This window comes from Camelus ferus, chromosome 31, assembly GCF_009834535.1.
Source record: "Camelus ferus isolate YT-003-E chromosome 31, BCGSAC_Cfer_1.0, whole genome shotgun sequence".
In the NCBI taxonomy this organism is placed as follows: domain Eukaryota; kingdom Metazoa; phylum Chordata; class Mammalia; order Artiodactyla; family Camelidae; genus Camelus; species Camelus ferus.
Window position 1 is genome coordinate 3,361,088 of NC_045726.1, and position 60,948 is coordinate 3,422,035.

The following is a 60,948-nucleotide window of genomic DNA, read 5'->3' on the forward strand; positions in this document are numbered from 1 at the left end:
AAAACTGAGAGAAGAAAGGAATTGCTCCCAGTCACCTCTCTGTCCCCCTTCCCTGCCTCCACAGCCCCACAAACAAAACAGCACAAGAGAAAGCCCAACAGCCCTCTTTAGAGTGATTTTCCTGGCTCACTTTCACAAGAGACCTAGAAATAACATTGCATCAGTATGTAAACCAGACAGGGCCTGGCCTGCTGTGTCAACACAGAAAATCAATCCTGGAGTCCCAGCCCTGCCTTGTGGCCTTTAGGACTGCATCAGAAATCAATCCTGGGGAAGAAAAAAAGGGCAGCGCCACCGGGCTCGGGGACACCCCTCACAATCTGAGTTCCAGCTGTGGCTGTGCCAGGGAAAACAGTCCTGGCCACGCACGCATGCTCTTTCTGGGTGCTGCCAGCCCTTTCAGGCTGAGATGCTGGAGGACTTTGTGGGTTAGCTACTGAGCTACAGCTTTGCATGAATTACCTCATTTCGTCTCCACAGCAGCCCTTTGAGGAAGATGCTATTCTAGTTCCCCTTTGCACAAAGGAATAAAGATCCTTAGAGGGAGTCAGTTGGCTAAGGTGCTGATCCAGTGTGTAAAGTTGGCCCTTTTTACCTTAAGTATTTAAAAAATAAAATATTTTTCTGGCATCTTCGTGTTCATTTATTTGGACAGCCAGGGCAAAGTACCACGGACTGGGTGGCTTAAACAGCACAGATGTCTCAAAGTTCTGGAGGCTGGAGTGGAAGATCAAGGTGTTGGCAGGGTTGGTGTCTCCTGAGGCCTCTCCCTTGGTTTATAGATGACTGATCGTTCCTGTGTTTTCACATGATCTTCCTTCCCTTTATGTGTCTCTGCCTCCTGGCTTTCTCTTCTTCTAAGAACACCAGTCATTGGATTAGGGCCCACCCTAATGAGCTCTTATAACCTAATTACCTCTTTAGAGGTCCTGTGTCCAAATATAGTCATGTTCTGAGGTACTGAGAGTTAGGACTTTAAACATGAATGTTGGTGCAGGGTGGGGGGGACACATCTCAGGCCATAGCAACTTTATTATTGTAATTTTTACAGACTTAACCATTTTAATACTTTATGAAATAATGACCATACATCCCACTCTGCCTATCCAATAAAAAATACCTCATTTTGTCTGGAGAAAACCCTGCAAGACGCTAGCTGACTCGTCTCACTTTGCATGTTCTTGGCATTCGAGGTAGTTAGGGTGACCCCCAAAATCATGCACTAACTCCCTGTCCAGCGGCTTGGAAACCCCAGTGTGCATCAGGGCTTCGGGGGCCCGGCTGGGCTGAGCCTCCGAAATCAGGTCTGAAGTGGGGCTGAAGGAGGTCCTGGGAATCTGCATTTCTAGCAAGTTCCCAGGTGACGCTGTTGCTGCTGGTCCGGGGTCGCCCTTTGAGAAGCACTGTTCTAGTTCATTCCCAGCCCCCTCTCTAGGTGACTCTCCCGCACCAGCCTGCCCCTCGTGAGACGGGACCTGCTGAAACTCCCGCCGCTGCCTTCCCCCAGCACCGGAACCTGTGCTCACTCGGCCTGCCTGGCTGTTTGGAAAGATAAGATTCTCTATGGTCTTTCTAGAGCCCGTCCTTCCACGTGGCTACTCGATCCCAAAACCCTGTTGCACACTCAAGACATTAGTCCATGCATTTTCCCTGTCTCTCCTACATTAACAAGTTTTTTCTCCTTAGAAAATCATCCTCATCAGCACATACGCATGATATTAATTCGCTCATCTTAAAAAGCAAAACAGAAACAAACAGAAAACACATCTTTTACTGTCCTCTCCCTTCCCATTAGTTGTTACTCTATTTCTTCTAGTCTTTGCAACAGAACCCCTGGAAGGGATGGTCTTTACTCAGTCTCTCCAGTTTCTCTCCTAATCTCTCGTAAACTCCCTGTGACCAGACCTTCACCCCCACTATTTCACCAAAACTGCTCTTACTAAGGTCACAGATGACCCCCAGATTGCTAAATCTCATGGCCCACCTTCTGCCATCTCACATTTTACCCCATGTGGCAGACGTGACATTCCTTGTTCATACACTTCTTTTGGCTTCTAGGGCAGCTGGTAATGGGATTATTATTGTCATCTAGAATATATGAATGATTAAAATTCCAAAAAGCCTTTAGCTTTCTTTCTAATAAGGTAAATATAAATAGCTATGATCTACATTAAAAAAAAAAAAAAGTCTTTGGGGCTTTCCATGATTTTGTAAGACTGTAAAGAGGCCCTGACACCAGAAGCTCGAGAAGCTCTGCAGTCCTGAGTGCTCCGGAGTTCGGGGCTTTCTATTCCATTGTGTCTCCAGCGTTTCTACGTAGAGTTCTGGGGAAAGGTGGGTTATGTATTATTGTCCCATGGATGATGAGGATGTGATTCTCAGAAAGGCACCACCACACACACAAAATACACATCTTTTTAATGTGGTTAAGGTTTAGATTTTTCTCCTTAAAGAGGAAGGAGCAATACAGAGAAGGGACAAAGCTTTCAGGGTTTCAAATCCTACAAATTCCCCAGATGCCAATGGTAAGACCCCATCAGGTTCTTTGAAAGGTGTTCCTTTGCCAGTGGTATTATTTCAATTACACAAATAAACTCTCAAACAAGGATGATACAGCAAACTGAGAAAAGTTGGTATTCTGTCCTGGCAAGACCCCATACTGCATTCCTTTAGGGGGAAAAAATACTGATAGCCAAATTTTATTGAAATATTGCAAAAAAGAAAAACAAAAAAGGAAAGAAAGAATTAAACAATGCATAGAACATTTTTATTATTTTTCCCTGAGTTTCAAAATACAATTCAGCCATTGTTTCTTCCCTGGGAAGCCAAACAAATATTAGTTTACAAACTAAGCAAATAACATCAAGAGAAGAAAATAGACTTCTTTTTATTTTCTCTGCCATTGAAGTGCTACTAATGTTAGCAGAGAAGAATCCGTTAATGCATAACAAGTCACAGTGCCCTATGACTTTTATTCTATCTCAACCTAAACAGGGAAATTATAATTCTGAGTATGCACCTCTTTTTTCCTCTTTGTAAAAAGCTTTCAGGGATAAGATATTGCATTCCACTCTTTCTGAATCCAAAGAACTGTTTGCCCATGAAAAGAAATCTCACCAAGTTAGAGACATTATTTTAGAGAAGCAGTAGAATACTCTTTCTGCGAGATAAAGACCGCAGCTCCTACAGTTTACTCTAGCACCTGGAGGTAAATGGTCTTCTCAATCTACATCACAACCACAACCTTTCCACTACACAGGGTAGCTGTGTGAGGGCAGAGGCTGTGACTTCTTGGTCCTTGGACCCAATTATTCCCTGCTTCAAAGTAGGTTCAAGAAATGTTTGTTAAATTGAAAATTAAATATTGTCATCTGAATCCAACAAGCACTACAAATTCAGTATCTTCTCCCATCGTTATCTATCTTTGTAGATTGCTTCATCACCTATCATTTTCAAAGCCAAAAATGTTGGCTTCAATGACCAGGCAGTCTGCCACTTTGAACTTTATATCCAATTAACGAATCCAACAGACTGCAAATTCTCTATTGGTACACAAATTTGGGTTTCATTATTACTTACCAAAATATTACTTTAGATTCATTCATTTTCCCTAGTATAATGCTTTCCTCCAACTCCTCACTTTAAAGTTGGCAGTATTTGCTTTCCAAAAGGTGGAAAAAAGAAGTATAATTGATATGCTAAGACAGGAGAAAAAAATCAAATCATTAATTGTTCAATTAAAAACACAAAAGGCAGAAAAAAAGTGGAAGACAAAAATAGTGACAAAAAACAAGGGCAACAAATAAAAAACATTAACAGATATGGTAACTATTAATCCAAACTATATCAATGATTACTTTAAATATCAGTGGTCTAAATGCACCAGTTAAAAAACGGAGATTGTCAGTATGGATCAAAAAACAAGACCCAACTATATTTTTACATAAGAAATCCACTTTAAATATAAAAACATATCTTGATTAAAAGTGGATGAAGAAAAATAGATCATGCTAATATTAGTCAAAAGAAAGTAGCAAGACTAATTTCAGACAGAATACAATGTAAGGAAAGTTATCAGGGATAAAGAAGGGTACTACATAATGATAAGTAAATTCTCCAAGAATACACAACAATTTTTAACATATAAGCACCTAAAAACAGAGTGTCAAACTACATGAGGCAAAAACTAATAAAACTGCAAGGAGAAAGAAATGAATGCACTATCATAGTTGAAGACTTCTACAGCAGACTTCAACATCAGTTGAAGACTTCAACCTCTTTCAGAAATGGACAGATCCAGTAAGCAGAAAATTAGTAAGGACATAGCTGAACTCTACACCACCATCAATAAACTGGGTAGTTAACAACTATAGACTACTTCATCCAACAGACAAGATAGACCACATTTTGAGCCATAAACACACCTTAACAAATTTAAAAGAATAGAAATCATACAATGACCACTCTCATACCACAATAAAATTAAACTAGAAATCAATAACAGAACAGTAACTGAAAAATCTCAAAATACACAGAGATTAAACCATATTCTCCTAAACATAACACACGGATCAAAAAAGATATATCAAGAAAAATGTTTAAATGTTTTGAACTAAATGAATATGCAACTTATCAAAATTTATGAAATACAGTGAAGGTAGTGCTTAGAGGAAATTTTTCAGTATTGAATGTATGTATTAGAAAAAACAAAAGGTCTAAAATCAGTAATCTAGGTTTCCACTTGGAAAAGAAGAGAAAATTAAATCAAGCAGGCAGAAGAAAATTAATAAGAATTACAACAGAAATCACTGAAATTGAAAACAGGAAATAAATAGAGGAATTCGACAAAACCAAAAGCTGGTTGTTCTGAAAAGATCTTTAAAAATCAATAAGCCTCTAGCCAGGCTAACTAAGAAAAAGAGAGAAGGGGCACAAATTACTAATATCAGAAATGAAAGAGAGGACATCACTACAGATCCCACTGGCATTAAAAGCATAATAAAGGAATACTGTGAACAACAAAATGCCCACAAATTTGGTAACTGTTGGTCTGCACCCTGCAGGCCTGTAAACCCTGTGCTTGCCCAGCCTCGAGACTGAAGAAAGAGCTCAGAGTCAGTGACAGAGACATCAATGGTTTAATAGATGGGGATCATATACGTCCAAAACAAGAGGGTCCTGGAGTTACATCCCACTATGGACAGCCAATGGCAGGAAGGACATAGCAGCAGTCTGCAGTACCAGGGGAAGAAGGAGGTTACCAGTTACAGGGGAACTTGACATCAGGTTGGCTTACCAGTTACCGGAGAAACCAGCAGAGGATCTTGCCCCTCACCACCCTTTTGATAAACTAACATAGTGGAGTCATTTTGATCTGAAGATTAGAACATCCACTAGCTAGGAACAGAGGCAAGTACATAAGCATTTACTGATTAGGCTCTGTGATTAAGAGGGAAGGTCAGTCGTGTGAGTAGGGTGTTGGTAAAGCAGGGACTAGTCAAGCAGAAGGTGTACAGAGAGCAAGAGAACAGCCATATTGGATGGCCTGATCATACCGTAACTTAGATGAAATAGGTCAATGCTTTGAAAGACACAATTTGCCAAAACTCACACAAGAAGAAATAAACAATCTGAATGAGTCTATATCTATTTTAAAAATTGAATCAATAATTAATAGCTTTCCAAAACAGAAAGCACCATGTCCAAATAGGTTCACTGGTGAATTCTATCACAAATTTAAGGAAGAAATTATACTAATTGTCTACAATCTCTTTCAGAAGATTAAAGGAGAGGAAATACTTCCTTACTCATCTTATGAGGCCAGCAGTACCCTAATACCAAAACGAGACAAAGACATTACAAAAAAAGAAAGCTATAAACCATTTTTCTCATGGACATAAATGCAAAAATTGTCAATAAAATAATAGCAAATTGAATCTAAAAAATATTTATAAAAAAGAATTAAACACCACAACCAAGTGGTATTTATCCCATTCATGCAAGGCTGGTTCAGCATTTGAAAAGTAATAATGTAATCTCTTCCAACCACAGACTAAAAAGGAAAAACTGCATGATCATATCAATAGATGCAGAAAAAGCACTTGGCAGACAACACACATTCATATTAACTCTCAGTAAACTAGGAATAGAGGGAAATTTTCTCAACTTGATAAAGACTACCTACAAAACTAAAGCTAACAGCCACAATGGTGAGAAACTTAAAGCTTTCTTACTATGATCAGGTAGGAGGCAAGGTTATTTCTTCTTACAACTCTTTTTTAACATCAGACTAAAAATCCTTGCTAATGCAATATAAGAAAAGGAAAGAGGTACACAGATTGAGAAGGAAGACATAACAATGTCTTTGTTTACACACGTTCTTCTTTGTAGAAAATCTGAAATAATTGACAAAAAAAAAAATCCACACAAACAAAACCTTCCTGTAATTCATAAGCAATTATAACAAGGTTGAAGGATACAAAATTAATACATAAAAGTCAATTGATTTCCTCTCTAACAATCTGAAATTACAAACACAATACCATTTGCATCAGCACACCAAGAATGAAATACTTAGGAATAAATCTGACAAAATATGTACACAATCAGTATGAATAAAACCACAAATTCTGATGAATGAACTCAAAGAAGCACTAAATAAATAGGGAGATATTTCATGTTCATGGACAGGATGACTCAATATTGTCAAGATTTCAGTTCTTCCCAACTTGATCTATAGATTCAGTGTAATCCCAACCAAAATCCCAGCAAGTTGTTTTGTGGAAATCAACAAACTGATCTAACATTCATATGAAGAGGCAAAAGACGTTTTAAGACTTACTGTAAAGCTACAGTAATCAGGACAGTGGGTACTGGCAAAAGAATAGGCAAATAAGTCAGTAGAGAGCCCAGAAATATGTTCCCACAAATAGTCCACTGATCTTTGACAAAGGAGCAAAGGCGATGCAATGGAGCAAAGACTGTCTCTTCAACAAGTGGTACTGGGACAACTGGACATCCACAAGCAAAAAAAAAGAATCTAGACATAGGCCTTACAGCTTCACAAAAATTAAATCAAATGGATCACAGACATAAATGTAAAGTGTAAAACTATGAAATTCACAGAAGACAACATAGAAGAAAATCAAAACAATGTTGGGCATGACCTTTTTAGATGAAGTGCCAAAGACACAATCCATGAAAGAAATAATTGATAGGCTGAACTTCATTAAAGTTAAAAACATCTGTTCTGTGAAAGATGATGTCAAGAGAACAAGAAGACAAGCTGCAGAATGGGAAAAATATTTGCAAAAGATACATCTGGTAAACTATTTTCCAAAATATACAAAGAATTCTTAAAACTCAACAAAAAAACAGCAACAACAAAAATACTGATCAAAAATAGACCAAAGATCCTAATAAACATCTAACCAAGAAGATACATAGATTTCAAATAAGCATAAGAAAAGATGATCCATATCGTGTATCATCAGGGAAATGCAAATTAAAACAGTGAGACATCTATTAGAATGGCCAAAATCTAGGGCACTGACAGTACCAAATGCTAGTGAGGATGTGCAATCACAGGAATATTCAAAGATTGCTGGTGAGAATGCAAAATGGTACAGCCATTTTGGAACACATTTTGATGATCTCCTATAAAACCAAATATACTCTTACTATATGATCCAGCCCTCACACTCAGGTATTTATACAAAGAAGTTGAAAACATGTCCACACAAAAACCTGCACTCAAATGTTGATAGCAGCTCTGTTTATAATTGCCAAAACTTGGAGGCAACCAGGATGCCCTTCAGCATCCTGATGCTGGAGTATTAGTAAGCCCTAAAAAACAAGCTGTCAACTCATGAAAAGGCATAAGGGAAACTTGAATGCGTATCTCTAAGTAAAAGAAGCCAGGCTGAAAAGGCTACATGCTGTAGAGTCTAACTACAGAACATTCTGGAAAAGGTAAAAACTATGGAGACAATTAGATCAGCGGTTCCTGGCAGTTGATGGGGAAAGATAAACAAGCAGAGGACAGAGGATTTTTAGGGCATTTTTAGTACTCTGGATGATATTATAATGATGGATATATGTCATTGTACATTTGCCCAAACCTTTAAAATATACAAGACCAAGAATGAACTCAAATGTAATCTATGGACTTTGGGTGGTTACGAGGTAAAACAGAGATGACAGCACTGCATGGTGATGTTGAAGGAAACTGTGAGTGCAGGCTTCATCCTTGCTCATAACGGTACCATTTTGGTAAGTGGTGTTGATAATGAGAGAGGCTTTGCGTATGTGGTGGCATAGGGTCTGAGGAAAATCTCTTTACATTCCTCTCAATTTTGTTGTGAATTAAAACTGCTCTAAAAATGATCTTTCTTTAAAAATGGATATAAAATATTGCTTCTGCTTTCTTCTCAGTTTTCCCTCTGCTTAGACTTTCAAAGGCTCTTTATTTTCTGTATTAGTCACATACTTACAGTATTCTGCTGGATTTTACTATATGACTCCAAACAACAGTGTCCTCATCAGCTCCTGTCTACAATTTCCATACGCCCTGTATTCCCAACAGGTGTCTCTGTCTTAAGGTGGTTTCCCCAGAAGCAGATCCAGAGGCAAGGATTTGTGTGCAATTCTTTATTATATGGGAGATGTCCCCGTGAAACACCATAAACATTCAGGAAAGGAAGACAGGGAAAAAGAGAAACAATAAGGTGTGCATTATAAGTAGGTTTTAGAATGAGGGCAAATACAGATCAATCTCACTGGGGAACCCTGGGATACAGTGAGGAACACTCTTCCCTGTTATCCAGTGCCCAACCCCAATTGCTTTCAAGGGGTATGTATTCTCCGATCAATTTGCCACTGGCCAAGAACTGCTGCTGGATGCATCTACTCCCTAGCATTTTTAGCCTGCCTCGTGCATGAACAGATAGAATGTCTCTGGCAGAGTTACAGGTGCTTCCAGCTGAACGCATGTTACCAAAATGGTGACTGCCAAGGACATATGGGTGGGTGCAGACACAGGACTATTTTAGTGGACATGACACAGTCTCACTTATACTTCTGTTGCTGTGCTTAAACAGTTACTTGTGTAGGGGCTGCCTTTTTGGTTGTTGTTACCAGTGAAATTCTGCTCAACCTCTAGTCCCAAGGTCAGCCGTCACTTACTCTAATTCCATCCCTAAGGAAGAATTAATGATTTCCTCCTCTGTACATCCATCATACATCCCTAGAGATCAAAATGTCAACCTGTACTCATTGTCTCCTTCCACATCACCATGCAGTGCAATCATCTCTATTTTACAAATGAAGAAACAGACAGGTCTGCCCAAGAATATCTGACTCCTAAAAGTTGGAGCCCAGACTCCAACCTAGTACTGTTAACCCAGAATCTTCCACTTAGCTCAAGAAACCAAACAACTTTGAAATGAACTCAACTTGTATCTTTTCCATAAAATAACCGAAGACCAACTGGCCCCAATAAGTCCCCTGACATTCCAAGAATCAGAACCGCAGTGTGAAACAGATTTATCTGAACACAACCACTTTATATAAATGATTTCTATATGAATATCTCCACAAAATCTGACTGCAGATATGAACATATCTGTATTTCCTATCAACAACTCAATCATTACCTGCCTTATAAAAAGAAGTGCGGTTTCTCCCTCTTGATGTGCATTTCCCTGTTTGTTTGTTTGTTTGTTTGTTTCCAGAATCATGGCAGTTTACACAAACTAAAAAGATTTTACAGCCTTCCACACCCAAGCCTGCAGAGATTCGGTGTCTCAAATAACCACTTCCTTTGCATCCTGCCGCAACACAGTGGACAATGGAAATCGGTCCCACACAGTCTGCTTGTCAGTGCTAGTCTCCTGCTGTGACTGTCTCAGGGGTCTAAATGCTACGCAGCTGGTTTTCAGGGAATTGCACTCATCTTGTGCCCTCGGCCTTCCAGCACTGATTGAAGCACTTAGTGCTCAATCTTTTCAGTCTCCTATGTCGTCAGCTCACGGGGTCTGCTGGCCCCAGAGTACAGGATAGGATGGTTCTGGTACCTAGCACTTTATGTAAGGATGTTCTTTTTCCTTCCCTGTTCTCCCTTGTCAGCCCCACTCCCTGTATCCTCAGTCCAAAATTAGAGTCCTTGTGCTTCTTGACCCTATTAACAGGGGTGATGCTCAGCCCATAAATTCAATTAAGCAAGAAACAGACAATCCTGTGCAGCATAAAACTCAGCTTAATTTTTATTGAGACTCACCTTACCCACAAAGGTAATGGGAAACTTAAGCTCAGTCCCACTCATAATTTTCTGTCTCCTTCTGGGGTCTTGGAGGGTGCCTTGGGATTCAGGAGTGGGAACTCTCTGATCCTCAAGCACTCGCCCATACAGATAGCCGCTGGGACACCCTCAGCGCTAATGTGCATGCTCCCTTCTAACCCACTGGCTCACCCGTGCTATCAGCACAGCGGGGTGTAGGACTCCTCTCTGAGCTGATCTATGAATCCCATCTCCTCAGACACCCACATAGCCATGTCCACTCAGAGATTCTGCCCTCGCTCACCATGCCTGGTGACGGCCGAGGCCCCAGCCACTACCACACCGGGGCCTGTGCGTGCTGTCTTGTTTTCTCCCTCCAGACTGACACATCCCTCTAGCGGTGCGGGGCCGAGTCCCGCTCTGCCTGCTGCTTTGGGCCAAGTATTTTGTCCAATCTGCCACTGCTCTCTCCTCTATGGGGCTTTTGAAAATCAAACAGATAAGATAACAAATAAAAAGCCCCAAAGATGAGCAAGCTCTTTCTACTTTCTGCTCTTTCATACCTCTTCCCTGAATTGGATGGAAGGAAGAGAGAATAATTTAGGGAGAAAGATTCCAGAGCAATATTGCAAACTGTTACCTTAGATACACGTACAAGATAAAAATAACCCTTTCTACAGGTTCTGTCTTTACTCTCCACAAAGCTAACACCCTAAGCCCTGCTCACAAATATCCCCTTTATACTGCATTTCTCTCCAAACACGTCCTTTTGCCCTGTCCTGCTCTTGTATATATAAAAAATTTCAATTCTAGAAAGTCCTGTCCATCTTTTAAAGATTTGCTTCCTAAAAGTCCAAGGTGGTTCTCTGAGTACAAATTTATTCTTTAATGGGCTATTCTACAAAAAAATATATAATAAGAAAAAAATTAAATGTGTCAACTGATATAACTTGATAAACCTTAATATCAACACAGTTACTCCCAGAGGACACAGGTGGAGAGGACAGTGAAGCTAATAAGTGATCGGGAAACTTAATTCTGAGTTAGAACCTGGTCTTCTGTTTCTAAAAATATCACTTCATTTTAAAAGACCTAAATATTTCTAGATAAAGCAAACCTTTACTTTTGCCCAAACAGGGAAAAATAGTTTTATGAGTGTCTGTTCTTCTATTTTAACAAGCATCATGTTAGACAATAAAAGAAATGATCAGAAAATTGCTTAAAAAAACCCCCAAATCTGCTATTCAGATACAGGGATCATAGTCCTCCTTTTATGCGATACTCTGACGATGCTGCTCAGAGGCTGCTCAGGAGGAAAAAAAGAAAAATGCAACCGTTAGGTCTCAGGTAAATAACCGTCTATTGCAATTTAAGCTAATAGTTATTCATTATTCAGTCAACTATTTGGTACAGATAAATATTCTCCCACTTGTTAGTCCCTGGGGCCTTTCTTAATCCTATCTGGGTTTACTTTCAGTGAATTTCTGAGTAAGCACGTTATAGGTTGGCTGCATCTTGAGCTAGGGACACCCAAGGTGTAACTGCTTCATTTTTTTTTTTTCAAAGGAAACAGTCCATCCGAAGTGAAACCTGCTGTGTTGTTTTAGTGGTAGAGGATGTTTTCGTCTTTGTTGGTGGTGTTACAGTTGCTGTTGTTTTAATCAGACAGTTACATCAAACAGAAGCAATCAAGTTTCTTTTTTCATTGCCACCTCCCTCCACCCTTTCCACTCAGTCCATGCTGTTAAGAAAATACCCTGTTAGTAAAGTGATTCATCTCCTTTTTGTGCAGCTGAGCAGCTGGAAAGATCATTGTAAAGGAATCCTTCCAGATGGTCAGTATAAGTTAAAATGTCATTGGAAATAAGGCAATGCCTCGGGGTCATAGGTATTTTCTGAGGTCTAATGTGTCTTCCAGAGAAAGAAAAAGAAGTTTCCACTCAACAAGGTGCCAAAGAGGACATTTAACTCCAAGCTCCACAATCTGGCATTGGTCCATGCAGCTCCATCTGTCCCTAAAACTGGAAGCCACAGTCAGTTTCTCTTCTCTTCATCCACCTGTTTACTGAGATGAGTAGTTTCTCTACAGACAAGCAGAAAACGCACTCCTCTCTGTTTAGGTAAACATGAACATCCCACTGTGAATGCCATGACTCTGGGCTTTCCGATGGACAGCTGCCAAGTCTGCATGCTTCTACTCAATAACGTGCTTTGGTTTACAGGCTGAATCCCATCACTCCACTGAGAGAAAACCTCTGAGGGGCTGGGATACAAGACAGTAAAGCATGACGGCAGGAAGGCTGAGGACCTGAGGGAAGGCCCGCTATCTGGAGAAGTCAGGTTCAAAGTGAAAGCAGAGCAAAGAGAGAAAACACCCACCAAACCTGATCAGATCTACACGCACAGCATTTTAGCTGATGCCACTCAGAGCGTCTCCTTTCTAAACAGAGGAGTGTGGATTGTAAACGCTGGTTGTGCCGCATGGTAGCTGAGCCAACTTACCAGAAAACCAGCTGCATTTTCTCCAATTTAGTGTTGGATTATATGAGTCACAATTAGAACTTACAAATTACAAAGAAAAAGACGATTTCATGTTTTCTTAAATGTAATAAAAAGTTTCCTGTTTTTAATCAAAGTCAATGCATTCAAAGTGACTATTATTCTATCTGATTTGTAGTTATTTCTTCATGTGTTGTTTTGACCAATTGGAAAAGAAGCTCTAAGAAGAGGGCTCCAAAGACGAGCTCGTGCACTTCTTCCTCAGCACTTCTGCTTCAGTGGAGGTGAGCCAGAGAAGGGACCATTACTGAAATATAGTCATAACTTTTATGGGTGGTTTGAACTTGTTAAAAGTTGTAACTGGGATTTTCTGTTCAAAGTTTCCTCAGCCCACATATCCAGAGGTCATCACAAGAGTGTTGACTAGCCAGCTTCAAAGTTCCTGAAGGCCCACCAGTCAGAATGGCCATCATTCAAAAGTCCACAAATGACAAATGCTGGAGAGGCTGTGGAGAAAAGGGAACCCTCCTGCACTGCTGGTGGGAATGCAGTTTGGTGCAGCCACTGTAGAAAACAGTATGGAGATTCCTCAAAAGACTAGGAATACACTTACCATATGACCCAGGAATCCCACTCCCAGGCATATATCCAGAAGGAACCCTACTTCAAAATGACACCTGCACCCCAATGTTCATAGCAGCACTGTTTACAATAGCCAAGACATGGAAACAGCCTAAATGTCCATCAACAGATGACTGGATAAAGAAGTGATATATTTATACAATGGAATACTACTCAGCCATAAAAATGACAACATAATGCCATTTGCAGCAACATGGATGTCCCTGGAGAATGTCATTCTAAGTGAAGTAAGCCAGAAAGAGAAAGAAAAATACCATATGAGATCGCTTATATGTGGAATCTAAAAAAAAAGAAAGAAAGGAAGAAAGAAGGAAAAAAGAAGAAAAAGACAGTAAGACAGAGAAGTAGGATGGTCTGTCCAAGGTGCCCTAAAGTGAAAAAGAACCTGTAAAGAACTTCGGAAGCAGAGTGTATCCATCTGCTTAGATTTTTATTCTTGCAAAAGAGGATCTGAGTGCCCAAGATGTGCCAGACACTGAGGACCAGGGGGCGTGATTCCAACAAGCCAGGTCAGAAGCAGTCCAGTGGCTGGATACATGTGCTGGAGAAAATTTGAACAGAAAAGACTTGAACCCAGTATCAAGAGATCTAATTTAACTGCAAGTCCTGAGGCTTTGAAACCGTGTCACCTGTTAAATGGCCACCCTTTCCTGTCCCTCCAAACACCCAAACTACTTGAAAATTTTCCTCTGAATGCTCTTGCATGGTTGTGTGTGAAACCCCATTCCCCCTTCACTTTAATTAAGTAATTATTCCTTTCACCAACTCTGTCTTCCTGACAAGTTCCCACTTATCTTTCAGGGCATAACATCTAAATTTCAGCCTCTGGGAAGTTTTCTCCTGACTCTCAGCAGGCAGGCCCTTCCTTCTCTGCCTCACCCCTGGGCTGGAGGCTTCTAAAAGGCAGGCATTGTGATCTGCTTGTCTTAGCCTCCTCAGCACATGGCACAGCTTCTGGAACAAAACAGATCATATCAGGAGGTGAGAGAGTGAATCAAGGATGGTAAGAACAAACTCCAAGCAAAATAAGGAATGCCATGCTCCCTGACTCTGAGAGTTTTATAACATGTGAGAATGCCTCAAGTACAAAATACCACACAATTAGCAAACAGCTGCATATTGTGTGCCCATATATACTAAGCATAGAGTGTGCGCTGTTAGGCACCAAGCCAAGGGTAGATGGTGTGTGCTTCTTGTGACTTTATTAAAAGGCTTTCCAGGAAAAAAAAAATCCTGTCTCTTCATTTTAAATATATTCTCCAGGAGACTTCCATTTCCCTGGAATTTAGATTAATAATTCCATTTATCCCAGTAATACAATATGTGTCAAACATCACAATGTCTGAAAGAGATTAATTAATTTGCCTTGACACATAAAAAGAAGAGATTGATGAAAAAAATCTCTGGAAAGAGATTTTGATACCAAATTAAGATTTCAAAGTAAGTTGATAAACAGCAGCTTAAGAACTGGTTTATTTCCCTATGAATCTGTTTTCAGGCCCTGCCTCCGGTACACCAAGTGGTCGGGATTCTCCTTGGGTCCCCGCCCCTCAGCACTTGAATTCTGACTTGGTCTCTGTGCCCGCTCCTCACATGTACAAGTCTGGTCTTGCTTCAAGCTCTCTAGGCTTTTAAATATATTCTTTGTTCCCATTATTGCATACATTTCTGCTAGTTGGGTTCTGAGACGTATCTTTTGACAGCAGCTTTCATTTTGTTCAAGCTAGGTTTCCTCAGGCTACTTTAGATAAATCCCCTGCCCAGGACCCTCTGACCTCAGGGTTTATCTTTTGCTCAGTCAGAGCCCACAACTTATGAAATGTGACATATGGTGTCATCAGAGTGCGCACAGCTCTGAGCCCAATGCCGGACAGCTTGAGGGCACTCAATAAATATATGTGAAATGTACTAATTGTATACTTGTTTCTAATCTATAGTGTGACTATAGCTTTTGTCATATGAGCCAGAGATAATAGAAAAAAATCAATGAAATGAGATTTTAAGCCAGGGTAAGGATCACACACACACACACACACAAAGCAGAATGAAATTTAGGAGCAAACCCATGGGGGCAGTGTGGAGTAAGAAAGGAAAAAGGAACAAGTGTAAAAATAAGAGGCAGAGGTGGATTTGAGGAAAAGCTAATGAAAATTCATCTCTGGGCCCCTTAGTTCCATTGCACAGATGAAGAAACTGAGACACAGAGAGGTAAACATCATTGTGGCAGGCAGAATAATGTGCACCCCCTACCCTTGATGTCCAGGCTCTAAGGTCTGAAACCTGCAAATGTTACCTTATATGACAAAAAGGATTCTGTAGGATGTGATCAAGTTTACAGACTTTGAGATAAAAAGTGTTCTGGATTTTCCAAGTGAGCCCAATGTCTTCATTGGAGTCTTTAATAAGTGGGGAATATTGAAAGTGGAGGGTTGGAGAGATGAAACAGAAGAAGAAAGAGGAGAAATGAGAAGCATGGGAGGAATGAGACTCACAGTTGTCGGTATTAAAGACGAATGAAAAGGGACCACAAGCCAAGGAAGGCAAGTAGCCTCTAAAATGTGGGGGACAGCACTCAGCTAACAGCCAGCAGCAACACAATGGGCACTCAGTCCTACAGCCACCAGGAACTGAATTCTGTCAGCAACACAATGAGCATGGAGTTGGATCGTGAAAGGAACCCCAAGAGCCCCCTGAAAGGGACGCAGCTGTGCTCACACCTTGATTTCAGCCTAGTAAGGCCAGTAAGCAGCCTGACTTCTGCCCTGCAGAGCTATAACATAGTAAGTCTGTGTTGTTTTAAGCTGCTTACTTTATGGGAACTTGTCACACCCATAATAGAAAAATTAAGGCAATCATATCTAGACCAAAGACTATCATGCTGAACAAAGGTAAGCCTAGAACTCTGAGCTCCTGACTACTAGCCCACCTTGGATGAAGGGGTGACTCAAAAGTGATAAGAAATCTAAAGTAAAGGAAGTACCCAAACATGGAGGTTTGATAAACCAAAAACCAGACAAGCAATTCAGAATAAAAGTCAAAGAAAAGTCAGTAACTAAAGCAACAAATAACCAGCAACCAGAGCCAAAGCCTGTGCCAGATCAGTACACGCTTCTACATGTGCTTCTTCTTCAGTAAGAAAAAGGGCAGACACCTAGAACATGACTAGCATATAGCACACAGTAAAAGTGATATTCAGTGGAAATTTATATTAAGTTATATAAAAAATGAATGGAAATTAATAATTTAATGGTCTAACTTTAGAATTTGGAACAAAAAAAGAACAAAATAAACCCCAGGAAAGTATAATTAAAGATATAATAAACAGAGGAGCAAAATTAATAAACTAAAGGATAATATGGAGAGAACCAACAAAGCCAAAACTGGCTGTTTGAGAGCTATGGCCCAGCATGAATACAGATGAAGCATAATTATAAACGAATTTAATGTTCACGTAGCAAGAATCATGGCACACGCACTGATGTCACCAAAAAAAAAGAGTACATTCCAACCTTTGCAGTAAGTAACATACACTGGTTTCTCCTCGTTTTCCCTAGGTGCCTCCTGCAGTCTCTAAGAAGCAGGCTTCACGGCCACGCAGAGTGTCACACGCAAGGTTAATTTGGTTGGGGCCATGGTGACATCCGTGCAGTGAATAATGCTATTTACACATCTGTGTGAGACGGACGTGAATGACGCAGCCCGCAATAGGGCTGCCTCTGAATGACATGGAGCTGTATTTTGCTGAGGTGTAAGAATGTCACATGTCACGTGAGCCCCTTCTCCTTAGATGGAAGCTTCCAGGTCAAAGGTGAAGACTCCGAGGACCTGTTTACATAGGATTACGGGATGCTAAGGTTTGACTCTTCTGGTTGTTTAAAATAATGGATTGAATGATCATTTTGTTTTTGTTTTATCCCTCTACTCTGTTGATCTATTTGACTCAAAAATACAGGTTATTTGGGTATCTTTAAAACTCAGCTTATACCAACTTCAACACAACAAAGGACCTTTTTTCCTCGGCTGCTGCCGAGGTGCTCCGACCTTCCAAGGGAGCTAAGGCGGCGGTGGGGTGAGGCCCCCACGTCACCCGGCGCCCAGCACCGCGCCCGCCCGGCCGCGCCAGCCCGGAGCTCGCCGCGCCCGGCCTCGCGCTCCCAGCTCGCCTGCATCTGCTCCGCCCTCGTTCTGCGCGACAATGAGGTGACCGTCACGGAGGACAAGATCAATGCCCTCATTAAAGCAGCCGGTGTCGAACCTTTCTGGCGGGGCCTGTTTGCAAAGGCGCTGGACAATGTCATCACCGGCGGCCTCATCTGCAACGTGGGGGCCACTGCACCCGCCCCCCATCCCCCGCTCCCCCCGACCCTGGATCCCCCCCCCCCCCCCCCCGCTTCTCCCGCAGCCGGCGCCGCCCCTGCAGGGGCCCCGCCCCCGCCGCCGTTCTGCCCCCGCTGAGGAGGAGAAAGCGGAAGCAAAGAAAGGCGGATCCGGATCCGAGGAGTTTGATGATTACATGGGCTTTGGGCTTTTTGACTAAACTTTTGCAGGAGCACATTCAATAAAAAGCTGAGCTCTTTGCTGCTGTTGGTCTTGCTAAAAAAAAAAAAAAAAAGTAACAACAACAACAACGGACCTGAAGCCCGGTTAGCCTTAGTGCGGATGTAAAATAAGAGGGGATAATTTACCAGTTTATCGGCTAATGTGAGACTCACCCAGCTCTGTTTGTGTGGAAGAATGTGATGCTGATGGAAAAGGTGGCTTCAGAGAAGGGTAATTAACTGGCTCAGATGGAAGGGACGAGGGACATCTAAGCAGTCAGACCTACAGCCTCCTGCCGCTCGGATTCAGTGATGCCTTGGGCCGCTGGCCGGAGGGTGGAGTGTGACTCTTGAGAAAAGCAAGCCCCAGACACTTTCTAACTCAAGTGCCTGGGTCAGAAGAGCTGTGATTCTGCATTTCTGTTGCTGCCTTGTGCCTCTGTATGTTTGCCCTCAGAAGATAAAAAGAACATGTCACAGAGTCTCTGTAAAGGGAACACAGGAAGGATAAATTATCTTAATTATTTATTTATTGAAAATATGTGCAGCCGTGGGGAAGACTTACCTTTTCCTCCACCCGGTGGGCCCTTTCAGCTCAGGCTGACTTGCTGCGCAAGAGAAGCACTTTCGGCTTTTTGTTGTTGTTGTTGTTGTTACAAAACTCAGCTATTTCCCTCACATATTACCATTTTGAACATTTTTTTTTTAAACAATAGATGGTGTTGGCTCCTAACAAGACAGCAGCTTTTGGCTCCGAACTAGACATTTCCCTTCCCTACCCCCGAATTTAAAGTTCTTGTTACTAGTAGCCTCCATTTCAAAAATGCTCGTTGCCTTGAATAGATGGTGGCATATAGTACATCACAGTGCTGAGACTCTCTCTATTCGCTGTTAAATAAAACCAAAATGAATCAACAATTTCATATTTTAGAGAATTGGAGAGCATAAGGCGGTCCTGTCCCAGTGCCAGAGTAAAAGCCCCATAAAGCATTTAAGAAGTTTACTCTTCCCAAGACATAAAAACAAAACCCACCTTAGCTTTCATCTGAGTTATGCACACCCAGTGAATGGAAGGTAGTAGACCACTCAACTAAAATAGAAAGTTAAGTAGGGAGGTCTGGAAATCAGGAGAAAAGTGCAGGCTAAAATATACATTTAAAAGCCATCACTACAGAGATGGTATTGAAGTGCTGAGAAGTTGATGTCACCTCTTGGGAGAGGGCATAGATAGAGAAGGTGGCACAAGATGAGGAGGAAATCACAAAGGAGGCTGTGAGATGGAGCAGCCTGTGGGGTGAAAGAAAGGGCAGATGAAAACAGAAGCCAAAAGAAGCAGTAAAAAAAAAAAAAAAAAGTGGAGGAGCTGGAAAAATGTTGTGTTCGTGGTGACAAAGATGAGGTCACAGAATTGCACCCTGGATTGAGCAACATGGGAGTCACTGACCAGAGCAATTATGATGGAGTCCTAAGTCCAGCTCAGGCGGCTGATGGGGACAGTGAACATGAATGACAGAGCACAGAGACACGCTGACATCCAAGCTCCATGATGGCAGAGATTTTATAGTTAAGGCTTCTTTTGGTTCTCCAATGTCTAACACCTTACCCGGCAGAGATAAAATCGGTGCCCCTGGAGATGAGTATGACATTTGGGTAGCTCCCATTTTTGGCAATTATGAATAAAGCCTGTATAATTTTCATATAGGTTTTTGTGTGAATTGAAAATTCCCATTTCCCTTTGGTAATATCTAGGGCTGGGCTTGACGGGTCATATAGCAAGGGTATGTTTAATTTTTTTAAAAATGGCTATGCCTTTTGTCAAAGCGGCTGTGCTCTCTCTTCATTCTCACCAGCAACGTATGGGCGTTCCATGTGCCCCAGCACTTTTCACTTTCAGTGTTTCATTAGTAGTAGTGGTGGTGGCAGTATTTTAACCATTCTAGTGGGTACTAGTGCTAGGTCATTATCATTTAATTTGCATTTCCCTAATGACTAAAGATATTTAGCATCTTTTCATGTGAATCTTCTCTGGACTTTCAGCTCCACTAGCACGCGGTTTACATGTTGATGCTGACCGCTGTACCCTCAGCTCTCACTTCTCGGGTATATATTGCTTTTCAAAAAGTTCTTGTTAAACAAAAGAACAGGAGAACCACAAGAAGTTATAGAACCCAGTCTTTATTCCCAGTCTTGCTAGCCTCCATAAAAGTCAGAGAAAATGAAAAGACAGGAAGTAAAATGAATGCCTAAATTACAAGAATTCCTCGTAATTCTAGAGTCAGGGCAAGAATGGAACCCCGGAGGCAGGCCGTGGTCACCACTGCCGCACCAGAAAACGCCCATCTGAGCTGGAGACAGGAAGCAGGGCTCAGAAGTGCTCAGCATCCCAAACGAGGAGGTGCCTGTGACAACCAGTGTGGCTCCAGCAACATCAATATCACTCTCTCAGAGACCAGTCAGGTACGAGACCCCTCGCCCCCTCCTTCTCCACTTCCTCCTCCTCCTCTTTCGCATCATCACCACATCTATGGAGCAATCACAGTGTGCCAGCACCGTTCCGTTCCGTAAGCACTTTGCGGGAGGTGTGTCACACAGTCCTCGCAACAGCTCTGAGGACCTTGTAATACTATTGTTTCCATTTTGTAAATGACTAACTGGTGCTTACAGCCTGCTGGAGGTCATAGCTGACCTTCACAACTGGTTTCATGACTGGGCCTCAAAGTCTGCCCTGTCGGACAGCGAAGCCTCTGCTGCTGTGCTGTATGCAGCCGCCTGCTCAGTGAGGTTTCTTTGCTGTCTCTTCCAACAAGATTCATTCTACAGTAATCTGCTTCCAGTTTGTCCATTTCCTTGGAGGTGAGGCCCCTCAGGCCAGCCTACTGCATAGACCAATCAGGTAATGCGATTTCAGGGACACCGGGGAGGCCCAGATGGCCTAAATTCTCTTTGATGCAATGATCAATAAATATTTCATCCTTTAACTTAAGAGTTTGGGCTGCAAGGTTGCCAAAGAAAGATAATGTTTTAGTAGCTTATAAAGTTAATATGGGTGGGAAAAACCTGAGAGAAGGTTTTGATGGAAGGAGGGGGGAAAAGAAACATGAGAACAGTGAGTACTTGAGAAGACAGAGGTACAGGTGAAAAGATACAAACTAGAGAGACTAGGGGAACCAAAGATAGAGTGCTTGATATGCATTGTCAATAAAAATAAATAAAAAGTAACCTTGAGCCACTTCTCAATTTTACGCCCTGGGAGCTCTGGCTTTTCTTGTGCTCAGCGTTCTTCCTGGCAGAGTGACAGGCTACAGAGCCCCCGCATCAGCTCTGTCCTTCACCTTAATCAACTGGGGAGCCCTGGTGGGTGGAGACTCTCATCCAGCATGAAAGCTAAGGAAGTAACTGCCAGGTGATCCCCCCTCTTGCATCGGCCTTGATTCCACTGAGCCAAATGTCATCCTGCTCAAAGAGACCATCAAATGGTTTCTGAGCAGCTTGAGGTTCAATAAAATGCAACACATTTTTCCTCCAGCACTTTGCCCTTAGTCTTTGTGACCAAACAGCCAAAGTAAAACTCATTTGTGGAACTGAGTAAAATAGAGAGATGAAGACACAGAGCGTGGCTGGCCAGGCCAAGTCCCTCACCTACCACAGTTTAAGAGTTTGAGGCTCTTGTGGATGAAGCAGGGATACCAGGAGGACAGACAGACAGTCTATATGGTGGGGAGACTGTGATGATAGTGGGTCGTGGGTGTGATCAGGAATAAGAGCAGAAAAGCTTGGGAATGGACTAGAGACAAACTAGGAGCTTCTAACCTCCCACTCCTAATTCCTTCCACACTGGAATTGAACACTGACTCATCCGGACCCTTTTTCATGCAGGCTGCTCTGTCCACTTCTTGTATTTACAGGGACAGATGATATGACCAGGAAGTGGTGATGCAATTAACCAGGAGTGGAAACTGGAGGGTGAAGTTCGGAGAAGAAAATGAGTTTTGCATTATGTATACTGTGAATTTCTGGTAGATAATTCATGTGAAGATGTCCAGTGGGGACATGAGTCTAGAAATTAAAAGAAGTACATGGGGCTGGACCCAGAGATGTCAGAGTTATCAGCAAGTGGGTTGCAATCAAAATCAGTCCAGTGCAGCTCTCATTCAGGAACCAGTCACCCTTGCTCACCTTGCTGAATTTGCCAGACACTGGACTAGATTATGCTCCAGTTCCTGCATCTGGATCCCTGCCCTATCCACAATCCCTCAACTCCTCTTTTGGTCCCTTACATCATTACTCTAAGACTGAGAAACCCTCCCTTGCTCTTTTGGTACCTTCCCATCTGCCCCTTAACACTGCCCTATATGAGACAAAGATTGACCCCCCTTGCTTGTGCCTGGTGTATTTGCCCATCACTACAGTGTGGGCACTTTCTGGCCTTTACTGCTCCAGAGGAGAGTTTCACTGATCTCCACACCTCATGCAGAGGTTACATGTCCCATCTGGGCATCACTGCTAGAGCCACTTGTGAGACCACCCCAGAGGTCCATCCCTATAGCTGTCTGACCTCCAATTCTATGTTCACCAAGCTGCCATGTAGGGAAAACATTGATTATCCTGGATCCATCTCATCCAGTCTCTTCTTAGTCCTTTTTCTGCCTCTCTAAACAACACTCATTAGCATCCACCCAAACTCATCTATTCTCATTGCCTTGGCTCCAACTCTGCGTCCCACTTCCTCTGTAACTGGAAAGCTGCTGCTTCTCCGTGGGGCTTCTGATAAACCTACCCAGCTCTTTCATGTATGACTACAACGTTAGGTTGGAATTCCCGGGAAACAGACCCTCAGCTGGAGCTCCGCAGGCGGGAGGCTTATTGGGGGCACTCAATGGAGCAACGCTGGTCAGGAAGTGAGGGGAGCAGGACGGGCTGGGCCGAGGGGGAAGCTGGACTGTGTTGCTTTTGCACCCGGGGTCTTAGCCAATCCTACACGGGTGAGCCCATCTCTGATCCAGCCGGCCGTGCCTGTCTTAGGTTGTCCTCCTCTGAGGATCTTACCCGTCACTGGCTACCCAGCCGTCCACACTGGACACATCAGGCCATCTCTGATCCAGCCGGCCGTGCCTGTCTTAGGTTGTCCTCCTCTGAGGATCTTACCCGTCATTGGCCGGCCAGCCGTCCACACTGGACACATTAGCCCATTTCTTATCCAGCCGGCTGTGCCTGTCTTAGGTTGTCCTCCTCTGAGGATCTTACCCGTCACTGGCCGGCCAGCCGTCCATACTGGACACATTAGCCCATTTCTTATCCAGCCGGCTGTGCCTGTCTTAGGTTGTCCTCCTCTGAGGATCTTACCCGTCACTGGCTACCCAGCCGTCCACACTGGACACATTAGGCCATCTCTGATCCAGCCGGCCGTGCCTGTCTTAGGTTGTCCTCCTCTGAGGATCTTACCCGTCACTGGCCAGCCAGCCGTCCATACTGGGTACATTAAGTAGGCCATTTCTTATCCAGCCTGGATGCATGACTTTCCTCACAGCTTGTTTATCAGTTCAGCCCATGGCTTATTCTCTAGAGCCTTCAGATGGGGACATACAGAGGGGAAAGCTATCATCCTAGAACTCCACACCAAGTAAAAATGAAGATGATAAAATACCAGGCAAACACAAGCTTAGAGGATTCACTGCCAGCAGGGCTGCACTGTGAGACACGTTAAAAGAAAGTTCATCAAGCCAAAAGAAAATGACACCATCTAGATGGAAATGTGAATTTAAAGGAATGGTGAGCTGGAAAGTATCAATACTTGAGTAAATATAAAGATTTTTTCCTCACTTTTATTAAATTTAAAAGATGATTTAAAGCACACTAACAATAATGTATTATGGGGCATCATAACATGAAGAAGTAAAGGAGGACTAAATAGGAAGGAAGAAATGGAAGTTTATTGTTTCAAGGATCGTACACTCTACGTAATTGGTATATTATTTGAAGATTGGCTATCATCAGTTAAAGATGTGCAAAGTCTAGAGTAACCATTGTGAAACAACAGAAGCAGAGCTAATAAGCCAGGATTGGAGATAAAAGGGGTTCATTTAAACAACAATAACAACTTAACTCAAAACAGGGCAGGGAAGTGGGAAAAGGACATAAAGAACACACAGGACAAATAGAAAACTAGTCACACTAAGGGTAGCTTGAAACCCAAACATATCATAATTACATTATATAAAATGGTCTTTTTCAAAACAAAACTCCAAGTAAAAGTCAGAGATGGGCAGACTGGATCAAAACAACAGCAACAACAACAAAAACAAGACCCAACTCCATGCTGTCTACACACACACAGACACAGATTCAACACAGAGACAGAGACAGGTTAAAAGTACAAGAAAAGATAAAAAACATCCCACAAAAACACTAACCAAAAGAAAGCTGGGCAACTACACTAGTATCAGCTCAAAAAATACTGAGGATGGAGAGACATTACATAATAACAAAGGAGTCAATGGACCAAGAGGACAGGACAACCTTAAATGTCTGTCAGAAGTGAACTTCAAAAATACAGGAAGCAAAAGCAGAACAGAAGAGACAAATCCACAGTTACAGCTGGACAGTTCAACATTTGTTTCACAATAACTGACAGAACAAGAGGTCAGAAAATGAAGCTGACCACCTTGATCTAATGGGCATTTACAGAATACACTACCCAGAACAGCATATAAACATTCTTTTCATGTACACTTAAAACATTCACCAAGACAGATCATATTTTAGGCCGTACAACAATTCTCAATGAATTTAAAGAGAACTGAAATCATACCAAGTCGTTTCTCTGACCACAAAAGGATTAAGTTAAAACAGTAACTGGAAAGTACTCCAAATACTTGGAAATTAAGTAATTCACTTCTAAATAAACTATGAAGGTCAAGGAAGAAATCACAAGATAAAATAAAAAGGATTTTCAATGGAAATGTTAAAAAAAAAAAACACAACACTGTTATATGTAGCTAAAACAGTTGTCTGCAGGAAATTTATTCTTTTTTGATTTTTATATTAGGAAAGAAAAAAGTCTCAAATAAATGACCTAAGCTTCCATCTTAAGTTATCAGAAGGGGAGCAAATTAAACCCACAAAATCAGAAAGAAATGATAAAGAGTAGAAATTATGGAACTAAAACCATAAAGGCAATAGAGAAAAATCACTGATACCAAACATTAATTTTTTGAGAAACCAGTAGTATCATATAGCTATAGCCAGACTAATAAAGAGAAAAAGAGAAATGACAAATTCTCAACATTAGGAATAAAAATAATAACACTACAGACCATACATGTATTCAAAAGAGAAAAATAAAACACCTTTATGCTCATAAACTTGACAACTTAGCTGAAATGGACAAGTTTCTGGAAAGACCCAAAATATCAAGACTCACTCAAGAAAAAATTAAAAAGCCAGTAACAGCACTTTGTCTATCAAATGAATTAAATTAGTGGTTAAAAACTTCACAAACTCCAGGCTCTAAATTCACTGTTGAATTTCACCAAATTTTGAGAAAGAAGTAACACAAATCCTACCAGAAAGCAGAAAAGGGAACAAATTCGAACTCATTTTATGAGACTACGACTACTCTAATACCAAAATCAGACAAACATTTTACTTTAAGTATGCAAGGTTGTAAGTTTAACACTGAAAATCAATCAATGCATTTCATATTAAAAGAAAAACCACAGGATCCTATCAATAAATGTGGAAAAAGCATGAGATAAAATTCAATATATAATCATGACTTTAAAAAAGAAAAAAAAATTTTAACAAACTAGGATTAAGAGGAATTTCCTCAACATACTAAAGGGCACACATGAAAAACTTACACCTAACATCATACTTAACAGTGAAAGACTGAATGTTTGTCCTTAAGACAGAACACAGCAAGGACCTCTCACTAATTCTATTCAAAATATACTAGAGATTGTGGCCAGTGAAATAAAACAAAAAAATAAATTTAAAAAATACACACACACACAATCATATATATGAATAAAAGGAAAATGTAAAACTTTCTTCATTCACAGATATGTTCCAAATAGAAAATTCTAAGAAATCGACAAAAAAATGGTATTAGAACTACTATGTGAGTTTAGCAAAGCTGCAAGACAGAAGGTCAGTGTATAAAAATCAACTATACTGCATGAAAATATTAACTACTCAGGAATAAATTCTACAGAATATGCGAGAGATCTCTACTCTGAAACATATACAATATTGCTGGAAGAAATTAAAGAAGACTAGACCTAGAACAGTTGAAACAATTTTGGAAAAAAACTAAGTTGGAAGACTTACACTGTTTGATTTCAAGACTTACTATAAAACTAAAGTAATAAAGACAGTATGGTATTGGTTAAAAAAAAAAAAAAGACATGTACATCAATATAACAGGAAGAAATGTCCAGAGATATGCTATGATGTCAAGATAGATCAATGAATAAATTAACACATCACAGTTACTAGGTGAATAAATTGTGTACAACCCCCTCAATTAGCATGTCCATTTGCACCCAACATGTTTTCCTAGGAACAACCACAGCTCCTGTCTTGCTTCTAAGCCCTCTCTGAAACAAAACCTTTCAGAAGGGATGTGAGGATCACACTAGATTTTTGGGCAAAGGCTCAAGATAGTAAAAATAATCAAGTTAGTCAGTTTACTAGAGATAAACCATTGCTTTACTGAATGTGAATTTTGCTAGGCCAATCTTAAAAACATTTAAAAACTAAGCTCCTAAAACCAGTATCACACAAAAACAAAATATCATAACAGAATACTAAAACAACTATATGGAAACAAATTGGACAACCTAGAAGAAATGGACAAGTTTCTGAAAACATACAGTCCACCATGATAGAAGAAGAAATAGACCACTAGAATAGACCAATCACTAGAAATGAAACAATTAGCAATAATTAGAAATCAGCAAAAAAAAAACCCCTGCAAACAAAAGTCCAGACGAGATGGCTTCACTCAGGAATTTTACAAAACATACAAAGAACTCATACCAATCCTGTTCAAATTCTAAAAAGATTGAAAAGGAAAGAATACTCCTAAACTCATTCTATGAACCATCACCCATATACCAAAACAAAACACACTACCAAAAACGAAAATTATAGGTCAATATCACTGATGAACATACATCTAAAAATCATCCATAAAATATTAGCAAACAGAATCCAACAACACATAAAAAACATCATACAACATAATCAAGCTGGATTCATCCCAGGGACACAAGGATGGTTCAAAATACACAAATGAATCAATGTGACATACCACTTCACAAAATAAAGGACAAAAACCACGTGGTCATCTCAATGGATGATGAAAAAGCAAAACAAAATTCAGCCATTTATGATAAAAGCTTATAATAAAGTGGGCATAGAGGGAACATATCTGAACAAAATAAAAGCTATTTATGAAAAACCTACAGCTAACACAGTACTAAAAGTGAAAAACTGAAAAATATGCCACTAAAATCTGGAACAAGACAAAGATGCCCACTCTCACCCCCTTTTATTCAATATAGTATTGGAAGTCCTAGCCATAGCAACTAGACAACAAAAAGAAATAAAAGGGGTCCAAATTGAAAGAGAAGAGGTAAAATTGTCATTATATGCAGATTACATGATACTATCTATAGAAAATTCTTAAGGCTCCACACAAAAATGACTAAAGCTAATTAAAGTATTTGGCAAGGTAGCAGAATACAACATCAACCTACAGAAATCAGTGGCATTTCTTCACATGAATGTAATACTCCCTTTTAAAATTGCATCCAAAAAATAAAATACTTAGGAATAAATCTACCCAAGGACGTGAAAGACTTAAATGCAGAGACCCATAAAACACTTAAGGGAATTAAAGAGGACTTAGAGAAACCGAAAGATAGCCCATGTCCTTATATTGGAAGAATATTGTTAAAATGGCCATACCTGCCCTGAGGCATCAACAGACTGAATGCAGATCCCTACCAAATCACCCAGGACATTTTTCACAGAACTAGAAAAAATCATCTTAAAATTTATATGGAATCAGAGAAGACCCAGTATTACGGAAGCATTACTCAAGAAAAAGAACAAAGCTGGAGGAATAACCCTCCCAGACTTCAGACAGTACTACAGACCTACAATCAAAACAGCACGGTATTGTTACAAAAACAGACATATGGATCAATGGAACACAAATGAGACCCCAGAAATAAACCCACAAACTTTTGGTCAATTAATCTTTGACAAAGGAGGCAAGAACATACCATGGAGGGAAGACAGTCTCTTCAGCAAAGGCTGCAGGGAAAACTGGACCGCTGCATGGAAATCAACGAAGTTAGATGACTGCCTAACATTGCACACAAAAATAAACTCATAATTGCTTAAAGACTTAAACAGAAGACCAGAATCTATAAACCTCTAAGAAGAAAACATAGGCAACACATTATCTCACATACATCTCAGCAATGTTCTCCTAGGACAGTCTGCCCCAGCATCAGAAAGAAAACCACAAGCAAACACACACATGGGGCCTAGCAGAACTCACAAGCTTCCACACAGCAAAGGGAACCGTAAGCAAAACAAAAAGGTAACATACTGAATGGGAGAAAATACTTGCAAATGATTCGACTGACAAAGGCTTAATTTCCAGACTACATAATCAGCTCGTACAACTTAAAAACCAAAAAACAAGCACCCCAATCCCAACATGGGCAGAAGACCTGAACACACATTTCTCCAATGAAGACATACAAATGGCCAACAGGCACATGAAAAAAATACTCAATATCTTTATCAGAGAAATGCAAGTCAAAACTACAGTGAGGTAACTATCACCTCTCACACACAGTCAGAAAGGCCATCATTCAACAAAAGTCCACAAAGGAGAAATGCTGGAGAGGCTGTGGAGAGAAGGGGACAATCCTACACTGCTGGTGGCAATGTAGTTTGGCATAGCTACTGTGAAAAACACTTGGAGACTAAATAAAACTAGACTTGCCAAAAGATTTTGATCTCGGGAGGAAGGCCGACAAGTTCCCAAAGCCCCGGGCCTCGTCTGTTATTCCAACCTGGAGGGTCCAAGGTGGCCCGAAGTCGCCAGGCAGGTCCACCTGAGCAGGAAGGCCATGGCCTGAGGGCCAGTCGGAGGTGCTCCAAGGCCAGCCCGGCGCCCTCCCACCTCCCGGGGCTGCTCCCACTTTCCCAAACCCACGTGAGCGGCGATGAAGACATCAGGGTTCAGTGACTACTAATGGCGGGGGCGATGCACCATGAACCAGGGCGGCAGCCCAGACCCGCATCAGGGTCCTGACGGGCTGTGTGGCCCGGGCCTCACCTGCGCAGCCCTCCCTGTGTGCCTCCCCAACGCAGCCCAGGCCTCAACCACCGGCTCCCCGACCTGCGCGCCCCCACCAGCGCCCCCTTACCTGCCAGGCGACAGCAGCAGAGGCGAAGGCATGTGGCGGCCCAGACCCTGGGCTGTGTTCCTCCTAGGGAAGCTGGTCCAGGAGCACCCGGCTCGGGCCCAGCTCCCACAGGCTCTGGGCGGGCTCCCGCGCCTTCGCGCGTGCGCGTTCACGTCCACGCCCCTCCCCCGCCCCCTGCCAGTAGCAGTGACAATCGGGCTGGGGCTCCCGCACTACGGGACATGGCCAGTGGGGCCGAGAGGGGCCGAGCCCGGCCATGCAAGGCCAGGCCGTGGGGCGGTGGGGCTGGTCCACCCGGTGGCCCAGGACTGGCCAGCGAAGTTCCCACCCCTAATGCCCCCCCAACCCAGCCACCCACAGGGTCCCCTCCACCCCAGCACCCAATCAGAACCAGCACTGGCCCCGGGCCAGGCCACACCCCACAGTTCCAATTCCCCCTGCTGGCCACCACACAACACCTCCAGCCCCGTCACAGCCCCCACACCCCCCGGCCAGGCCTCATCCATGACATGGTCCCCAAGACAAGGCTCCTTCTCCTCATATTGAGGTCCCCACCCCACACTCCACCCCACTAGCTTCTAACTTACAGCCCCTGCAAACAAGCTGACCCCTCATGCTTCACCCCGGGTCCACCCATCATCCTGAGATGGTCCCCTCACCCCAGGATTAGCCCCCATCCCTCAACCGGGTTCCCCTATTCCGAGCGCCCCTTACCCCGGGATGGCCCCCTCACACTTCAGCCAGGTGACTTCCACTCTGGGCAGCCCCTCACTCCTCAACCTGACTCCCCGCGGGAGCCCCCCCTCATTCTGCACCCCTAACCCGAGCTGACCCCCTCACTCCTCACCCCACTGGGGGTGGGGCGGTCTGCGCTCAGGTCATCATGCTCACAGCCACCAGACAGGGATCCCGAGCAGTGCGCGGACACACACCCCAGTGTCCGAGGCTCCGCTGGGGCGTGGTGGGCTGGGCTGGTGCAAGGTGATGCAAAACTGTCCCCAGTCTGGCACAAAACATTACAACTTCAGGGGTGGGGAGGGTATAGCTCAGCAGTAGAGTGAATGCTTAGCATGCACGAGGTCCTGGGTTCATTCCTCAGAATCTCCATCAGTAAATACATAAATAAACGCAATTACCACCTTACCCACCAGGGGAAAAAAATTACTACTTCATAAATTTTAATAGGCCCATTTCTGTGATAGAAAGGCTTGTACACCAGAAATTGACCTATTGTCTCTGACTATACTTTAAAAATTATTCATCAGCCCTCTAAAGTGACACATTTTCCAGGCCCCCACTTAGGAAGCTTACATTTGTGTACCTCTAGCCCTGACACTCAGAGGCCTGAAGTTCCAATACATCTAAATTTTAAGTATCCTATTTGGAAGGATATGTTCCATTCAAGGAGCTATAAGGGGTAACATGTAGGTACCCACAGGGGATTTTTGTATGTTTTTAGCACCTGCTGCCTAAAAGGCTGCAAACTGAACTTTTATACAGTTTAAAAAAGAAGACTGAAGCTATTATGAGTAGTCTTTCCCCATGAAGCATGCACACCTCACGTCAGAAAGCCCAGTTCTCTCGTAATATGTGTGCAAGAGTGTGAGAACCTTTCTCCCTTGAATTAAGAGCAAGCACTGTCTGAAGTAAACAAGTAACATGGGTGTGCGCATTGCTTCTCAGACACTCGCAAGATTCGGGATGGGTGAGCACCAGACCCTGTCAGCCGGGACTAGTGCTAACACGGACACAGAGAGCAAGGCCCAGCTGGTGGTGGGGGCTTTCTCATCATTGTCACTGCCATCCAGACTCTACTGTGATGCTTCTAGTTTTAGATGGAGAGAGTCCAAGCCCCTCCTTCTGGGTGTGCAAGTCTATAGAATCAAAGCCCAGCCCTGCCTGGGTCACAGACTGGCAGTTGCGAAGGAAGTGAGGCCTGAACGGAATTTTTCAACTTAATGTTTTCTCTGTTATTTCTCCAATATGTATTTATAATAATAATATATATCTTTTTTTTTTTAATCTACGGAAGGATTTTTTTCAGAACATCGAAGGAAGTATTTTTACAGCCAGTCTCCACAACAAATGGCTCAGTGTCCTTGATGAACGGAATGCGGAGGAAAAAATAACTGCCACCCGGAGGTAATGACAGTCACACTCCAAAAACACAACCAACATCCTCTTAGGAAAATATCAGCTCATAGTTCACAGCTTTGTCTACTAAAGTAATGACCAGTGTCAAAGGGCTGCATCTGCTACCCACAGAAGCCACCTGAAAAACAGATGCATGCACTCCTGCTGTTACTCAATTCCTGTTTTTATCCTAATCTTATTAATATGGACTCCAGACCAGTTAACACCTGCTGAAGACACGGAACTGCTGCAGATGAAATCCACTGGTCAAAACAGAGATGCCAGAGAACGAATCTGCCAGTGTTACAATCTTAATTTTTCAAATACTTAACCACAGAAGTTAGTATCTGGTCCAGAAATTGAAATCAATGAAACATTTCTGTGTGCATTCACGCTTAGAACTCTGCGAGAGAGGACTGTGTGCATGGTTTACAATCACGTACTCTATTCTCTGTCTCTGTATTTCCATTTTCTAAGCAAAACGACATGCTTTGTTTAAAAGTGCATTTTCCTGTCTGTACGCTTTTGGACCAGCTGCCAAGAGCCAGTGTTGACCTCCTGAGACACCTTTTTCGAGTGCTCCACAACACTGAGCAACACTCCTCATTCAATCAGATGACAGCTTATAACTTATCACGCTGTCTAGCCCCAAGCCTTCTTGGTCCACCTAATGCCACCAGCTCACAATCAGAAGAGGACTTCACAAAAAAGGTAATGAGACCTCTCATCTTCATGCCTTGTGGGGCATGGTCCCCACTTTGAACCTGAAACCTGAGGTACTAGCCATGATAGTCCAGGTTTTTCAAGTGCACATCTTAAACATGCTCCCCTGGAGTGGCAGAGTCACTGACCTGGTGGGGTGAGGGGAGGTGGTGGGTCGTTAAGTGGGAAACTGAGAGCAGTAGAGGCATTTCTCCTTTCCCATCCAGGAGACTGAACCACAGAGAGCTAAGAGCAGGATGATGGGACAGAACAGAACCTGAGCTTTGGGGTCTGACAGCCGAGGCTCAACTCTCAGCCTAATCACTGAGGGAGTGTGAACTACGGCGAAGGTCCCATCGTTTCATCATCACAGAATGACAACACCACCCAGCTCCTCTGGTCACTGCTGGCACATCGCGTTGGCTTGGGCAAGATGAGCACCCACGGCTCCACATACACTGGCCTTCCTCTGCCAGCTGTGGTCCCTCACGAGGACACTCGGCTCCTATGTCACCCCCACTGCAGGGTGAGGGGGCTAGGAAAAGATTCCAGAACATCCAGAGACACAACAGGCCTAATCATATCACAGCTCTGCCCCAAGCTCAACCGGACAGCCAGCATGAGATGAGGCAGTGCAGACACGTCTCCTCTCCAGCTGCTTCCTTCCTTCACAAGAAAAATCACAGAAATCTCTGCTTCTGAACTTTCACATATTTCCTCACTTAAGAAGTAAATTTCTCAAGTTTTTGTCTATTGGATGCTTTATGAATTTTTGTAAGATGCTATATGTCAATTTATCTCAATAAAACTGAAGAAAATGAAACAAAAACAAACAAATAAAATTTAGTAAGAGAATATGCAGATTCATCTCAAGAATCCTTCATAGGTCACTTGAAAATTGTCCTAGTTTTAAACATGTAACCATCGTTACAAAAACATTAGCTATTGAACAAGGCCACAAATTATAATTTTAACCCACTGATTTAAAAGAATTTTAAAATCTGTACCCAAAGTACTCATGAAAGTATCACTATTTCTTAGAGAAAACTGATTTGTAGACTCATTTTTTTAATCAACTCTGAATTTTTCTCAGAATTCTCTTACAGGTTTTAGATCAAAGACTTACATATGAAATGATTTCTAACTGTGCCATATGGAAAAGAACACCCTGCTGCGCCCTCATGTGTTTCAGGTTTCTCTGGTACAGTTCCTCCTTGAGAACTGCCTCCAGCTCCGGGGAGAAGACACCCCTTCCCTCTGGGAAGCACGCGGCCACTCCTGACAAAGGTGACATCACTACTGACAGGGAGGGGGCGGCAGGGTGTGGGAACCATGTAACTGGCTTTGGTGGGAAAGGCAGCAGGGCTGCCAGGGCTCATGGGAGACGCTCGGACAGTGCAGTTCTGGAGCCCAAATCACATCACAAGAGCAGTGATCTCCACCTGCTCCACGTCAGGGCCGCTTTCATACTGTCCTGAGACCAAAGAAAGGATAAGGCAGATCTGACTGCAGGAAGTTGCTAGTACAGCATTAGGAGACATTAGGGTATAATACAGTGTTTGGAAATTTTTTCAAACAAAACTTTAAATGGGACTCATATATATGAGATGTGCTCAGGCTGAAACTAGAGTGAGGGGCCAGAGCACTGCCTTGTTTATTCCCCACCCCCTTTTTTCCTGCTTAATAGTACCTGAGGTACCACAGGTTTCCAGTGCCTTTGAAACAGGTTGAAAAGAACCTGCATCAATGAGAAAAAAAGGACTTGATTTGATGTGAAACCACCTTTCCAGACTGTCAGCGCCTGGGCCCCTGTTCACCAGCTGTGTTACCTCTGGCCAGTTATTTTAGCTCGCTTTCAGTTTCTTCATCTCTAAAATGTGAATAAAAACAACATCTAAATTTTAGGATTATTGTCAAGATTAATCATGGATGTAAACTAAATTTGTGAAAAAGCAATTACTGGGGCCAGTAGAAGTTCCTCTGAGAACCCTGAGCTAGGACTGTCTGAGCCTAGGTCATCACAGCTAACTGGCTGCAGTCCATTTCATAACGATGAGGTTAGATTCAGAACCTGGGGACATGGATCATGAGACTCTTTGAATGAGGGGGGGCAGGTAATTAGGTTGGTTTGTATGTTTGTTTTTTATGTTAATGGAGGTACTGGGGCTTGAACCCACAACCTCATGTGTAGTAAGTACGCACTGAACCACTGAGCTATCAGCCTCTCCCAATCCCTTTGCAGTTTTGACATTTTTTGGTTTTATGACATTTATCTCACTGCTTTGAGGAAATCTTTAGGAAAATCTATTTAATCAGGAATTTACTTGAGTCTAGAACCTGAGACTGTGCTTTACTAAGATAACTGTTTTTGAATTCATCAGTGACAACAGGACAACCCCTGGAATCAACACGAATGACAGTGGCAGTTATTTTCAAAAGTCCACAAGGACAGTATGAGGCCAAGTGCCCAACTACCACGGGTCTGCACACATGCCTGTCCACGATTCTTGAAGTCCCTGAAGAACAGAAGTGGCCATAATCACATTTGACCCTTCCTCTCTTCTATCTTTATTCCTCACATATTGTTTCACTTTTCTTCCTCCTCTATTCTGCATGTTTACAATGATTTATTAAAAATGGGTTAGTAACCACTTTATTTGCTTATGGCCCATATTAACACCTTGGTGGAGGCTCACCTGGGCAGTCTGCGTCTCAACTAAGGTCACTTCTGCACCTGCAGTCAACGGGCAGCTCAGCTGGGGCTGACTCACGTGTCTGTTGGCTAGTGCTGGCTCTAGGTGGATCCTCATCTCTTCAGCAAGCGAGCCCGGCCTTCTTCATACGGTGGAGGAAGAGCTCCCAACAACAAGACGCTTTTCAAGAGTCCATGTAGGGGAGGGCTGCACAAAGGACCACAAGGATAATGAGTTATTCATCACTTACTGAGGGCTGTGACTGTCATCGACCACACGATACCCAGAACCCGAGATGCATTCCTACCGCACACCTACTCTTCTTCATGAGCTGTTAATCCTCCATTCTTTACACCAGCATTTTCGTAGGATATTAAGACGTTTGCTAGGGAGTATCTTTGAAATAATCATTGATTTTCCCCCTACGTATTTCTTGCTCTATCTTACTCCCTGCCTTAAGCTGTCTTAAGAGACAGACCATTCCTCAGAGAACAGAAGTTACAGAAGAATATGAGGAATAACAGAGCTGTTTGTTGCCTATGAGTTTTAAGCATTCAGTTTTCTAGGAAACAAAAATAATTCATGGCATAAAGATTTAGGTGGGAATCTCATGGGGAAAGCCCAGAACAATGAGGTGTACAGGACATGTGCACCGTTTCCTGAATAGAAAACAACAGGAATCAGGAAGCCCTCACAGAACAGCGAACTCACATCTCTGAGACCGAGCCAGGTAGAGTCGCACAGAACTTCCTGCACCTCAGCAGGGAACAGATCAGTGAAATGGTTCCATCAATCTGAGCATAGTAGGGAAGGAATAAAGTCATTGGATTTGCTGAGACAGGTCTCAGCAACAGCTGTGCAGGCCAGCTCCCCAGGACCAGACAGCAACTAGCACAGCTCAGCAGGTGCCCAGTGTACGCAGGGATCCCCAGGCTTACGGCGCCCAGCCCAGGAGACCCCAGAGGAAGGTGGGGCGGGGGACTTGGTGCCCCCAGGAAGGTGCCCCCTCATCAGGCAGGATTGGCCCCCGTAGAGGTGGAGGGTCAGCAACATGGACAGGGGGTGAGTTCAGTGGAAACGGGAGCAGAGGACGTGCTGAATCCTTCGAGGTCTGCTGCCCTCGCTCTCCGAGACCCCTCACTCCCTGCTGACCCCCTGCCCTACCCGCTTGATACCACAGTCCTGACTCCCAGCCTCGTAACCTCTCACACAACCACAGCACTCCGAGCCTGGTCTGCCCCACAACCTGCCACTAGCCTACCCATCCAACAAATGGTGCCCAGGATCCTTCACAAAGGCCACTGGGACAAGGACAAGTGAGTTAGTTAACACACATTTCCAAACCTTGTAAGAGCTGGGCTGATGGACGCTGGGCAGAGGGCCACACAGCAGGTCCTTGCAGAGGGGTGACCTGTAGGTGGCAGGACAGGCCCCAGGAGTGCAATGGCAAAGATTATATGTCGGGAGAGGCTGAGCTGCAGGCCACACAGGGCCGGCACCTCCTCTCCTGGGAACACCCCTCCTGGCCACACTGCTGTCACATTTGACCACAGTCCACCCTATGCTTAGGGGACATTCAGCCCTGAGTCCTTAGGGAGGCAAGTGCCTGCACGTGGCTGACATCATCCTGGGCGTTGGCAGCCGTGAAGGGAGCAGGTGGGCGCAGCAGTGATGCCTTCTGACAGGTGCCCCTTCCCCGCCCGCACTAAAGCACATCCTAGACATGAACACTGGTCCCCACCCAGCAAGGGAGAAGGCGCTGTCCTCCCCCAACCTCCACTCTCACCCGTTTAGACGTTTGTATGGCCAACCCCAGCAAGGACCGCTCCTGGACTGACACCACGGCGGAACAGAAGTGACCTTGCACTTGCACCTGTTGACCACTTCCCAGGCTCAGGGTGGATGCCCTGGGTTTCCATCCTGCCCGCAGGACACCACCCTTCCCCCTATGGAATGTGGTCCCCACAAATGGGGGTCCCCAGGGGCTCTGGCCCCCTAGGGGTTGTGACCCCCCTGCCCTCTGAGGGGCTGGGTCTGCATCGCTGTCTCCTGTGGTCTCACAGCCTGCAGTTCTGGCCCTGCCAGAGAACCAGCTGCTTGGGCTGGAAGCCCAGGAGGCGGGCAGCTGCTCAGCTCACTCAAAACTTGCAGGATTGCAACGCAGGCTCCTTGGCCTCGGCCTCTCCCCTTGACTCCATAGTCCCTGGTGGTGATGATCAGGGGAGCATGCATGGGCTCCTAACCTCCAGCACATGGAAAGGAAGCTTCTCCTTGCCCTTTCCCCCATCTCAATATTAACAGCTTCCTGCGCATTTTATCATTTAATCTTGGAAATAATCCACAGCTCAGCTGTGTAGATACAGAAACTGAGGCTCAGAGAGGTGGTAGGATTGCCAGATGCCACACAGCAAGACAGCAGGAGGGCCAGGATTCCAGTTTTTATCTGTCTCACCACCTCACATCCCCTCCACCTCGCCAAAGCCTACAACATCTGAGCTGTGCAATCAGGATTGGGAAACAGACCTGAAAGGGACCCTCAAGGATGGCCTAACACCCAGACCAGGTGGAGGGGGGCCTCCCTAAGGCCAATTCCACACCAGGGCAGAGCCCCCATCAACGGAGCTTTCCCAGGCCGTCTGCAGAGCTTTCCAGGCTGCCCTGGGCATCAGCCAAGGACTGGCCCCATGCAGGACATGTGGGTTGTGGTCTCTGACCGGAGGACCCTCACTTGCATCTCAGGCACACCCTGACCTGGAAAAGGTCAGGGGATCCTTGGCCCTCCTTCTTTCACTTAGACCTCTAGGACACATCCTCTTGTACCCACAACATCTGGAAGTCCTCCTCCATGTCTGGCTGCAATCCTTCCTGCTGCAGGGGACACCTGTTACCATCTCTGCAACACAAGCAGGTCCTTCCTCCCTCAAGCACACAGTGACCGCTCCCACATGTGGGAGACCATTTGCTGCCTCTTGTCCAAACTTCAGAAATTTGGAATACCTGGGTCACGGACCCAGGCCCCAACTCCTGGGCTCAGACCTGAGGAATCAACGTCAGTGACATCTGATTCTCCCCACTCCCCAGGTCCAGGGTGACAGAAGGAGCTGGGGCAGGGGCCCCTCCCTGCCTGAGTTGAGGGGAGGTTGCAGGGGACCCCGGGCCCCTCAAATCAAAACTCCCAGAGAAGATGCTGTGCCTCCCCCATCAGACCAGGGTCTCCAGGAAGGCCCAGCCACTGCCCACCCCTCTGCAGGCCACCAGTTCCTCACCACAGGCTCCTCCCAACCCACTCTGGCCAAAGCCCCCATGTCACCAAACCCCAGGGACAACCACCTGGCCCTTTCGCGCCACTTCTGAGCTCTCCTTCTGCCCTCAGTCAGCACCCCAGGGCCTGACCCTGAGCTGAGACTCGAGCTTCCTCTGTGGCTCCCCAGCCCTCAGATTCCTTGGTCAGTCAAGAATACAGCCAGCAACCTCCTTCCACCCCCACATCACCCCCATCCACCCAGCGCACTCCCTGGACAGCTGGCCTCCTGATCACATATCCCCCTGATGCCAAGTTGTCCTTGACAGCATGTTAGGCCAGTCACTGCCATGGTAAGCTGCCCCTCTGGTGGCTGTCCGAGGCCTGCACACCCGCCGGCTGCATACCACCTGTATGTCCTTGAACCTCTGTCCAGTTGTCCCACTACGTGATAGCCTTATGTTCCTGCTTGCGTCCTCCTCTGGGAGGGCGGGACCAGGACCTGGCTTGCTCACCCCATGCCTGCACCCCAGTAGGGGCAGAGTGCCCAGCCAAGACTTGCTATGGGGGGGACAAGTGAAGCCACGTGGCCGGGCAGCATGGCCCCTCTCTGCCCCTCCAACCTGGCGGCAACCTCCAGGAACCCTCCTACCTCCCTCCCTCTCATACCCATACACCCATCATCAATCAGCCTTCATGTCAAAATGCACCAGGACTCTCACTGCTGTTTTCCATTCCGTGGCCACCACCCTGGTGGGACCCACTGCCAGCCTCCCCCCTGCCTGCCTCTGCCTGTCCCCAGCACACTGCCATCACTGGAAATATGCCAAGACACATGCTCTGCTCAAAACCTTCCTGCTGCTCCCTCCTCACTCAGAGCAAAGGTCATGCCGCCCTCAGGGACCCCACAGGCCCCAGGGACTGGCCCACCTTTCCTGACCCTCCCCACTCCCCACCTCAAGTACACTCGTCCAGCCACACTCAGACGGGGAACCCCAGCTCCCTGCAACCCCGCCCTCGGAGACCTGCCTTATTCCAACTTCAGCCCCTGTGCGGGGCCACAGCCTTATCCTGGTGTCTCACGTGAGGTTGCTCAGAGAAGGCTGCCTGGCTCCTGTCACCAGCTGCCAGAGCGGAGTAGCCTGGCCCCCATCCAACTCAGAACGCCCCCCAGGGGACCTCCCCTGGGGCCCCAGTGCGTCAGAGCCTGGGAGGAGGCTCAGCCTGTGGCTCCCTGCCATCCTGCTCCCTGCAGAGCTCCCTGGTGGCTCAGCCCAGCCCCAGGAGGGGGAACTGGACAGCCAAGGCCACTGCTGGCCACTCAGGGCCGAGCTGCCTCCCCTGCGAAGTAGGCACACATCTTCACCCCGCATGCTGCTCAGGGAGACAACAGAGATACAGGGCTCAGCACAGGGCCCGGCACGCTCATGGGAGATCAGCAGACAGTAACACAGAGGGTGCATTGGGGGCGCAGCCTACCTGCTCACCCACTGAGCCTGGGCCTTCTCAGCATTCAGGATGCCTCCTGCAGGCCCGCGAAGCAGGCGTTATTATAGGACTGTGGGAATCAGGGCCCCCTGGGGTTTGATGGGCTAATTCACACTGGAGTGGGAAGGCCTCATACCTGTCCTCCCACACAGCAGAAAGAAGCCTGGATGGGAGAAGCTAGCCCCACTGAGGGAACAGGGAGTGGCCAAGATGTCTCTGCAGGCAGGGGCTTCTAGGAGCCCTTCAAAACTTCTCAGCTGGTCCTTTGTGCTCCTGAAAGCACGCATGCCAGGTACAAGCCCCGCCAAATCATGCTTCACATGTCCAGAGTGCCAACCGCCCACCTCTACTTATTGCCGTCTGACCCACAGACCAAGGCTTGTGCTGGGTTGCCTCCTCCAGGGAGCCCACCTGGATAAGCTGGGAGTTCCTGAGCACTGCACCTGGCTCCTCCAACAGGTCCTACCCGGCTGCTGGGCTGGGGCTCCCTGCCCAGGCCCCACCTCCCCCAGCAGCTGGAGCTCATCAGGGCTCTCAAGCCCCCCCGCAGCCCTGGTGGCCCTGCTCCCACACGCCAGCTGGGATGGAGCCACTAGGGACTCAGAACACAGCACCCTCTCCTGCCTCCAGGCCTTCATCTTGGCCGTTCCCTCTGAGCACATCCCCTCCTGTCCCCTGGCTGACTCAGCTTCATCCTTCAGGGCTCTCCCGAGGCCCTGCCATCTCCTGGAAGCCTCCTCAAACTCCCACTCTGTGCCCAGCTCCCATCTGACCACTAGCCTGTCAGAAACCCCCTCCCCGGGCAGGCCCATGTCTGCTTCCCGAGATCAGTGCCATGTCCTCTCTGTTGAGGGTCTGGGGGCAATGTTTGTGACCTGAGGGGACCCTGGGGGGTGGAGACCTGCCTGACTTTGGTCTTGCTGAGTGAGCTGCTGGGTGAGAGCCATGCACCCTCAGGCCTGTGTCCCTGCCCATGGGGGGCAGGCTCTCCGAGCACTAACAATGTCTAAGGCTCACTTAGCATCCACAGGTCTGTGACCAGGGCCTCAAAGGCTTCTCATGTAGCCCAGGGTGCCAATCTCCTGGCTCCCACATGGTACTGGCCACACTCTGAGTCAGAGCTTCCAGCCGCAGGCCTGCCCCAAGGCTGGAAACCTGGCCATCCTCAGGGTCTGGTGGCTCTTCACCAGACCCAACCTACCCACCTGAATAGGGCCAGAGGCCCAGGGCAGCCTGCCAGGCAGAAAAGGGCCCCTGCAATCCCCAGCCATGCAAGCAAGCGGTCTGCACTGTGGATGCCAGGGTCTCGCCAACCCCAGGGCACCTGCCAACTACGCCCAGCTCAGAGGCCTGCACCTCTGCCTGAGCTGTTTGACCCTCACTCAGACCTTCACCTGGTGCACCTCTGACCCAGCTCTGTCCGGCCTGCCACCTACTCATGCCAGCTGTGGGGCAAGCCCCTCGACACCCACACCCCATCATGCTCCATCCACTGGCGCAGCTGGACTTCAAGCCGATAGGTCACTCACTCAGCCAGTGTGCCCCTGGCCTGCCCCATCAGGCTCCATGCTGAGTGCAGGGTGCTGGGCACATGCATGGGCTCCAGTAGATCCCAAACCCCTCCACCCCCACCAACCCAGCTCTGTCTCCTCCAAGATACCTTCCCAGACTGCGTGGCCCCATGAGCTCTCCTGTCTGCCCTCCCACCCAGGCTCCTCACCTACTCAGCCTGGTTAACTGCCTCGGGTGTGTCCTGGTTCCCAAGAGGATGGGGGGCTTCATACTGGAACAGAGGAGATCAAATCTGACTCTATATTGGTCTGTTCCTTTAGTTTTAACCACTGTGCCCTGTTTTCTAGGCTTAGTCTTGCCAGCTCTGCACCTTTTAGGAAACAATGTTGCTTTTAGCCTGAAATAGACAGGAGAGGCTATTCTTGGGGTTCTGCACTTAAGTAGGGCTGGCAAATTGCAAAATACAAAATAACCTTTGTTTTGTTGCAGGTTTACAGGAACACCATGGCCTGACTCACATGGATGAATGCAAGAACTAAGAATTCCTACAGCAAGAAGTTTGCAGCAACGAACCACACCCCATCCCAATTTTTTTTTTTTTTTTGTATACAAGGAGCCTGAGTTCTGACTTGAGCAGGATGGTTCTACAAGACATTACCACCAACCTCAGTCTGCTGGTTTTCCAAATACAGTCACTATTCCTTGCCCCAACACCTCGTCTCCCCATTTTTTGGCCTGTCGTGTGGTGAGTAGAACGAGTTTGGACTGTGACGATTTCCCCCCAATTGCTGAGACCACCCCCAACACCACCTTAACTGTCACCACAGCCTCAACCATCACGGCTCTCACCAAAACCACCACCAGCACCATCACCACCACCAGCATTACCATCACCACCACTGGCACCATTACCACTCCCAGCGCCCCGCAGCAACCCTGCACACCCCACACCAGGGTAGGCATCCTCCCAGAGCTGCCCTGAGCTGTTCCCAGCCTGCCCAGCAGATCCCGTGAGCTCAGGGCTGTCCACACTCGCTGCCTACCCTGACCGCCAGGCCCACCCCTGACCCTCAAGTCACTTGTGAACACCCTACTCATACGACTGCACGTCCCCACCACTGACACACGGGGGGCCCACAGGGGTGGGAAAACACAGGGATGAGACGCAGCCAGATGCAGCCCCGCAGGAGACTCCTGTGCCCTGAACTCCACCCAGGAAAGCTCCCCACACCCAGACGCCCCCTGCCCATGCCATAACAGTGTATCCTGACTCTCAAGCATGTGTCTGTGATGTTCGCACCAAACAGGACCCCTTCCCTCCCCTCTAGACACCAGGGCCACCACTGGCCCAGCAACAGCCAACACCGCCCTTCAGCCAGCATGGGAGAAATCAGGCTGGGAACTGGCCGCCTCTGACAGGGAGCTGGACACCCTTCTGCGTGCCCCCCTTGGCCTGCCCCCTCGCTGCCCTCTCCAAGGAAACCAGGGACAGGGATGAGGCAAGGCTGTTAAAAGGACCAGGACTTGCACTTGGGTGAGGACTCCAGGGAGGGCGCTGGGCCTGGGTCCTGAGCGTCCCCCAGGACAGCTTCATCCGGCAGGGCTGGGGTCTGCCCAGGCAGAGAGAGAGCACAGACTGGCATGACTCATGCGGCCACCCTGGGCCTTCAATGGCACTCCATGCCCGTCTCCTCAGCCAGGCGTCTCTAAAGGTGCCTGGAGTGGGGTCACGCTTTGAGAAAGGGCACAACAGACTCTGCAGGAAGGTCACACCACCCACCAGTGTCTGCTCTGCCAGCTCAGTAAGGGTGCCAAGTGCCCACTAATTAGGGAAACCCCAACCCAACTGAACAGAAGCCACTTACAGGACTTCTCAGAGCCTTTATAGTTGCTGTGCACGTGGACCCAGGAGAACAGGACATGGTGGGTATGGAACTCTGTCCTTCCTGGAGCCCACGTGGGATTAGCGTCAGGCAGAACACCTCCTGAAATGCTGGCATAGCAAGAGGAGCACCGTGGAGAGTGTCTGGCCCAGGCCTGGCCTGTACTGACGTCCCTAGACTGGGCCTCACCTCCACCATTTTCAAGTGACAGACAGCAGGTGATTTCCAAGGATCTTGCCAGCTCTCACTTTTCTGCTCTACGTAACTCTGAGTTATTCTTTTTTAAAATGGAAACTGCACAACACATGCAGCCGCCATGAGTGAAAGACCCAGCGAGCTGTCCGAGCTGAACCACAGGACTGAACTCCCTGGATGTGCTCCTGGCTCTCCTTAACCCCGGCACCAGGCCATCCTCCTGGGCCCGTCCTCCACCCACCCACCCAAACATCTGGGAATTCTGCAAAGATCCCTCTTTCCCCACTAATGGCCCTGCTCCCAAGGCCCCCACTGCCATTGGCCAGATGGTGCAGGGGTGTTAGGGGGTTGGGGCCATGAGCCCTGTTGGGAGAAGTCACCTCACGTGTACATGTTGAGCCCATGTGTGCAAGTGTGTGTGTACAACTGGGGGTGAGGCAGGCCAGGGGTCTGTGATGTGGGTGGAAACCTCTGACTCAGACGTTCCAAGACGAGCATGTCACATGGCTGACAGTCGCACGTGGCTGGAAGAGGGGGCAGCCCTCCAAGAACATGACACATGCATACTAACACACGAACGAGCACAAGGGACTCCAGATGAGACATGGGGTCAGGGCTCAATGTGTGACCAGTGACCAGGACCAGGGCTCAGTCTGAGTCTGGAATCTAGGTTCCATCAGACCAGGGACAGAGTCATGGACCACGGTCATGGATCAAAAGATCACCTACTACTCAGATGATGGTCACATCACTGATGGCTCTCAGCCCCCAGTGGCACCCCCCTACACACAAAGTTCTGTAGACATGTGAGAACCTTTCTCATCCAAACACACACAAACACAGGCCAATGACAGCACAGACCCAATCTCTGGGCTCACTGGTGGACATAGACCTCCAGCCCTGTCCCTGGTCCCCGCTTCAGGAAACACTTGGTTCCTCTGAGCCTGTTCATGTGAGGAGTGGCCCCACTTGGGCATGGAAAGGGGTTCTGTCCAGCACACAGCAGAGCAAAGGGGGAAGAGTGAGGGAGGGTCAGAGACAGCCCTCTCCCTCCCCCGCCCTGTCCATCCCTGGTCTTTAGCCCCAGGCTGTTCATTTCTCGATCAGATACTGCAATCCTCATCCTGAGCTGGACCACATTCCTTTCTAAGCCTCAGCTTCACCAGACGTAACAGGCATAGTTAGCCAGGCTCCTAGCGCCATGCCCAGAACTGAACAGAGAGCTTGGGGGCCAAATGTGTTCTGAGGCACCTTCCTGCTGTCCTCAGAACCCTGGGCCCAGGCACAGAGACCCTAACAGTGCCATCCACTCAGAGGTGACCGGGAGTGGGCAGTGGGTGGGCCTCCCACACCTGAGGTGGAGGCCACAGCCAGTGGTGAGCACCCCATGGACTTGGTTGCAGCCCACTCCCCATCACCTTCTCTGCCCCCACCCACAATCAGGCAGACTCTGATCCTGAGGATGGGAGTCTGAGGCTCCCAGAGGGTGGAATCTGCCCCAGGTCACACGGCCCTGGGGACTGAGAACTTCACACTCACTGGGCTGGCCAGACTGCTCACAGCCTGCTGTCCTGGAGACCAAGGGGCTGGGTCCACATCTCTGGAAAGCAATTTACAACTAAGATCTTGAAACTGTTCAGGGGACTCAACGCCTAGGGAACAATCAGAAATGTGAGCAGAGCTGTTCAAGCGAGGGTGCTGGGCCACTGGGTGAACGGGCATCCCCAGGGCACTGCAGGCAGCCTTCCAACAGCCACTAGGGAGGGTTTCTGGGCTTTGGGGAGGGGCTTATGCCGACATCAGGGGCCAGATTAAACAGACCTGCAACCGCGGTGTAACCTCCCACGATGGCCAGCCTGGGCCCTGAGAGCACGTGGGCCTTCTTTGTTGCTTTTTCTTTTTTTAACCGTTTTTGATACTTCACTTTGAACAAAGAGCTTGCGTCACTTGCAAAACCCAGAGAAAAGCACCTGACAGCAACCAAAGCCAGAGAGCCAGTTTCCAAAGGCTAGGCGGTCCGCCCAAGCTCTCCCCCACCCCAGGCCCCTGCCCCTGCTCCTGTCCTCACAACCCCAGACCCAGAGTTGGAAAGAGAAGTGCAGTCTGCCATATGGCCCTGGACACTCCCACCACAGGGCCTTTGCACTGCCTGTTCCTTCTGCCAAAATGCTTGTCCCCAGACACCCACGTGCACAGTGCTGTCAGGCCTCTGCTCAAGCACCACCCCTGAGAGGCTTCCCTAAACCTGCCCTAAAAGGCACCTCACCCCACATGCCACTTGGTACACTGGCTCCATTTCTTGGCCTGTGCCTTGACCTGACAGTTTCACAGGAATCCATAGGTTCCCACTTTCCTGTCCCTCCTCACTGGGGATCAGAGGAGGCTGAGGTCTTGAGTGATTACTGACCACCGACAAGGCACACTGCCTTGTCGGTGGTCAGTAATCACTCAAGATTGGATGGGTGGGTGGATAGGTGGATAAGCGGATGGGTGGATGGATGGATTGGGGAGCTGGATGGGTGGATGAGTGCATGAATGGGTGGTAGGTAGGTGGGTGGATAGCCAAGGGAGTGGATGGATAGAAGGTGGGTGGGTGGATACCTAAGCGAGTGGACAGGTGGGTGGAGAGTGGATGGATGCATGGTGGTCACACCCCTCCCTGACAACTTCCACAGTTGCTGACATGCAGCCCTACAAACTGGCCCCACACCCCTTGCAGCCTCCCCCCGGCACCCATCCATCCTCCTCTCCGGTCGCCTACTCGTCCTGGCCTCACATTCTTCCTGTACCCTCTAACTTCCACACCGTTACTCAAAGTGTGTTTCTGCCTAGAGAGCTTCCTCCTGTTCTCTGACAGAAAACACGTCCTCCTCTAGGATCAGCCACTGCGGGAGCCTCCCTGGCCTCCCTGACACATCTCCGTCACTGCACCACGCCCAGCAGCAGGGACTTGCCACACGTACCCCCCGGCCCACAGGCTGGCCTGGGACGGGCGGAACCAGGGATGAGAGAGGTGGGTGGTGACAATGACATGCAGCTCTTCAATGGACATACCCACTTCAATGGACACCAAACCTCCAGAGGGGAGGCCCAGCCACCACCAGGCCCATCTGGCACATCGGGACCCGGTCACTAAGTTCTCACCCGCCCTGTCTCCACAAAGTCTGAACCTCCTCTCCTCTGGATACTGCCCCCATTATGGGGCTTTTTGACAAATTCATCCCTGTTACTACGTAGCCCCACACCTCTCTCTCTGCTTCCCTGTGTCTGGGAGGACACCTGCCTCTGGGCACCCACGCAGGGCCCTGTGACTCTAAATTGCAGCCTGGTCAGTCCAGCCCGGTGCCCCGTCCCCCTACTTCCCACTGCTGCAGCACCTGGTGTGGGCTGGTGCTACTGCTTGACAAGGAGCTGGGCCCAGGGCCCCAGGAGCCCCCACATCTGCTTCCCATCTGATCACTCAGGGCCTCACCCTGCTGCCCAGTCCTTGGCAGTGCTCTTGCAAAGCTACACCATCTGCCTGTCACCTCGCCAGTGTGAGGGGGGCTGCCACACCCCTCTGGATCCCCAACCGTGGACTTCCCTGGGAGGGGTGGGAAGCCAGCTGGGTGGGATCCTGCCGCCTCAGAGCCTCACCTGGGCAGGGAGAATGTGCAGGACAGAAAGAGTCAGGGAGTCAGTGGCCCCCGAACCTGAAGGCTGTGCCCCACCTCTGCTGGGTCAGCCTCCTCCCAGGCCTGAGGCCCCAAGGACACAAAGCACAGATGAACTTACAAGTCAGTCTTGGCCCACAGGCTACAAGTCTGGTTGGTGGTGCCCTGCGAAGGAGGGGGAGCTGTCAGGCCACCTGCCCGCCCCACGAGCTTCACCCAGCCGTCACTCCAGGGCTCACCCTGTGCCGGGCACTCTGCCTACCCTGTTCCCACAGAGACAGTTGGAGGAGGAGGAACTGAGACCCAGCTCAGGGAAGGGACTGGCTCAGGCCCCCAAGCCCCACTGTGTGGCCTTGGGCAGCTCTTGTCCCCTCACTCAGCCGGGATGGGGAGCAGGGTCTGAAGCCCAGTTCTAGATGCCCTAGTGGCCAATTCAGCGTCTGGATGACCTGGGAGACCCCTTCCCCGGGCAGTCCACACTAAGCCTTTCCCAGTGCTCTGGGATCTGGAAGATCGAAGGGGTGGAGGCCATCACTTGCAGGTCCCAAGAACCTCCCACACAGAAAGTCCTCTCCAGCCCTCAGTCCTGGCTGTGGCTGACTTACGTCCACAGAGTGTGCCACTGGGTACACAGGGTTATGTCAGAGGACGGAGGGCAGAGGAGGGCCATGGAAAGATGGGCTGGGCTGGGTAGGAGACCCCTGGCCCGGCCTCACCATTATCTGTATGTTTGGGTAGTCGGTAGAGACACAGCAGAAGTAGATGGGGGCTCCCAGAAGGAAATACCTCCTCGTGCAGCTCACAGCATCACAGGATGAGGCCTGGGGAGACGCTGGGTCAGCTGTCTCCTGATTCTCAGGTGGGTGCCCGCCTCCAGCACAGGAGTTTCACACATGGCTCCCAGGCACAAGCCACTCCAGTTGGAACACTTAGCGCCAGAAACGGACACTTGCCCAGGACCACATTCCAAATGAGCAGGCCCAGGGGACAGGCTTCCCTAAGTTTATTTCATTCAAAACATTTTCCAGCAGATGCTTCAGGTCGGGCACTGCACCAGGTCCTGGGACCGGGCAAGAGCCAAACCTTCAGGGACAAACCTGCGTGGGGGCAGAGCCCTTTCCTATCCAAAGCCCTGGGGAAAACCAACAGCCAGGCATACCCTGCTCAGCTCCACCCACGCGGGCACGGGACCCGCTGGCCTGGGTGTGCCAAGCAGACGCTGGGCAGGCCTTGGGGCTGATGGACGTCAGGTGTCCACTGCCTTAAACACGGGCACAGCCTGTGACCCAGAACTTACTCCCAGGGAACCAGGCACACTTGCACACACACACGGTGGCATGACCCTAGGCGACTGCCACAACCCTGTCACCCAACAGAAGCCACAGGACAGGATAGGACACCTGCTCCACTGCATGGTGCAGAATCAAAACAAGGGAAAATACGGTCGTGCACGCAGACAAAAGGCCAGACAAGTCACACCATCCCGCGACCTGGGTTTTCTTCACTTTACTTCCGTGGATTGCAATACGCTACCCAGACATGTATTGCTCTATAAACAACACACGGCAGGGGGGGCTGCAACCACCGCTGGGAACACACAGCCCCCACTGGGGGAGGGGCCCTGGGCAGGGGCAGGGAACCCACAATGCACTTGTTTTACAGAAAGAAAACAGGCTCAGAAAGGGTCACTTCCTCAATGTTGCACAGCAAACAAATGTCCAACCTGCACGCACTCTTCAAATACGAGGGGCAAAGGACATCAACCCTTCAACGTGCCAAGCCCCTTCTGGGAGCCCACTCTGCCTTTTCCACACCCCCCATCATTCCACAGGGCTGCATGGGGATTAAGACCACCACGTTCAAAGCTGACTTCCCACCTAGTGGTCCTGCAAGCCCACAGCTAGTGTGTTAATAACTTCTCTGTGCCTCAGTTTCCCACGTGTCAATGGGTGGCTCCGTGGGGCATCGCACTAAAGGGCTTCATGCAGGCGCTGGCTTCTGGTGAACGCTCAGTCACGGTGGTCCTAAGCCCCCATCCCCTCCCACCTGTACAGCCCCGGCTTCAGGGCACGGGCTGCCTGGGAATGGTCTGGGCCGAGTGTCCTGCGCTGACAGCTCCTTGACTGGCATCTCAAGGGTAGGAGTCCCCCACGACACCCGCCCCTCAGCCCTCACCTGTGACACTGACAGGACACAGGACTGCGGCCACCTCTCTGGCCAGGACCTCCTTCCAGAGCACAGCACCGAAGCTGTCCTCATCACAGATCTCACAGGGCTCTGCCAAGGGGCCGGGACGTGAGTGGGGGTGGGGACAGGAAGAGGGGTGGGGAGCTGGCAGCAGGGCCAGGAAGGCGAAGACCCCTCTAGGAAACCCACCATCACAAGGGGAAGTCATTTTCCAGGAGAGCTGATCCCCAAGCCCACCCAGTCTTTCAGGAAGCCCCTCCCCAGAGTCCAGCTAAGGGGTGGGGGGACACTCACTGGGACATGGCTGGGTGCTGCATTCTTGGTGCTAATCTTGGGGGCTCTGGCTGGCTGCTCCCCCAAAGAAGGGCCCCAAGCAGGCACGCTCCTGCTGCTGTGTGCCACTCCAACATGACACTGCATCTGCCCCTTGACTCCCAGGCTGCCACTTCAAATCCACTGCATGATGACGCCACACACAGAGGACCAGGGATGGGGACAAGGAGGGTGCAGGTCCAGGAGCCACAAGAATGCAGACAGGGATGAAGGGGCAGGAAGCCATAAGAAAGAAACAGAGACCCTGAGAGTGGGAGCCAAGTTCAGCTTGATACAGGATTAAACAAATGCCTCACGTGCACTCATCCCCTCACCATCAACCCACTGCCCCCGGCATCCCCAGGGACACTGCAAGGTCCCACAATGAGCCACCATGGGGTCTAACTCCTCCTTCATGGTTCATGCCCACCAGGTCCCCCACCCACAAGTCCCTTGGCACAGCCCTGACCATGCAGGAAGCAGTCTCAAGTTTCCACCCAGTGGCCCTGGCACTCAGTGCCCCTGTACAAAGGCCCACTGCACTCCTGTGTGCCCTGCTGCTGGCCCGTGAAGCAGCTAGTGGAGCACAGATTACAACTTGTCTTTCAAGGGATGACCCCTCCCATGCAGGGATCTGGGGAACAGAAGCCTGGTGGTCAGGAGGCGAGTGTGGGCCTAGACGGGATTAGTAATGGGGTGTGACGCAGAGGCCGGCCGGGCAGTGAGGGGCAGAGACGCCAGAGAAGTTGGGGCCTGGTGCCTACCTCACTTCACCCTGGAGGCTCGGTGCCCTCCAGCACTGTCTACAGGCAGCTGGGCCAGGGTATCCACTGGCTTTGCATCCAGGTTCCCAGTGTGGGGGCTGGAAACAGAGCTGGAGCCCCAGCTAGGTCTAAAGAGTGAATGAATGAGTGAATAAATATAAGAGGCCCACAGCCATCCCAGTGCTGCCTGACACAACAGGGTGATGGGGTGACGGGGTTGAGGATGGTGCTCGGGCTCTCTTTCCTGGGCACAGGTCCTCACGCCCTGCTGCCCTCTCCCGGTGGCCCTCCGTCCAGTTTCCTCTGAGCCTCAGTCTCCTCATCCCGCTCCTGCCCCAGCCATGACCTGTGAGCTTTGTCCTACGCCCTGCAGGAACATCGGGAGTGATCAAGGTCTCGCAGCTGCTGGCGGAGCACCAGGCCGAGCCTCCCGCACACCAAGCAGACTGCTGCTGAGGGCCTCCAGGCCCCTCCGGCCACCCTCCTTCAGCCCTCTCCTGGGTCTTCTCCATCCTGGCCCTGTCCCCCCAGCAATCATGACCTCATGCCCCCAAAGACCTGAATACCTTAGTGGCCCCAGTGCCACCAAGGACACGATGAGGGACAGCCTCTAAGGGGAGCCACTGAGGAGTGAGCAGTGGAGAGGCCTCACATCTGGGGCCCGCACTCCAGGCTACGCCGATGGGCTCGGGAAGAGGCTGCTTCACCCAGGCTTTCTGTCCAAAAGCCACATTTAAGGTTCCCAGATCACTCCCTCTGTGAGGGACCCTGGTGCCACCATCCTATTTATTCTCAGGGTCGCCCTGAGGCCCCTGCCCTCCCAGCAAAGCAGGGTCAGGGCAAAGTCAACAGGGGCATGCAGCCTCACCAAGCATCTACTGTGGGCCAGGCTCAGGCCGGGCCGGGCACCCTGCATGACGTGGCACCACGTACCAGGAACCAAGGAGATGGCACTGCCAAGGCCCAGCTCTGGGACCCATGCTAGACCTGGGCCACTGTCCCATGCCACCTACTCCCCCGGGGCTGGAGCAGGGGAGCTGGGCTGGCCAAAGGAAGGTCATACCTGGCCCGGCAAGAGGGTTCCCAATGTCTCTTGGATCTCAGCTTCTCTGTGGCCCCAAGGAGCAGACCCACCTCCTGGGGTGAGAATGAGGACAACGCAGATCTCAGACGGGCTCTGGAGCCCAAGGGCCAGGGTCACGTGGTGGCCCCACCACCCACCACCATGGGCCCATCATGTACATCCCACCCTGGCCTGACACCTCTCCTCTGAGGACAGACTGATGCCTGAAATGGCTGGGAGACGACACGTGTGGGCACATCACTGGGATCACAGTTGATCCCAGGGAACCCACTTTGATGGGCAGCAGGTTCAGTGTCCAGGTACTCTGCTCTGGAGAGGGCAACTAGAGAGGTGCAGAGCCTCCTCCCAGTGGTCCCCGTGCCTGTGCTGGGAACTGACCATCAATGAGGGCCTGATGAATGAACTGGAGGCTAGGAAGGGACACCCCTAACCCTAACTCTCCCAATTTGGAAGGCGGGGCTCCTTCTCCCTGCTGAGTTATGTAGCAACTGAGAATTCCACACCCTCCATGCCCTTGCAGAAGCTTCCCCTCCCCCCTCACAAAGCCCACCTTCCATGGGTCCCACTGTCCCCTGAAGCCAGAGAGGCAGAACACCTCAGCCACATAAGAGACAGGTAGGAGGGGTGGCTCCAACCTTACTGGGGTGGGCGTGCACCATGCTTGACCCCTGAGCTCCCAGCTGTGCAGCAGAGGCCCAGGGAGGACTTGGCAAAGAGGGCCGCAGGGCGGGGGCAGGGCTGAGCTCTGCATGGACCCTGACTCTGGGGGGCCGAAGGGCTGGCTCTGAGCCCCATTCTGGGTCTGGGCGCGATGCCTTGTGATCCCACAAGGGAGGCAGCCTCTCTGCTCTCATTGTTCAGATGGGATGACACGAGCCTGCCCACGTGAAGCAATGCCTGCTTCCCTTCCCCCATTGAGGAGGAGGCCGAGTGGGACTGGGCCCCACACACTTCAAGGAAGGTTGCTCCCCCCAAGGTTGGCTCTCTGGGGAGCATCCTGGGCAAGGGAGTCCTGACTCCCCCCTGCACCTGCTCTGTGCTGGTCACCTCAGTACACAGAAGCCTTGAGTCTCAGTCCACCCAGGAACCAAATGCTCACCCCACGTACAGCAGAGACAACTAGGCTCAAAGAGGCATGGTCCAGACAGCCAGGAGGGTCTGCCCTGGAGACGGCATGGAGGCCCAAGTCTCAGAAGACAGGTGAAGACGCGGTCTCAAGGATACTGCACAAATACGACTTCACTTTGAACTGGGAATGTCGTGCAAGGACCCTGGGGCGCAGGAGAAGGGGAGCAGACCAGAGCCTGAGGGAAGGCGGGGAGCCCCAGGACTGCCTCTGTGCCCTCGGGACAGGGCAGGTGAGCAGCTCTGAAGGTATGACGGCCGAGGCTGCCCAGACATCGGGCCTTCATCGCTGCCACCTCACTCAGGTGATCACAACAGCCCCATGACCACGCCCGTTTGGTGGATACAGACAGAGCCCAACTTATCCACCAGGCTGACAAGGAGAGGAGCTGGGATCAAACCCAGGATCAGATTCCAAGTGCTCCGCTCGCTGGCCCCTAGACTAAGGCTGCCTGCCAAAACCAACCACAGGGCCCCCCGCCTGGCACTCTAGACCTCAGTGGTCTCCCCTGCTGAGCCATCCCATCCCATCACTCTGAAACAAAGGGACAGAGGTCTGGGGTCCAGGAAACAGCACTGGTAGCAGGGCCTGGGTGGGCACGTCCTGCCCATTCCCCTTGCTGCCCCAACCCAGGTCCCAAGTGGAAGCCTGAGTGACATGGAGCCTGGCAGTGGGTGGGAGAGAGAGGATGTCACTTGGTTCCCATGGCAACTGCTGCAGAGCTCAGTCTTTCAGATAGACTCAGGTAAGTCCTCAGCTGCTAAAACACCCATTATTTCAGGGCTGGTTACCTCGGTGACCCAGGTGGTGAGGATGTGGTGGGAGGAGGGGGCGGAAAGGAGGGGTCAGATCAGGAGATCCCAGGCAGGGGGCCACCGACTCAGAGAACAGACTGCCCCCCAGGCCTAGACATGACCCTGGTCACACACTGAGCCTTGATCTGCATCACAGACTGACTTCTGATCCTGGACACAAGGTGCCTGGCCCCCCTCACAGACAAGCCCTGATCCAGGTCACAGACTGCATACCGAACTTGGCTGCACTTCCATCACGGAGGTACACTCAGCGAGTGGTGGCTGCTCCCCATCTTGTACTGACCCCTGATCCAAGTCACAGACTGCCCCTTGACCTTGGCCAAGCTCCCACCATGGAGGAACACTCAGCAAGTGGTGGCTTCTATTTCTGTTATCGTTGTTGTATCTTTAACGTGTGTCCCACTCACAGTTGACCCCTGACGAGTGTTATTCAGACCAATGCAACCACAACCGGGGGAGTCCCCGCAAGGACTCCTGGGGCCCGCAGAGCTGGGCAGAGGCTCTCAGGACCCCCTTTGCTGGGTGGCCACAGGGCTCCTGGGCTGGGTGGGCTATAAGGGGGCGGCAGAGGAGTGGGCAAGGCTGGGGGGTGGGCTGCCCCTCCAGGCCCAGAAGGAAGCAGCCATTCTTCCCTGGCTCAGTGACCCGTCTGGAAGCCTCATTTCCATCTCATTACAGGATGAATAGAGCCAATTAATGGCAACCAGGCAACCTTGGCCACCCAGGAGAGAGGGCACATGGTGAGGGCTCCCAGCCTCCTTCCACCCTGGCGTACCAGCCTGGAGGCTGTGGCCTCCCTGGCCCCTGTGGCCCCAGAAGGCCAGGATGAGGGTCCTGGGAGAGGCCCGCATCCTGCTAGGCCTTCCTGCTTCCTGGGCAGAGCTCTCCCCAGCCCAGCAGATGGGCCAGCAGAGGCAGTGGGTCAGCCCCTGTCCATTCCTGCCCTGCCCTAGCCCACCAGGCCGGTTCTCCAGGCATCCAGGGCATGCTCCAGGGCCTCTGAAGTTAGGGCTTGTCCTGGGGCATGGGAGTTCCTCCTCAGCCCCCTGCATGGATGTCCAAATGAGGACCACAGGGAACAGGACAGCTCTCTGAATTCCCCCACCCAGTCCCCAGTCACCTCCACTCCAGCCCCCATAGGTCCTGACTTGACCCATCTGGCCAGGGGTAGGAAAACACAGAGAACACTACCATGAGAGAGAGGGGGACATGGAGCTGAGAGCCCGGGGGAGTGGGAGGGCGGCTGCAGAGGGGCCGCCAGGCAGGGGTGGAGGTGGAGGAGAGGGGACAGTTGCTCTGGCCAGAGAAACACTTGCCAGACAGATATGTGGCCATGTGGCATCTGGACAGGCCGGGTGGTGGCAGTGCTGAAAAGAGGCCACGTGTTAGCCTGGGCCTCCTGCTGACTCCCAGCTTGGCTGGGGGTGGAGGGACACAGGTGACACAGCCTCCCCTAGGCAGTATGAGGGGCAAAGATCCCTGGCACAGGCTCAGACAGCAAGAACTGGGACAAGCACCTGCCTAGCTCAACTGTGTGTCTTCTGAATGACTGCTGGACCTCTCTGGTCTGCGTGCCACCCCACCCTGACACACATGCATGTACACACACACACACACACACTCCCAGTAGAGTGCTCTGCAGGAGACACCCCAGGTGGGACCACCAGCTGTCAAGAGCTGGCTCTGCCCTGTCTCTCCCTTACAAGCTGTGTGACCTTAACTGCTGTTTAACCTCTCTGTGCCTCATTCCGCTACATAAGCATTAATGCAGGACCTGCTGTGTACCGGGTTTCATCAGCCAGCAGAGCAAACTCCCCTGCCCTGTTGCGAGGTACATCGTGGAAGGACAGAGAATAAGGACACAGGAAATTACCCAGCGTTCACAGGCGATGCCGTGTGGGAGGAGAAAAAGACACGGGATATGGTGAGAGCGCGGCTGGGGCTGCTGCCACTTAAAGCAGCATGGTCAGAGGGTCAGGGCGGCCAGGGCATGAGCAAGCTGAGGGAAGGGGCCCTGTGGGCATGTGGGGAAGAGTGTTCCAGAGGGGGGAACAGCCCATGCAAAGGCCCTGCGCAGATGGCCACCTGGCTGGGGAGCCAACCCCCAGGCTGCTGGGAGGAGTAAACTGGTTGACAGGTGGTGCTTCCTGCACAAAGGAGACAGTCAAATGCAGCTGCGGTCACCACCACCAAGATGATTTTCATTCCCAAGGTCTCAAAGCATCAAGGCCTTCGGAGTCCCAGGCACGTGCATGGCGGTCTGAGCTGACCCTGGGCCCGGGTGACCGTGTCCTGTCCTGCAGCCGAGCTCCCCGCTTCACACTGTGGCAGCCGCAGCCCTCAGGCCCTGCAAGCTGTCTTCCCCCAAGGCCCCCAGCCCTGCCACACAGCCTTGACACGCACTTTGCCACAACTACTGAAATCGGCCTACACACACACTCATACACGGTGGATGCGAGTACCTCCCACGCTCACACACATGCACAGGAGAACGCAATGCACACGCACACATACTGACATGCTGGAAGGGGGCAGGCGTGACCGTGTGCACACGTGTGCCCCATGCACTGCACACATGCACACACACCCCTTGCCCACACTACGTTGGCAATGCACCTGTGAATGTGCACACACGTGCAGTGTACACACGCACGCACAGTACTTGTAAACATGGATGTGTGAAGACAGACATGCTCGGAAAACACACAGCACACGTACACACTCATGGATGCAGGAGCACAAATACGTTCACACACACACAGGCACAGTTCTGCCCGCCCCCTTCCGGCACCACTCCCCAGCATTTCCATTCTCAGAATCTCTGCGCACGGCCATGGTACCCAACCCCATCTCCTAACCTCCCTCTCCCTGCCCCAGCCCTCCGGATTCCCTACCAGATAATGAACAAAGATACAGGTGACTTTTCATCAGTAACATTGCTTAGAAACACTTTCACCCCGGTTCTCATTCCTCATGACAATCAAGGAAAAAGATGTTTTTACTCTCAGTTTTAAAGACGAGGGGTCTGAGGGAATGGAAGAGCTGATGGGTTGGGCCCAGGGACACTCACTGCGTATGTGTCAGGCTGGGATTTGAACCTGACCTGGTCCTATCCAGGGGCACTAGGTCCCAGAGCTCCCTCCTCCAACGACATTTCCACAGGATGACCCATGGGCCTCTCACAACCAAGCCCACTCTGACCTCCGAATCGTCCTCCCCAGCCCATTCCTCCCACTGCTTCAGCACCTTGGCTGACATCCTCAGTCTCAGCCAGGAATCTGGGAGTGGTCCACCCACCTCCTTCCTCCATGTCCACATCCTTTGCATCCACAAGTTCATCAGCTCCACCCCTACCCCTCAGACCCTGCTCCTTTCTCCAGACTGGGCCAGCTTTCTGCAGCATCAACAGCACACTTGTCACACCAGCCCTGCCTTCTTGATCTTCTCCAGAGAGCTCTGCACCGCTGGGTCTACCCAGTCTCTCCTCAGCACACTCCCTGCCCTGATGCTAACACAGACCAGCTCCAGTGTGGGCCAGGCCCCAGGGCCATCATGTCTGCTGTGACCCAGCAGTCCACAAAGCAGGTGGCATTTTGCCAGCAAAGACACTGAGGCTCAGGGAGCAGGTGACCACTGGGGCGTTGCCGGGTAAGATGTACAGCCAAGCCACTGCCCACCTGGTCCTCCTGCACCCTCCCACCTCCAAAACCAGCCACTGCCCTGCATCTCTGCTCCCTGAAAGACCCATCTATAGTCTGTTCCATTCACCTCCTCCCTACCCGCTGAGGACCACTCCCGTCAGCATGCCAGCCTGGGGGAAGGAGGGGGAGCTGCCCCAGCCAAGGTCACAGTGCCCAGCCTGAAGAGCCCTGGGGGCCCTGATCCCTGATGGGAGACGGGGATTTTCTGATGTTTCCTGGATGCCACACCTGCACCCCCTTCCCGGGGCTCTGGCCACTTCTTCCCTCCTCTCCTGATCCTCTCCAGCACCTCGCTGCTTCACAGACACTTCTAATCTGGGGTCCTCTCCCTGGGCCATCAATAGAAACAGGTCTAGAATAACCAGCTTCCTTTGTAACCCCACTTAGCTTATGCTATGCCTCTGCAAAGGCTATTCTGTGGAACCCATCAGTGCCACTGGCTCAGGAAAGGCCAAGGGCCCTGGACCACATCACCTGGCCCTGTGATGGCCAGTCGGCATGAACACCGAAGCCTAGCCTGGCACCTGCTGCTCTTCTGCCCTGGCTAATGCTCCAGCCTCCTACAACATCCTGGGCTTTCTGCAAAGAGGGGCTCCCCACCTGCCCTGCTGCCATGGAGGCCCGGCCAGGTTCCCAGCCCACTGCTCATGCCCTCCTGTAGGAGTGGCCTTCTCACCAAGGAAACCAAACAACAAAAAAGGTGGACTGTGCCCCAGCCCCTCCTTGCTGGGACCCGCCCAGCACACAGGTACCCCCGCCTTTGCCTCCGACACCCACAGGGCTTGCCCACACCTCTTCCAGCATCTTGAACACGGCCCCCTGAACAAGACAGCCACTGACTCCGGATGACACACAGCAGGGACACTCCCACCCTTCACCTGACCCCTGCTTCTTGTATGGCTGCTAATGCCTTCCCCCTCCAACCAGGAAGGCAGCTCCAGGACACAAAGGACCCTCCTTGTGCCTCTTCACTGCACCTCACCCCTGGCACCAGAACACTTTGCAGGCACTGGGTAACTAGATGCTCGGTAAGGATTTGTGCAGCCACAACACGTGCAAACCCCGAAGGACATCTCCTGACCACACTTCCCGACAGCCCACTCTCATTTTTTCTCCCAAGTCCCAGGAGGTCCCTGCAGACCCTGGCCACAGGCCACAGCAGCCTGCTGACCCATAAGAAGCATCCTACCTGCAAACGAGGAGGGACCTCCCCCAGCCAGAAATGAAAAGCTCCCTCATCCCGGGAGAAACCAGACCCATCCTGCCCTGAACACTCAACAAGCACCTCCCAGTGTGCCGGCACCACGCCTGGCCCTGGGACCACAGGCAAGCACCCCAGGACCCTATTCTCACAGTGCAACTGGCTTCCCTGAGGGTGCCCTCAGGGACAGATGGCCAGGGCAGGCCTGAAGAGGACACCCTCTCTTCCCTGCCCTCTGCCCAGAGGGCTGCCCCCTGGGCCTCTCCCCACCGGTCACTTACCTGGAGTGCATCCCCGCCCTGGTCCTGGGTCAGGCTAGTGAGGCAGTTCTCAGGGCCACCAGCCATGTCACTGGAGCTGCCGTTGCCCGTGACCAGGTGCTCCACGGAGAAGTCATTGCTGGAGTAGGAGGGCCCCACTCTGGGGCCCGCAGTCACTGTCCTGGGGTGGCTGCTGTCCCTTTATCTGCAGGAACTGCTTGCTGGCCTGCAGGAAGGCCAGGGGCCCCAAAGGGTCACAGAGCCTCAGCACCTCGTCACAGCTCTCCCTGCCCAGGTAGGTGCGCGTGGACTCCACAAAGGAGTCAAACTGGTAGGTGCGGATGCGGGTGGGGCTGCTGCAGGTGGTGCCTTGGCCACCCTCATGTAGAGCTTGCGGTGGTGCGGGTCTGGGTTGCGCAGCATCCAGGAGCAGCATGAGACGCTGGCAAGGAACTCAGCAGTTGCCAAGAAGTACCCCCAAGAACTTGCCCAGCATCAGCGTGGGACATGGCTCAGCCCCAGGAACCACGTCTGCCCCCAAGGACACACGCTCCTGGTGCCCCAGCAGCAGCAACAGCAGGGGATGGAAAATCCAAAGGGTGCCTGGGGCAGTGCCTGGCCCCTCATCCTAGCTGGAGGGGCTGCCAGGGTTCCACGGGCTGGGCAGGAAGGCACGGGCCAATCCTCGGCATGCCAGGATCCAGAGGCAAGGCTGGGGCCAGGTCACAGGGACTCTGAGCCGAGGCAGGAGAAAAAGAGGGCTTCAGATGACCAAGAGGGAAGCAGTGGCTCCTAACATCCAGGGCCTGGACGCCGGCCTGGGGCTGCCAGCAGCGGCTGAAAGAGAAACCAGAAGAGGGGACTGTGAGCCCCATGGGGAGGCTGGGACTCGGACATGCTGGGGGCAGTGCCTACCCCAAGCTTGGGGCCCTGACACAAGCTCTGGCCCTGTTCTCAAGCACCTGCTCTGTGCACCTGTTTGCCACCTGCCAGTGTGTTCACCTGCAAGGGCAGGAGGTGACAGGAAGCCAAGGGCCTGGCAAGCCCTCTCCCACCTAGGCCTGGGTGGGAGCAGTGGGCAGCCCCAGCCAGGGCCACATGCAACAGTAGCCTTGGCTGTTCCCATCTGGATGGACAGACTAGCATGGCCCCGTGGGCTCTGGGCCTGCCTGCAAGCCCCATGGTGGTCATGGGGGTCATTACCATTCTGGGCCTCTGTGGCCTCTCTGACCTTACCCCTCCCCAACCCCATCTTTCAGGGAAGGATCTACAAACCCAGCCAAAGGGGATGCAAGACAGCGGGGCAGAGGAGAAAGGTCATTCCAGGCATCTCCCAGCCCCGCTGCAGCCCCACTCTCTGAACCTGAGCCCATGTCAGTGCAGAGACCCCTCCCACCTCTGCCTCCTCACATCAAGAGTGACCTATTCTTTAGAGGATGAGGGTGGGGTCAGACCTCAGTCTCTGGCTGTGACTTTGACATCCAACTGCCTCCTCTGCCCCACCCACCCCGCTGCCTGTCACATGACCCCTCAGGTGCCCCTTCAGTCTCCCACCTGCACTCCTGCCAGGAAGCTCCCTTCCTCCCCTTAACCCCTCCAGACTCTCCTGGAGCTAAAGCCTGGACACACCACTGCCTCCTGCCTTGGCCAGGCCGGCACTGTTACCCTCCCCTCATTTCAAGGTGAAGAAACTGAGGCTCAGACAGGGTCACAGTGAGGAGGCGGGAGTACCCACCCCTGAACTCACAGACTGACGCCAATCTCGTGACCCTGGGATGACCCGCCCTGCTCACGGAGAGGGTGCTGGCCGTGTGCCAACCGCTCACACCGGGAGGGGGGCGCTCCTGGCCCGGGTGAGCGGGGATGCAGCAGAGCTGTCCTGGCCTCAGGAAGCCAGCACCGCCCACCCTGAACTCGCCCCCACATGAACCCTGGGAAGTTCCTTCTGCCTCTAACTTCACTTTTTCCATCCTTCCTAAAGTCCCTGGCCAGCCATCGCCCCACGCAGAGCTAGGCCAGCAGCTGGAGAAGGGAGACTGAAGTCTGCACCCTAGTGCCCACCTGGCCTCCTGGTGCCAGCACCTCTGCTCTGCTGTCCGTGCACATGCCGGCCTCCTGCCCACAGGGACTCGTTGCTTCTTGCTGCCTTGGCCCAGCAGTGACCCAAGGTCGGTCACTGTTCTGCAGTTCCCTCCTGGCGTCCTTCCTGACAGGTCTTCTAGGCACAGCAGGAGCTGGGCGTGGGTGGCCTCCTGGTTAAGAAGGCACCATGAACCTCCCCTTTCTTTTCTAATAGAAAGGCAGTGACTTCATGAAGTTGATACTTCCGGGTAATCTAGGAAATAAAAGATAAATCTTCACAAATCCTGTTCCTGGAGTCTGAAGATCCTATTAAGATGGGGAAAAAAAATCTTGATAATAAATAATGAATTCAAACCCTAGTAGTACACTACACTTTATAGTATCGTGTGCAAACATCTGACTTTCCAGTCTTTGAGTGGCCCATTTGGGACACTAACTGAACCAGGGTCATTCATTTTTTTCTACTTTTTTATTTTAAAAGTTGTTATGCACCTGAATTATGTGTATC

At 49.4% G+C, this 60,948-nt stretch overlaps 2 protein-coding genes, 1 long non-coding RNA gene and 1 pseudogene across 3 annotated transcripts in view; 2 read left to right on the forward strand and 2 right to left on the reverse strand.

Moving 5' to 3' along the window:
* Positions 1-4,862, reverse strand: part of LOC116660815 — a 9,181-nt gene extending 4,319 nt beyond the window's left edge. Inside the window, exon 1 of the long non-coding RNA XR_004316462.1 lies at positions 1-4,862. This exon is cut by the window's left edge and continues 1,017 nt beyond it. This is a non-coding gene — a long non-coding RNA (uncharacterized LOC116660815).
* A 12,497-nt stretch (positions 4,863-17,359) lies between these two features.
* On the forward strand, positions 17,360-19,652 carry LOC116660728 (60S acidic ribosomal protein P1-like; the record flags this gene model as incomplete). Its single annotated transcript, XM_032470830.1, is given in 2 exon segments — positions 17,360-17,856; positions 17,858-19,652. Coding segments are annotated over 2 exon segments (594 nt in total), but the record flags the coding sequence as incomplete, so codon positions are not given.
* A 577-nt stretch (positions 19,653-20,229) lies between these two features.
* Positions 20,230-34,782, forward strand: LOC102504147. Its single transcript, XM_032470831.1, has 4 exons — positions 20,230-20,412; positions 31,441-31,550; positions 33,436-33,530; positions 34,625-34,782. Exons 1-4 carry the CDS (start codon positions 20,242-20,244, stop codon positions 34,780-34,782), a joined length of 534 nt encoding a protein of 177 aa, XP_032326722.1. The 5' UTR covers positions 20,230-20,241.
* LOC102513529 lies at positions 32,815-60,464 on the reverse strand (annotated as a pseudogene).
* Positions 60,465-60,948: the final 484 nt, after the last annotated feature.

Coding starts and splice junctions, on each gene's coding strand:
- LOC102504147 (XM_032470831.1), top strand. CDS start 20,242: ATGGAACCCCGGAGGCAGGCCGTGGTCACCACTGCCGCACCAGAAAAC. Junction 20,413..31,440: donor CTCTCTCAGAGACCAGTCAG/GTACGAGACCCC, acceptor AATCTACGGAAG/GATTTTTTTCAGAACATCGA. Junction 31,551..33,435: donor AAAATAACTGCCACCCGGAG/GTAATGACAGTC, acceptor CATGTGTTTCAG/GTTTCTCTGGTACAGTTCCT.